This window comes from Poromitra crassiceps (genome assembly GCF_964638095.1).
Source record: "Poromitra crassiceps genome assembly, chromosome: 3".
Lineage (NCBI taxonomy): Eukaryota > Metazoa > Chordata > Actinopteri > Beryciformes > Melamphaidae > Poromitra > Poromitra crassiceps.
The window spans coordinates 19,410,704-19,482,792 of NC_139625.1; the positions used below are offsets into that span (position 1 = coordinate 19,410,704).

Below are 72,089 nucleotides of genomic sequence, written 5' to 3' on the forward strand. Positions count from 1 at the left end.
CCTTGGCCAGCTGGCTGCCATAAGAACTGGACTTTGTTACATCATAGGGGACATCGCTTTAGAGCAGAGGTGACCAAATTGTTTCCTCTGAAGGGCCAAAATGTAACCTGGATGGACAGACGTGGGCCAAAAATAAATGTTGATGTTATGTTATGTGAAATTACATTACATTAAAATGTATTATATTAACTCATTGAGTGCCAGCCACTTTTGGAGAACGGACGCTCCCAGTGCCAGAGTTTCAGAGCGTTTTCAGTGATTTCTCGAGGCCCACAGAATATTGTGTGATATTACTATGTAAACACCGAACACGCACAAAGAACGGGGAGACTCTATTGTATCATCAGCAAAAAAAAGTTTATTGATACCATTTTCCGTTCTTTAGTTATCAGCCGGAGAAGATAGGTTGTTTTGAGCAAAAAGAGACGTTTCAAATTAGAAGCTGAGATATTCAGCCTTTTGTGAAATGAAGCATTTCAAGCACATTCACTGATTCTGAAGCTAATATTTTCTGATGTGACACCTCAAAAATAATTTCCTTCAATAAAACAGTGAAAACAAAGGAATTTTGTTTGGCCAAATAATATTTTTTAGCTGCAACCAGCAGCGCTGGCCCCTGCGTGGCAGACCCTACACCTTCTTGCTGGTCTTGATTTACTGCTGGTGGGCATCAGATATTCTAGCTTGTTTGCCTGTCTCTGTCCATCGAGCCTGCTGTCTGGGTCTGTGTTTACTGTCAATGGTTGTATGCTGCCCTGCGTGCCCCACCCCCCTCCTCCTCCTCCGTGGGAGTGTCTCTGGGGCTCTGCTGCGTTTGCTCTGCGTTTGCTCTGCACTGAAAAGTGCGCTGCACCCCGCTTTTTCACAGCGTGTCGCCGGCTCCCAGCTGAGAATAATATAACTTTTCAGAAAGACGCTGGTGTCGGCAACTAAATCATATGGAGGGGCTATCACAGCAGAGACGGAGGGGCTCAATTGTGGCAGCAGATTGACTGCTGTTCACAGGCACAGCTAACGTTATGCTTCATGCATATCGATGCATACCGATGCCGTTTCCGTTTCCATAACGACTTCTTCTCTGTTTTTTACTCAACTTTCTCTAATCTGGAGAGCACTGTCGCCACCTAATGGGTCGGTAAAATAGGTTATACACATTGAACATGCCCCAAAATTTTACAGGAGATGGATCTGGCTTTGATCCACGTCCCACCATCAAAAAACGCAATTGACGACAATCGTCGTCATTGCCACTCTACGTTAGTATCCGAATTGACGACGATTGTCGTCATTGGCACTCAATGAGTTAATAGACAACTTACATTCTAAAATAAATGTTCAAGATAATAAAACACTATACTCTTTCATCTGTTTAACAGTCATTTGATCATAGAATTAGATTTAGAATTGATTGTAAAAGAAAAAAACAGACAGAGAGTGCATGCAACTCAGGGTGCATATAGCCCTAACTCTATACTTTAACATAGTGGGCATGTATGTAAAGGGGAGCCAAAATTTAGCATAATTTAGCAACGTTATTTAGCCCCCTTGTGGCCAAGAATTTTTGGGTTCATCTGATATAAGTATCATGAGGCTCTAGTTTTAAAAATGAGCCCCGCCACAGACTCTGAAAAATTGTATCGGCCGTGGAGTAACTAATCTCTATTGTTGATTAAGATGTTGAATTGGTTTAAGTTAATGTTATGTTAAGTTTAAATAGAGAGCCCCAGGAATGAGTCCGGAAGACATCAATGCTAACACTTCCGGGTTCTTCACTGTTTTCGCCTATGGGATTTTTGAATGGGTTTTTGGCACGATGCTTCAAATAAGGTCTCTGGGCAACGCAAGCTTAATCAAACGCGAACCAGTGTTCAGCGGGATAATCTTCACACATGAGGACCACTTTTATGAGTTTTTAAGCTTTTACGTGCCGTTAAAAGGGCGGCTAGCTAGCAAACGGCTAAATAAGACTATACTGTTGACTCGACGGGGATATTATACGTCAATAACGTCATCACTTCAAAGGACGAACACGGAAATTTTCTTTCCCTCACCTGGTTCAGCCCGGGGTAATCAGTGCACAGCAGCGCACACATCAACAACACTCCAGGTTGAGCGGTGACGTGACGTGGAAGCCTATGCGACACTGTGTGTAGTTCTGATTTAGCTTAGCACAAGCTTTTTACTTCTAGGGCTCGCATTTACGCTTCAAAACTCATGAAAGTGGTCCTAATGTGTGAAGATTATCCCGATGAACACTGGTTCGCGTTTGATTAAGCTTGCGTTGCCCACAGACCTTATTTGAAGCATCGTACCAAAAACCCATTCAAAAATCCCATGGGCAGAAACAGTGAAGAACCCGGAAGTCCGTGACTTCCGCGTTCCGACTACGAAAATACGTCATCCCTGGGGCTCTCTATTGATAATCTCTAAGATTTCAGTTTTGTTCACTTGAGTGACACCTATGGCGATGAGTGGTAATTGCAAATGAGATCCAAAGAGTGTTGCATAATTTATGTATACTAAGTTGTTAGTATAGCGTAACCACCCGTAATGCAGAAGCCAGAAAAAGTATACTATCCTACTTCACACAAGAGTTGTCTGGAACCTACTACAGCAACCTGCAGAGTGAGGTATTGTGTTAGCTTCACCCACCCTGTGTCACCACAGACACCAAGTTCATAAATGCTGCAATACTGAAAACGCAAAGGCTTCCATAAACGGGCCGCCATAGGCACAATCACCATTGTGTTAAGTCACTATCAGATAGATAGTGACTTAACAGACATTTATTTACATGTAAATCTTTGAGATTATGACTTTAAGTATATTAAATTAAGTTTCTGCTCTATCTTTGTCTAATCTGCCAAGGATCTTGGCTGGCGAATGGCCCAGATGCCAATTGTAAGATTGCTGCATGTAGGAACCTCCCTACAGGAGCAGTGGGCGGCCGCAGTGCAGCGCCGGGGGACCAAGTCCAGTTCTATTGTCAGTGCCTTGGTCAGAGGCACTGACAGGAGTATTAACCGCTATCGAACCCGGGACCTTGTTGCTGTGAGGCAACAGTGCTAACCACTGCACTGCCGATTGATTGAGTTCAACCTTAATTGGACCAAAGAATAAAAGTCTTTCTGGCTAAGTAAGACTGAAGCCCAGTGAAAAAGGCACTGCAGGGAGGAAGAAGGAAGCTAGTATGAAGCCTATAGAGGGTATGCATGTGATGTCACAGAGGCAGAAGTCACTGTGGGGTCACGCCCACTGAGTCACAGCAAGACTGAGCTTGAATGCAGTAATCAGCCTAAATAATTGACACCTGCTGCTCAGGGAGGAACTTGACACTCATTTTGACACTCATTCCCGATTGAGGGGGCGTGTTCCAGTGGGTGCGCATACCCTCTAGCCTATAGTGCTCTTAAATAAATAAACAAATAATAAACCTAGTCATACTGCTATCTAGGTTAGCTAGTTAGCCTAGAATAGCTACCTAGCCTAGCTAACCTTCCAAGTTCAAACTAGCCCTATAGCCAATAGGTAAGCCAGTTAGCTAGCCGGCTCACCTCCCAAGATCTTAAAATACCATAGTCATGAATGAATGAAAACACAAAGTCCTCAGGATTTGCAATTTTTATTGACCAGCGTTCCTTCTTTGCAAAGTTTACCAGGGATTATTTGGCTCCGCCCACTGAGGTTTTACTCAACCAATCAGATTACTTCTGCCTCCAGGGCAGATCTGCCTCCGAGAGAAATCTAAAACTGTGACTTGAGTGCATGTTCGCACACGCACACACACACACACACACACACACACACACACACACACACACACACACACACACACACACACACACACACACACACACACACACACACACACACACACACACACACACACACAATCCTAACTACTAGTTAGTCCAGTGGTTCTCAAACTTTTTAACATCAAGGCCCCCTAAACTGACACAAATTACACCACGGACTGCTATTTGATAAGATTTTGTCCCAGGGTCCTCCATATTTTACCCTGGTGTACTTTTGTTGCTTCCTTGAGCTGGGGAGTCATACACCAAAGTAAAAGTTAAAACAACAATTTATTAACTAAAACTATGGAAAATAACTACAACAAACTACTATGGTGCATCAGTGAGGAGGGAGAGAGACTGAGTGGTCTGAAGGTCTTCTTAAACCCAAAGAGCGCACCAGGCCCAGGTGCACCCAATCAGCCCAACAACCTCAAAATATTCACTCTGTCATTGTGTTTCTTATGGATGGAATTCTAGTAAAAATGAATGCTTACCCTTTTTTCTGCATGGAGACCCCCTGGAATCCCCTCAAGGTCCCCTGGGGGTCCTCGGACCCCACTTTGAAAAGCACTGCTGTAGGTGTGTGTGCGCACGCACACGCACGCGTACGCACACACACACACACACACACACACACACACACACACACACACACACATACACAGTCTTTGCTGAGCTCCGTCTGCGAGTAAGATCTCCTCTCATCCTTGCTAAGCACTCAATCTGTTTGGTGAGTGACCTTTAGTTGTTGGAGAGCTTATCTGCTGCTTTTAAAAAGCCCTGTGCCCCTCAACCATAATCCTTACTCCCACCCCCCCACCCCACACACACACACACACACACACACACACACACACACACACACCTACACACACACACACACACACACACACACACACACACACACACACACACACACACACACACACACACACACACACACACACACACACCCTCAGCCCTAATCCCACTCCCCCAAGTCTTCATTCACTATTTGCTTTCACTCTAATTGTCTTTGAGGCACTTCAAGGCTGACCTAACATCCAGGTTAGTCTTGCTGTGTGTGTGTGTGTGTGTGTGTGTGTGTGTGTGTGTGTGTGTGTGCGCGTGTGTGTGTGTGTGTGTGTACGTGTATGTGTGTGTGTGTGTGTGTGTGTGTACGTGTGCGTGTGTACTGTACGTGTGTGTGTGCGCACATCACGGTGGGAATTACGTGGAGGGGTGGCCTCTGTTGCCCCTCCCTCTGGCCGTGATGCCCTGAGATCCCTATAGAGACAGTCGTCATGTGTGGGAACGCCCACAAAATTTTAAACGGCTGGCGCGCGAGTGGGGTAAAACCGCCGATATATCTCAAGGGGCTGACTCACCAAAAGACGGTGCTGCGGGTCTAAACTACAGGTTTGGGGGTTCTAGAGCTGAACACAAGACGTCTGTTCAGATGTGCGTTTACTGCGGTGGTTAAATCCCCGATCGTGTCTGCCTGGGCTGGGCTATCAGCTAAATTCTAACTTTGCTGAATGGATAAAATGGGGGATTTACCCCAACCTGACCACGCCCCCAGCCAGGCTGAGCCAGCTAACCCAGCGTCTATGACGAGACATCGCCTCAACCTATAAGGCCACCTTGGCAGTGCCCTGCTACCAGCCTTCTACTGTCAGTTGCTTTAAAAGCCTCAGTGGTCTCAGGTTAATGTAGCCTGCTCTATGCACAGGATGTTTAATTGGCTCAACACACATTTATGAAAAATCGCTCTTCATGATGTCAATAGAGCAAAGGCCTTTGTGCCATGGCATGTGGCCTTGTGCCCTAAACAAATCTGACGCTGAAGGCCAGATGGCCACGCCCCTAAAATGAAGAAATTCCCACCCTGGTGTGCGTGCCTGCATGCGTGTGTGTGTGTGTGTGTGTGTGTGTGTGTGTGTGTGTGTGGTGTGTGTGTGTGTGGTGTGTGTGTGTGTGTGTGTGTGTGTGTGTGTCTACCAGCATGGAGGCCCGGGCTTGGTCAGATGACACAATTGGCTGTGTCTGCGGATGGGAAGCTGGTGGCGTATGAGTCCTGGTTGCTGAAGCGGCCGCTGACTGCACATGTATCAGAGGAAGCATGTACTAGTCTACAACGCTCCCCAGATGCAGAGGCAACACATTCTCATTCCGACGGCGTACTATTATCACCGCTCTGTCACCCAGCTTGTGCGTTGGCGGTAACATGCCCGGTACCCTTCTGCGTATTATGGAATGCCCACGGGCACACTACAGCACTCTGCTGGAGCTGGAGCCTGAACTGGCAGAGGATGGCACACAGGGTGGGTTTAGGCAGGGGTCTTAGGGTTAGGCATATAGGGGAGGGTCTTAGGGTTAGGCCTATAGGGGAGGGTCTTAGGGTTAGGCATATAGGGGAGGGGGTTAGGGTTAGGCATATAGGGGAGGGGGTTAGGTTGGCACTGGTAGCCACTTGGTTGGGGTTAGGTTTAGATATGGTTTAGATATGGCTCTATGTCATGCACAAGCATGACATAGAGCCATATGCACGCAATCTGAGCATGTCGGACCGAGGACGGGCCGGCAGATGGGGTGGAACGTGGAACAGCGACCGGAACAGCAGGGGAAATTGCCCAATATAATTGGGGATAGAAAACTGAAGGAAACCTGAAAAAAAATATATATAAAAGGAAAACCTATTGTGTGTGTGTGTTTGTGTGTGTGTGTGTGGGTGTGTGTGTGTGTGTGTGTGTGTGTGTGTGTGTGTGTGTGTGTGTCTGTGCATGCGTGCGTGTGTGTCTGTGCGAGAGAGAGAGAGAGAGAGCATGCATGCCTTTGTGGGTTTGACCGGCATGGTCCAGCGGGCTCAGCGGTCACACAGCCATCAGGGTGTGTTTAGGAGGATTGGGACTGCATGGGAGATCAGGCCCAGAGTGTGAACCAAAGCTGCACAGCCAGCAGGGAATTAGCATTTAGCAGGTTAGCGCTGTGTGTGTGTGTGTGTGTGTGTGTGTGTGTGTGTGTGTGTGTGTGTGTGTGTGTGTGTGTGTGTGTGTGTGTGTGCAATACAAAATGCTTGCAATCGATTCAGAATCATGAGAAAACTCTAGTTTGACCCCTCACAAGCTAAAGTGCTACCTAAAGTGAAAACCTTGAACATGAGTCTAAAAAAAAAAGTCTAAAAACTACCTACCTACCGTATCTATATACCGTCTGTCTGTCTGTCTGTCTGTCTGTCTGTCTGTCTGTCTGTCTGTCTGTCTGGCTGTCTGTCTGTCTGTCTGTCTGGCTGTCTGTCTGTCTATACAAGTTTGTCAGGAGCTGAGAGGGAAGTTTGACCTGTTTGAAAAAAGGCGAAAAGCCTCTTTTTGAGCTTTCAGGTGTTCACCGGCCTGTACAGTCAGTTCCACTGCAGTATATGTAGGTCCCCTCTTAGATAGGCTCAAGCATGCAAGTCCCCTCTTGGCAACTTCTTTAAAAAATAATAAAAAGCATACAGTATTTGCAGTAATAGTAAAGGTACATTTTATATTCTGTTTTTGTTTGTTCAAAATGACCAGAAACAGAGGTCCACACTTGGTGGGTGTACAATGATAGTCCCAATGATAGTGTGTGTGTGTGTGTGTGTGTGTGTGTGTGTGTGTGTGTGTGTGTGTGTGCACGTGTGTGTGTGTGTGTGTGCGTGTCGTGTGTGTGTGTGTGTGTGTGTGTGCGCGCGCGTGTGTGTGTGTGTGTGTGTGTGTGTGTGTGTGTGTGTGTGTGTGTGTGTCCGGCCCAAGGGGAACAGTCCTTTGTCACAGTCTGTGGATGAAAGTAATTGCCAGTGCCCCAGAGATGGAGATGGTGTGTGTGTGTGTGTGTGTGTGTGTGCACACGCATGTGTGTGTGTGTGTGTGTGTGTGTGTGTGTGTGCCTGTGCATGCTTGAAATTCAGGGGCCAGTTGCACCAACTGGTCTTACACTGGTCTTAAGCTAAGTTGGTCGTAACTTTACGACCTAACAGCTACGCCGGTTGCACCAAGACGGCTTAAGCCTTCTTTTCACTACGACCAGGCGTAACTCTTACGCCTGGTCAGGAGGAGGCGTAGAGCCTGCCTGTCTCCGCGGAGACCTTTTTGAGTCCTTACCGTCATTGTCCTAACACAGCCAGTTCTCAGTCTTTGAAAGCACGATGTTAGATTATAACTAACTAGTTGTGTGGCTTAGCCTTCCCAAATGTTGCCGTTAATTTTTTTGAATTTAATACATAGAATTGGGAACGTTACATTCAATTTCATTCAGACTGTCTGTCTGGCTTAATCGCCGACATTTTTCCCCCGGAGCGAGGGAGGGTGGGATGAGGGAGGGTGTAGTGATGCACATACAGTAGTGGCTGATAGAGCGTAGTGGCACAGTGACGCTCCAAGCAGGTCGCGAGGCACATTTTTGTAACATCATCCAATCAGGGGGCATTCCCTGGCAATTCACATGGACGCGCATTGCTACGACCAGCATAGTTAAGACCAGACGTAAGCCGTGTTGGTGCAACAGGCATAAATCCACTCTAAAGACTGGTCTTAACTAAGACCGACGTAGGAGTTACGACCAGGCATAGTTAAGACCACTTGGTGCAACCGGCCCCAGGACTGCTGCTATCCAATGACCCAGTAGTCCAAAACTCTTTGGTATACATAATGTACACCCACACACAGTTTTGTACACACACTGCCACAATGAAACAATTAACAACTTCATAAAGATATAGTTGATTCAAAACATATTAGTCTTTTTAATTCAGGAAATAAAACATTATTATCGTTTGATTACTTTCTGGAAAAGAAAAAAGAAAAGGGGTGGGGGAGGTGGGGGGAGTCTGTGTGTGTCTGTTATGAATCCCATATTATATTTTACTGTCATTTTCTGTCTCAACCTGAGTTCCTTGGACCTGGTTCAGCATTTGAAGTTGTTATGGAGAATCACCAGCAGAGGGCAATGCAAACTAAGAAAAAAACAACATTCCTCTCCTACCTACTTCACTGGTTTGAAATCCCAGACAGTCTGGGTTTGGGGCATGCAGCCAAATTGGCAGTGTCCCTCAGCTATCATAAGCTCAAGACAAAAATATGCCTTTAATAAAATCAACCAAGCATGAATAACCTCATGGCAAATCTCACACCAAAGGCAACAAAATAGACACCTGTCTGAAATGCTTAATAATGTGTGTGTGTGTGTGTGTGTGTGTGTGTGTGTGTGTGTGTGTGTGTGTGTGTGTGTGTGTGTGTGTGTGTGTGTGTGTGTGTGTGTGTGTGTGTGTGTGTGTGTGTGCGTGCGTGCGTGCGTGCGTGCGTGCCTGCTGGCGTGCGCGCGCGCGCGCGTGCGTGCGTGCGTGCATGCGTGTGCATGTGTGTCTAAGAGATATAGAGAGAGACTCGGGCAGAGAAACTCAGGCAATTAACGCAACACCCCATCTCGCAATCTGTCCACTGCTGAGACCAGTGAACCAAGATGGCCACCAATTACAACAATGACCCAGAATGGTGTGCATGTGATCCTGTCGCAAAATGAGGGGTGGATGAGCGAGGGATAAAGAAAGAGAGAGAGAGAAAGAGAGAGAGAGAGAGACATGCAGAGAGAGAAAAGAAACCATACATCAGAAAGCAATAGACCGAGGGAGCATGCAGCAGAGGGATCGCGCCCTAAGGCCCTTTCCCATATCCACTCCCGAACCTTACTCCATCCTCCAAAACAAGCTGCCCTCTTTCACTGGAATACGCATCAGCCTGCCCCCGAGAGGTCAGGGTAGGTCACATGCGCTTCCTGTCCAGGAAGGCGACAATAGACAAATAGGAACAGTCAATAAAAGACAAAAGACGAGAGGGGGGTGGGGGCGAGCGGCCTGATTACAATAGCAGCGGTCTCATTGTCGGGGAAAGCACACAAAAGCGGCGTGGTTTTTTTTAATTAAAAGACCTCCCAGGTGCACAATAAACAGGTTATTGGCCAGGTACTCGGCTTTTGTAGTGGTCCGTGGAGGGGGGGCGGGGGGGGGGGGGTGCAGGGCGGGACAGACCTATATATGGGCTCTCGCATGTGGGACGACTGGAGAGTGGTGTCAAATGAAACGTCCCCCGGGATGCGAGCGCGGACAGGTGTTCGCGAGACGGAAAATTACAAGGGCAAACGTTATCAGCTAATATTGTGCTTATGACTCACAGGTAGAGAAAGAAGCCTGATGCTGAGGCTTATAATGACTCACAGGTAGAGAAAGAGGCCTGATGCTGAGGCTTATAATGACTCACAGGTAGAGAAAGAAGCCTGATGCTGAGGCTTATAATGACTCATAGGTAGAGAAAGAAGCTTGATGCTGAGGCTTATAATGACTCACAGGTAGAGAAAGAAGCCTGATGCTGAGGCTTATAATGACTCACAGGTAGAGAAAGAAGCCTGATGCTGAGGCTTATAATGACTCACAGGTAGAGAAAGAGGCCTGATGCTGAGGCTTATAATGACTCACAGGTAGAGAAAGAGGCCTGATGCTGAGGCTTATAATGACTCACAGGTAGAGAAAGAGGCCTGATGCTGAGGCTTATAATGACTCATAGGTAGAGAAAGAAGCCTGATGCTGAGGCTTATAATGACTCACAGGTAGAGAAAGAAGCCTGATGCTGAGGCTTATAATGACTCACAGGTAGAGAAAGAAGCCTGATGCTGAGGCTTATAATGACTCACAGGTAGAGAAAGAAGCCTGATGCTGAGGCTTATAATGACTCACAGGTAGAGAAAGAGGCCTGATGCTGAGGCTTATAATGACTCACAGGTAGAGAAAGAAGCCTGATGCTGAGGCTTATAATGACTCATAGGTAGAGAAAGAAGCTTGATGCTGAGGCTTATAATGACTCACAGGTAGAGAAAGAAGCCTGATGCTGAGGCTTATAATGACTCACAGGTAGAGAAAGAAGCCTGATGCTGAGGCTTATAATGACTCACAGGTAGAGAAAGAGGCCTGATGCTGAGGCTTATAATGACTCACAGGTAGAGAAAGAGGCCTGATGCTGAGGCTTATAATGACTCACAGGTAGAGAAAGAGGCCTGATGCTGAGGCTTATAATGACTCATAGGTAGAGAAAGAAGCCTGATGCTGAGGCTTATAATGACTCACAGGTAGAGAAAGAAGCCTGATGCTGAGGCTTATAATGACTCACAGGTAGAGAAAGAAGCCTGATGCTGAGGCTTATAATGACTCACAAGTAGAGAAAGAGGCCTGATGCTGAGGCTTATAATGACTCACAGGTAGAGAAAGAGGCCTGATGCTGAGGCTTATAATGACTCACAGGTAGAGAAAGAAGCCTGATGCTGAGGCTTATAATGACTCACAGGTAGAGAAAGAAGCCTGATGCTGAGGCTTATAATGACTCACAGGTAGAGAAAGAGGCCTGATGCTGAGGCTTATAATGACTCACAGGTAGAGAAAGAGGCCTGATGCTGAGGCTTATAATGACTCACAGGTAGAGAAAGAGGCCTGATGCTGAGGCTTATAATGACTCACAGGTAGAGAAAGAGGCCTGATGCTGAGGCTTATAATGACTCACAGGTAGAGAAAGAGGCCTGATGCTGAGGCTTATAATGACTCACAGGTAGAGAAAGAGGCCTGATGCTGAGGCTTATAATGACTCACAGGTAGAGAAAGAGGCCTGATGCTGAGGCTTATAATGACTCATAGGTAGAGAAAGAAGCCTGATGCTGAGGCTTATAATGACTCACAGGTAGAGAAAGAAGCCTGATGCTGAGGCTTATAATGACTCACAGGTAGAGAAAGAAGCCTGATGCTGAGGCTTATAATGACTCACAAGTAGAGAAAGAGACCTGATGCTGAGGCTTATAATGACTCACAGGTAGAGAAAGAGGCCTGATGCTGAGGCTTATAATGACTCACAGGTAGAGAAAGAGGCCTGATGCTGAGGCTTATAATGACTCACAGGTAGAGAAAGAGACCTGATGCTGAGGCTTATAATGACTCACAGGTAGAGAAACAGGCCTGATGCTGAGGCTTATAATGACTCACAGGTAGAGAAAGAGGCCTGATGCTGAGGCTTATAATGACTCACAGGTAGAGAAACAGGCCTGATGCTGAGGCTTATAATGACTCACAGGTAGAGAAAGACGCCTGATGCTGAGGCTTATAATGACTCACAGGTAGAGAAAGAGGCCTGATGCTGAGGCTTATAATGACTCACAGGTAGAGAAAGAGACCTGATGCTGAGGCTTATAATGACTCACAGGTAGAGAAAGAAGCCTGATGCTGAGGCTTATAATGACTCACAGGTAGAGAAAGAGGCCTGATGCTGAGGCTTATAATGACTCACAGGTAGAGAAAGAGGCCTGATGCTGAGGCTTATAATGACTCACAGGTAGAGAAAGAAGCCTGATGCTGAGGCTTATAATGACTCACAGGTAGAGAAAGAGGCCTGATGCTGAGGCTTATAATGACTCACAGGTAGAGAAAGAGGCCTGATGCTGAGGCTTATAATGACTCACAGGTAGAGAAAGAAGCCTGATGCTGAGGCTTATAATGACTCACAGGTAGAGAAAGAAGCCTGATGCTGAGGCTTATAATGACTCACAGGTAGAGAAAGAAGCCTGATGCTGAGGCTTATAATGACTCACAGGTAGAGAAAGAAGCCTGATGCTGAGGCTTATAATGACTCACAGGTAGAGAAAGAGGCCTGATGCTGAGGCTTATAATGACTCACAGGTAGAGAAAGAGGCCTGATGATGAGGCTTATAATGACTCACAGGTAGAGAAAGAAGACTGATGCTGAGGCTTATAATGACTCACAGGTAGAGAAAGAGGCCTGATGCTGAGGCTTATAATGACTCACAGGTAGAGAAAGAGGCCTGATGCTGAGGCTTATAATGACTCACAGGTAGAGAAAGAGGCCTGATGCTGAGGCTTATAATGACTCACAGGTAGATAAAGAGGCCTGATGCTGAGGCTTATAATGACTCACAGGTAGAGAAAGAGGCCTGATGCTGAGGCTTATAATGACTCACAGGTAGAGAAAGAGACCTGATGCTGAGGCTTATAATGACTCACAGGTAGAGAAAGAGGCCTGATGCTGAGGCTTATAATGACTCACAGGTAGAGAAAGAGGCCTGATGCTGAGGCTTATAATGACTCACAGGTAGAGAAAGAGGCCTGATGCTGAGGCTTATAATGACTCACAGGTAGAGAAAGAGACCTGATGCTGAGGCTTATAATGACTCACAGGTAGAGAAAGAGGCCTGATGCTGAGGCTTATAATGACTCACAGGTAGAGAAAGAGGCCTGATGCTAAGGCTTATAATGACTCACAGGTAGAGAAAGAGACCTGATGCTGAGGCTTATAATGACTCACAGGTAGAGAAAGAGGCCTGATGCTGAGGCTTATAATGACTCACAGGTAGAGAAAGAGGCCTGATGCTGAGGCTTATAATGACTCACAGGTAGAGAAAGAGGCCTGATGCTGAAGCTTATAATGACTCACAGGTAGAGAAAGAGGCTGAGGGGAAGGGCGCCGTATGACAAATGGGATTGGATTACTAATAAGATTTTGGTTCAATAATAGATCAATGCGGTTCAGGCAAGCGCGAGTAATGCGTGTGCGAGATGAGTTGACTTAGACTCAAGGGTAGAGGGATCCTGTGCGCGCTGTGTGGCCCATCTCGTTTTTTCACTTTCTTTGACATAATAAACACGGTTGAACAGGCCTAATGGTTGTACCTCGAGGTTGTGTTGGCATCGATCTAAGGTTATCATTAATCAAAGCTTCCTGCCGTGAAGGCTGCTGTGATTGAAAGAGATACGCTGACATTTTAAACGTCGGTTGTTCCTTTCAGTGAGACATTATGGAGAGAGAGAGAAAAAGTTTGTTTACTGGTGCTTAAGTTCTACTTCTCCCTATAAATCTTCCTGCAAAATGGATTTGCTGTCATGACACCGGAGTGTCCTGAAACCGAACTTGCGAGAGAAACCCATAGGGGTCTCCTGAACGTAAACTTTTCAGGGCAACCTGGCTACTTTTTCCCAGTTTACTTTAGAATGCGTCATCAGCGGATAGGCTCAGTGCCAGCGTCACGACGCATTCTCTACATACTCTACAGGGAATTACCTGCTGCCAGCTACAGCATAAAAATAGATATGTAAAAGCGGATATTTATGTTTCAGAACAACAACACAATGTGCTGGACAGGACAAGTAGCCTTGCGGCAATTGTATGTCTTCAAACCCTCATGATGCACCTCACACCGCCTATACAAAGTCATGCATGATAGATCTTTGTTCTGGCCAGGTTGCCAATGGCAGCTGCCTGTTCTCTGGCCCTGCGTCAGGGATGGGCAACTTTGATGATAGAGAAGGCCCAATTTTTATCCACCGCACTACCAGAAGTGACCGTGCACTAGTAGGAGACAACCCCATCACTCGATTACCCAATTATATAGCTACTAATAATAGATCCACACTGGTGATCAAAGATACCGACATTTCTATTTTTTCATATTCAAATGTATTTAGTAAGGGTTTGACTATTGAAAGATGCTATCTTATCTGTAAAGGGGAGACTGGGTACCCATAGAACCCCTTCTCATTCAGCTATCTTGAGGAGAGAGGTTAAAGGAGAATTTCAGTTTTTTTACAACCTGGACCTTATTTTATGTTAAACTAGTCACCCAGAACAGACATTTCTGAAATCGATGCAGTATTGAGCTAGAACGCGCCGCGCAATGGCCTGGAACAGAGGCCATGTGGGAACTGTGCATGTACGTCCTGTAAAAAGCGTATTTTCTTCCACGCACCGGCTCATAATCCTTATTATCAGAGATGGGAAGTAACTAAGTACCAATATGTACTTACGGTAAGTAGGATTTATCTGTACTTTACTGAGTATTTATTTTTCTCACAACTTTTTACTTTTACTCCCTACATTTTAACACAAATATCTGTACTTTCTACTCCTTACATTTTCGAAACAGGCTAGTTACTTTAGGTTTAATGCACGGCAGGCAAAAATGATGTAATGTTTGTCTGTCTCTCTCATCTCGCGCTCTCCCAGCTTACACGCATAATGTGCACCTTTTTTTGTGTGGAAAAACCATATCACACAAATTATGAATCAAAGTATAGTCTCTAAACATCTTAAAGCATGTTTGGATTGGATCTTCTAAAATAGTCTTCGAATCCTACTACTGTACTTTGAGGCGTGTCTCTCTGTCTGTCTTTCTGTCTGTCTGTGTCTCTCTGTCTGTCTGTCTGTCTGTCTGTCTGTCTGTCTGTCTGTCTGTCTGTCTGTCTGTCTCTCTCTCTGTCTGTCTGTCTGTCTGTCTGTGTATCTATCTGTCTGTCTCTCTGTCTGTCTGTCTGTCTGTCTGTCTGTCTGTCTGTCTGTCTGTCTGTGTCTCTCTGTCTGTCTGTGTCTGTCTGTCTGTCTGTCTGTGTCTCTCTGTCTGTCTGTCTGTCTGTCTGTCTGTGTCTCTCTGTCTGTCTGTCTGTCTGTCTGTCTGTGCATCTATCTGTCCAGAGATGCAAGACACACCGCATCATTTGCTCTACCAAAACTGACTTGAAGGATGTCCGTTTATTTATTCACATTTCCTAAATTTAGTTCTTCAGTGACTGATTCAAACAAATCCAGGAACAGAGATTACATACACTCAGCATACACCACCTGTAGCCAATCCTACTACTATAATTGGAGATGTGACATACTTTCTGTATCCCCCCCCCCCCCTCCCCCCCTTTTTTTTCACTCGGCCACATGAGAGAGAACGAGGGCCCTGATGTGTTATGCACGACACACGTAAAGTTTGTCGCCTTGAGGGGAACGGGATCAGACCTGACACCTACCATGTTTTCTGTCCAAATCTGAGGTTAAGACACGTTAAGCGTGAGAGCTCATCAATAAGACCTTGTTTTGAAAAGTTGGAATTTCAACCAATGAGTTTGAACTTGTCTGTGAACTCCATTCCATTGTGCTGTGTTTACAAGCCAACGGTGACATTTCCAGTTGTGCATAAAAGGACGTGTTACGCGTAGAGCTGATAAAGTATGCACAAAAGGTGAAATTATGAGCAGGTCGCTTTTTCCATTGTTTCCCTTTTTTGTTGTGCTCAAAGCAAGGTTGGTTGGCCGGCAACGTTATTCTCTATGAAATATTTTTCTTGGGTGGTTACCCAAACAAACAACCGCAGTACACTGGCAAAGTATCTCATTACAATTGCAAACCATAAATCATTTGCTAACCACAGTAGAAAAACAAACCTGTCCATGAAGGTTAAACAGGAGTGGTAGAGCTTGAGGTAAAACCACTCTCTGTGTTTTCAATCAATTACAGATAGGCTAATAGGAATAGTTCAGGCGTTCATATAAAGACAAACAATACTACGAACTCACCTTTAAGATCACCCTGTTTCAAACTTGGATTTCTTTGCCATAAATGGACCTTTGTGTGAATAATTCAGGTTGTGAAATGTGAAAATCTTCACAATTTTCAGTGGCCGAAACTGAAAGTCTTTTTTGTTTATGTTTGGATTAAGGATTTATTACGCTCTCCATATTGCACAACACTGCAGGACAGGTTGGACTACCAGATCGTCTATAGCAATCAAATAGCTTTGCAAGCCTGGACCTGACTCAACCAGGGAAATTAAACACGCTCCTCTTGTCACGCACCTTATCTGCGTGTTTGACTAAAAGGCAGGGTGCGACGAGTGCAAGTTATCTTTGTTGTGACACCGGCAAACCACTGCGCAAACAACTCGTAAAAACAGCAGATCCCGTGGTAGGCCGACCAGTTGACCTGACGAAAGGGTCTGTCGTTGAACGGTTTAAGAACTAGTATGTGCAAATATCAGCTCAGCCCTGCATCGGTTTACTTGACTATGTACACTTTATTTTTTATTGATTCTATTTACACAGCGGATCTAAATGACATCCAAGTTGTTGATGCATAGAAGATGGATGGTTTCTTTCTAACACACCCACCACCTTCATTTCCTGCTGTATAAAAAAACAAGGAAACTAGACAGGCGCGGCGCCAAGGGGGCTTTTTTCTTTATAGAAGAAAATCTGTGGCCAACATTAGGTCTTTCACAGGCTGTAGCGGCAGGCCCGATTTTAGCCTGCTACATTAGGGTGGGCTGGTAGGGGCAACTTTGGCAGTAGGTTTTTATTTTTTTATTTTTTTTTCATATTTAACATTTTTATAGAACACAAACAAGACAAAACAGACAAACAGGCTCAGACACAGGGGAAAGAAAGGGGAAAAAAACAAAAAACAAATATAATCAACATTACAAAGTGGTGCCGCCAGCCACCTAAGGTGCTTATGTTCTTGCAAACGATGTACCTGGGATCTCACTCAAGGGATCTATGGGAAGCCAGCCGGGTGAGTCACCCGTCACCCCTAGCCTCGTTGAGGTAGACTAAAAACGGGTCCCAGATAGTTATACATTTTCTAAGTGCATTGGTTCTCAGGAGCCTAAATCTCTCCATGCATATAACAGAGGTCATGTCCGTCAACCACAATTGGAAAGAGGGTGGAGAGGGAGATTTCCAGAATTTGTTTTTTGGCAACAGTTGTCCCCAGTGTCAGAGACTGTTGCACATCTGTAGGAAAGTTAACTTTGGCGGTAGGTTGCCAGAGGTTGTCGGTTCGGGGATGGGGATTAAGGTGCATTATATTCTAATTGATTTCTGGCGGGGGGGTTATGATCCGGGTAAGGTCATGGCCAGGTCATCAAGTCCTGGAACCACCTGGAAGGTCCTGGAAGCCACCTTACGTCCACACCCCAGGTCGTTACGCCCACACCCCAGGTCGTTACGTCCACACCCCAGGTCGTTATGCCCACACCCCAGGTCGGATTGGGCAGAACATTTGCATGGCTGTGGTTTATGACCCAGGGACGGTCATAGGCAGGTTGCATAATCCTGGAAACCATCTGGACACCACCGTAATTTCCAGATGAGCAAAATGCGCAGTTGGAATGCTTTGTGCCTATTTAGCCCGGGCAACGCCGGGTACATTGCTAGTATACTGTATATAAAACCCAATTTAGAAAAGGTTAGCACCTGCTGTAAATAATTAAGCTCCCCCAGCCACAATTATCTGCAGCCGCTAGCCTGCTACTGAAACTATCCCATGGTAGTTCAAAACAGCATTGTTTTTGTATCATGTTTCATAGACATTTGACCAATTCCCCACACAAAGCCAACTTAACCATTCCAAAAACCTAATTGGCTGGTTTCCATATGAAGACATATCAGGTGATTACCCTATTAGAAAGTAACAACAAGTGCATAGCAATCATGTCGCAGCTGCTCTGCCATATGTCCACTGTGTGGAATATTTTTGGAAAATTAGACAAGGTAACCGCGTTTCTTTTTCTTTCTTTCTTTTCTTTCTTTCTTTCTTTCTTTCTTTCTTTCTTTCTTTCTTTCTTTCTTTCTTTCTTTCTTTCTTTCTTTCTTTCTAATATGCTCTTAGCCCGGGGCTATCTAAGCCCTGGGATAAGAGTAGGCCTAAGATAGCCCCAGGATAACTCAGCCCCTTTTCACACACGCATTGTTAACCCAGGTTAACCTAAAACCAGGGCTATGTGATTTACATTGTTTCCTTGGTCCCGTCTCTGGCCCTGTTTCACACTGGCAACTTTTAGCCCTGTGTTTAGATGGAACGTCGGGGTTACCCCTGCTCCAGAGCAGGGCCAGCTAGCCGGGCACTAGCCGGGAGTGAAGTCAGGGTTAGCCCACTTTGGAGTGGGCCAGGATTGTGCAAAGATTGTGTGAAAGCTTTCTTAGCCCTGCGCTAATAGTCTCTCAACCCATACTGTCTCTTCTACATTCTGCGAATGCACCATAAACAGTCTGTAATTCATGGACTGTCCATGTTCCACAGAACATGGACAAAGGAAGTTGGGGGGGGGGGGGGGGGGGGGGGGTGTGCTTCAGACCAGAGGAAGTTCGAACCGAACGAGCGGATGTCCCAGGACATCGGGACATCCCCCTATCATCACTCATTATTTTCCCCCTTTTACGTTTCGACCAAGTTTTCCCAGCTCGAAGTACAGACGTTTATGCGGAAGCATGTGAAAATTGTGAGAGCCAACTGTCTGTTTTAAGAGACTACTGGGCTATAACAGCTCTCTTAGCCCCTGGCTAAGAGAGAGCCTGACTTAACCGCAGCTAAGTGTAGTGTGAAAAGCCCTTTTCTTTCTTTCTCTGCTGTTCTCTGCTGGGATCTAAATTCATATTTGCATAGATGAAAACAGAACTGGTTTGGAGTGCGGACCTGTAAGTCCCACAGTTAAATATGTGGGCAATCGGTGCATGTTATGTCAGTGTCCAGATATAATTGGTTGAGTGAGGGGTTGGAAGCTCCACATCACTGTGGGCATTTCAAAACCAGTGTCGTCCAGCTGAAGGTCATTTAGGCCAACTTCTAGCTGCATGGCATGCCACTTGCTGTCATTTCATTATCGCTCACATTCTTTCCTACATTCAAAATGTATGAAAGTATTTGTGATGAATATTAATGTGTACAGATACACATCAGATAGAATGTGTCTGGTAAATGGCTGAAGGCTTTGCTCTTTCCTTGATGTGTTTATGTATGCATATCGGTAACACTTTATAACGTTCAGTTGTAAGTGATTTATAAGCCTTTATATGAACTAACAATTTACAAAATATTAATATTCATTTGTAGATTATTAATAAATGCTGTCAACAGATCACACATGTGTTGTAAGTCATCTATAAACCTTTAGTAAATGAAGTGTTCCTCACCTGTTATAAATGATGTGTAAATCATTTACAAGGCTTTCTGCATCCCCTAATCTAAAGTGTAAAACATTCATCACACATAAATGTGTTACATACAAGGGGGTAGCTCTGTTTGTGGAAATTGAAGCCAAAGCAGAAGTGACTTAAACCTGCATTCTTTCGAATGGTCTGCACTGCAGGGGGCAACTCCATTTGCTCGAAAAATAAGTCTGATTTAGAGGTCTTCACGGGTCCAAAATCACGGACCCGGACCCTAATGGACGCGGGGAATTTGTGCCCGAACCCGTAATGGACCCGTCTATTATTAGAAATCTGAGACCCGGCCCCGTTCAGATCCGAGAAATACCGAGGCAGAGACTAGTGGTGTCGACGTCAAAGTTGCTTGTTAACTGCTACAAGTTGTATATCAAATGAAACTTTGTGCATCTTTATTAACTAACGTTATAGCATTCTCCCCTGGTTGATGCTGCCTAACGCTAGTTAGATAGTACAGTGGCAGTCTCTATGCTACCGCCGTTCCTTCGCCCAAAAACACACACAACAGCGCTAGAAACAATCACATACATGTTGTGACTTGTGTACTCACCATGCGATCATCGAATAATAATCCAAAAGTACGGGAAACAGTCATCTTCAATTAAATCCATAGCGAGAGGAACCAGCAAGAGGGTTACCTCTCTGCAACGAAAATCACTTCCTCGTTTGCCTGAGGCGCATGTGTGCGCATGTGTACGCATGTGGTCACATGCGCCTCATGTAAACGAGGAAGTAATTTTCATTGCAGATGGGAACGCTCTTTGCTAGTTATTTTCTCTATGGATTTACTTGCAGTTTGTGACAACAAGCCTCACGTGTGCTGTTTTGATGCGTTTCTCTCGTGATCAGCGCTGATCACGGGTCTTCTCGGATCCACTCGGATATTACACGCCCTCGGCTCGCACAGACTCGGGAGGGGAGGGGGGATGGAAAAAAAAAGTGGGGCGGGGTGATTTACAGCTCTGGCAGCCACTCGCCGGGTCCACTCGGGTCTTATTGGACCCGGCATTTCACTGTCAGAGCCCCGAGACCCGTGACAATCGCTACCGGAACCGACGCAGACCCGGAGTCACTTCTTTTGAATGGACCCAGACCCGGCCGGGTCCGGGTCGGATCCTCGGGTATTCGGGGGGTCGGGCGTACCCGAAGACCTGATTGTATGGAAGTCAATGGGAAAATGACCCTGCTTCTCACTTGATTTATGGCCTCAGTAAACACTTTCCTAATGGGTTTATGGCCTCAATCACTAGTTTCAGACTATGTTGTATTTGCAGATTGTAGGCGTGATTGACAGGTCGCTTGTCCATTGATCACACAGGAAGTGACAACAAGGGTTCCAGCAGTATTTGTGCACTTGGGCCTGAGAATGGGCTGAAACTGGAGGTGGCACAGAAACACGCTGACCCTATCTATCTAGACACTGGCCACGGTCACAGTTTCCCTACTGAATCTAACCGTATCTGACGTGTTTCTACCGACGTGTTAGGGACAAGATGTTGGGACTTCCTTTTACCAGTGGCTGCAAGATGAACATGCTTGAACATTCTTTTCACAGCATCGCAAGATGCTGTGAAAAGAAAAACTCTGATAGCACGTCACAGATAGGAATACTCCACACCTTAATTTGACTATTGCTTACAACGACTATGACGTTATTCTGATTAAGCTCATCAGAAAATGGTATTTACCTGGCAGTGTCTTATTCGGAGTTTAAAGGCTAAAATCGAATTATCCATGTAAACTTACTTTATGTTCTCAATTTGAAGAAGAAGAAAAAAGAAGCTGTTAAGCTGGCCAGCAAGACAAAGTGTGAAGGGCGTGGAATCCTATCATAGGCTTACCTGCAGTGCTCCAAAAATATATTTTAAATCTTGGACATTTTGACCTTTAACATTTTTTGTTCTAACATGATGATTTATGATGAGGGCTCAAGGGGAATGATGTCAAACTGGGTTCCTGTGGATTCTGAACTTTAGGTTGAGCCCCCAAATAGATAGCAGGCCTGTTTCTGATGGGTCCCCCTTTTTTAGCAAGAGGGGAGAGAGGCTAAATTACTTTATTTCTTTATGTATGTATTTATGTATTTATGTATTTATTTATGTATGTATGTATTTATGTATTTATTTATTTATTTATGCATTTATTTATGTATTTATTGTGCAGCAGAGGACTGTGGGCAGTTTACTTCCTTGAGCCAAACACTGAAACACACACACACACACACACACACACACACACACACACACACACACACACACACACACACACACACACACACACACACACACACACACAGATACACACACACAGATGCAGGATCTTCCATTGTTTAGGAAATTCTCATCGGAGATAAGGAAAAATAGCCTTGTCTTTGGGTTCTCACTTGGCACAGTTTGACTCCGCTAATTTGGGTAGCGTTGTGCTATTGAAGATGACTGTAAAAGTGACATCAGAATCATGCAGAGTGGATACATGGCTCTGTGCATGACACTATGGGAAGTGGACTTAAAAAAAAATATATACTTTAAAGGAAGACAATGTGTTCGGGTCCAAAGAAAAGCTAGGACCCACGCAACTTATATGATTTCATTTCCTGAAATACAGAAGGGAATATGACCTTCACACAAAAAGTCCCCAACCCAAAACAATAGATGACAAACAGTTGTGGGCTGCTTTGCTGGTAATTTTGCATATTGTTACTGAGTCATTATGCAAAAATATTATGTAAAAAAAAGAAAATCGAGGGGAGGTTCTTCAGAACACACTTGACGTTCAGCATTGCTTGTCCTCAAAAAGCTGTGAAAAAAGCAAAACGATATCCTAATTTATGCAAGAAAACATTAAATAACTAATAGATGAATACTGCAAAAGCTGGTCAGCCTCACTGCACACATATTCTGAGAATAAAGTAGGCCTACTTTATTTTTATTTTTTTACAAAGTCATCCTCCAAATAATGCACCCATTGTTAGTATTCGAATAGCGGATAGAGGTGCAACCCAATTCCAACACACCTATTGAGAATATGTCATATGAAGAGCCTGTTGACTGTAATGCCTGTCTTGTACTAATGAGATATCTCCAAGCTCTCTGAATTCAAGAGTGTGTCTCTGTGAGTGTCACCCAACTGTTCTTTTTCCAGTCTGCACTCACACGTCTCACGTTAACGACTTTAACGATGGCGTTCAGTATACACTTGTTAGACCCAGATGTACGACGCACTTATGGATCGCTGCCTAGAACATTGGGCTCCATATCTTACACCCCACGGACTGCGTGAGGCGATGCAATAAATCTTAGAGGTCCCATGATGAAAAACAAAACAAAAGCAGAAACGAGTAAAGCATAAATAAAACAAAATATGTGTTATTGTTGGGTTTCAGTGCATATGTAGGCAGACTGGATCGTGATTTGGTATTAGAGGCATGATGATGATGATGGGAGAAACTTTTTTACCACTTCAATATCCATGTACTGTTGTTAGCTTCCATTGAGATTTAGCAAAGACCAACCACATCTAACTGAATTCTTCATAAAGCTCTGTAAATATTGTCTGTTATCTGCACACCAGGAGGAGTGATATAGATATGCCGATCAAAAATGATTATGGTGGGGGAAAAGAAGAAGGAAGAAAATCTTATCAAGTTTTTTCAGATATTGGCCCCTGCTGTCCTGGTCATTGCTCCACCCCCTCTGCCAATCTGGGGAGAGTTGTAGACTATAGTACATGCTTCCTCTGATACATGTGCAGTCGCCAGCCGTTTATTTTTACCTGACAGCGAGGCGTTTCGGTGGCAGGACATAGCGGGTGGGAGGATCACGCAATTTCCCCCGAGTTCCCCTTCCCCCAAACAGACGCCCCCCGGACCTACCAGCGGAGGCGCTAGTACAGCGACCAGGACACATACCCCGCCGGCTTTAACCCGCAGACACGGCCAACTGTGTCTGTATGGACACCCGACCAAGCCGGTGGCTTGAACCTGCGACCCTCGTGTTGGTACTAGGCAGGGAATCTTCCGCAGCACTACCCGGGCGGAATGCATGCTGACAGCTAACATCAACACAGCTTCCCATATTGGCCCTAGTCCCAGTCTGGATGGGACCAAGTAACTTGATAAATCAAAACCAAACATAAAAACAACACAATAGGCATTTTATGTGTGTATTTGACTTGTTTTGAGGCTGTGTCAGTGTGATAAAGCACCTGGGATTCTTCTGAACTTCATTCATAAGCAACTTAGTGACAGGATCTTTCTTGTATATTGTGGCTTTCCTATTAATGAAAGCCACAATGGGAAGTGGTGAAAGAACATTTTTATACAAAAGGACACAGTATTTGTAAAGCAGAACCAGACCTTCGCTCGGGGACTTGTTTGAAGAGGGGCATTACAAAATAAGATTCCTGCCTTTTTGAACATGTGGTGGCGCTTCTCTTAAATTTTGCTGCTATTAAAATAATAACATGGAATATTGGCTTTCGAGATAAGGCCCTTTACTTAGAAAACATTTGAGATGATGGGCTATTTGATTTACTGAGCAATGAATATCGACTGACGTTTTCATTTTTTTTACCTTAAAGCAGCTACGAGCAACTTTTTCGATTGTTATTAAACAGTATAAATTTAATATCAATGCATCACATCTTACCTCTAATAGGCGACGAGAGCAACGCAGAGTAGTCTCGCTTGAACCCCGAGTGAATCGGCCAGTGTTAGTGTGTCTGTAGCCAGGGCAGATCAGGAAGTGAAATGAAACGGTTTGCAGCAGCCACTTCGGCCATAACCACAAAATAACTTCCAAAAAACCTGTTAGAATATAACGAGAGATGTCCCCGCGAGTATGCGTGGCGTTCACATTGTTTATGTTATGTTGCTAGGCAGCGCAAACGGCGTTGGAAGGCAGCTGCGTTTCACTTCCTTGTTTCACTTCCTTGTTTCACTTCCGGGTTACCCGGTCCGGTCGCTCTAGAGAGCCCCCTGTTGGCGCGAGTTTAGGCAGACTATAGACTTAATAATCACCTAAGGGAGCAATCTCAGATACACACGGCTTTGGTCTCGTCGACTATTAGAGGTAAGATGTGATGCATTGATATTAAATTTATACTGTTTAATAACAATCGAAAAAGTTGCTCGTAGCTGCTTTAATTCTCCATTTCAAGCCCTTTGAATCTTTGTGAGTTTGTAATTATTTTCACTTTTAATTACTTTGGCACGCTCGTCAATTCACCGACTACCTCCTTTGACAAGATCTGTCTGAGTCAGGTCACCAGTGAGGTCAGCCACAGACTTGCGCCCCTCTAAGATATTCCAGGCGCAAGTTAACTTGACTAACAAAACCCACGCCGCTCCCGCAGGCAGACACACAGTGCGGTGGAGACATTCCAGGTCCATCTGAAAGTGATAAACCAGTAAGCTACGGCAGAATTACAGCAATAGTTCAGACCAGATGAATCAGCCATGCCAAGGTTATGTGCAGTGTAACTGGGTATTTCAAAGCATTTGGCTCCGGCTGCGGCATCCTGATCACGTTCGGTATGGTTTCACACCACATCCGCTACAGAAGCTTAATAAGAATGTGTTCCTTTATCCATTTTCATCTGGGAATTCTCTTTCGGTTTTCTCACACCACAAAGAGGTCGAGGTCAGGCTCAGCTACAGAGAAGCAGAAGCCTGGCACTTCAGTGTCTTGCTCAAGGACGCAACAGCAGCGTTGAAGCTCGGCAACACAGGGACTCGAACCCAGGTTCTCCGGTTGAGGAAAAGGATACTGCAGTAGCCCCCCCTTCCCCAGAAAATAAGTCAATGTGCTTGATGTCCTCTGTCATGTGCACTGATTCTTCTCCCCTTTGCACATGTTGTGAATGGCTGCCACAGTGTGAATGCTGAAGTTGTTATTCAATAGTGTTTGAAAAAGCTGTGTTTTGGACTCTGCTATTGTACTGTGCTTTGTTCAGCTTCTAGTTGTCCTATATCATTCTGTTCTGTGGTTGATTGTTTATCGATCGGTTAGGTGTAGTAAAGTCCTCTAGCCATGCGTGTGATAAAGAATCTTGAACTTGACTCATTACTGCTACCTGTCTATTATGATTTTTCATCCTTTAGAGGTTGGTGCTGTGGCTATAAGCTATTTAAAGCTCAACAATGCATCTGTGTTCCCTCATAGACCCTCCAAGTGGAGGGCTGCTAGAGGGAGCTCCCCTGAGCTGCATCAAGCAAGGCACACCTGCTGGGATAATAGCACGATAACACCAGAAGTTGGTCGAATTTCCCTTCAAAATAAAACAGTAAGCGGTGTCACTTTGGGTGGGGATGGGGGGGGCTGGATTTGAGGGTGTATGGGTGGAACAAGTAGGCTTATCTAGCCTACATTATCTTGCAAAATAATCTTTACTATGCTATAATTGGAGTAAACCTATAAGGCGCCTATGCGGCTATAATGCCTACTACATGCTGTAAAAAGAAAAGGAGGCCATATCAACAAATAGTATTTTCAGTTAATACATAATCACACTTAATGTAGGGTATTCTTTACTCTGTGTTATTCACAAGTAGCCTACTGTATCACAACACGCTGTAACACGTCCATGAAGCAGGCTCTTATTTTGAAAGCATTGCGGAAGTCTTAGTTGCTTGACTGTGTCTGGCTTGACTGGTGCTTCTGGCTTTCCCCGTGAGTCCACCTCTCACGCATGCAAATGACAGACACAGCAACTCCAATATCTCACAGATTGGGATAACTCCACAGAGCGCGTTGCAGCGCAGCGCAGGAGCGGAGCAGTGCGCCCTGGCTGTGTGTGTGTCTGTCTGTCTGTGTGTGTGTGAAAGAGAGGGACTGCCAAAGAAGACACTACTACAGCCTCTACATAGGAACAATAGTGCTTTGTTCTCCTGGATTCAACCTGCAACTTCATGCGAATTAATCCAGGGCGACAAGTGGAGAAGGGATACTTCACCTGGACCTGTGCGTAAAATCGCCTCGACGTGAGCGCCACATTGCAACGGAATAATTTGTATATATGACAGCGTTATTTATAAGCCGGAGGAAAAACTGTGGATCCGAGTGGACAAGGGGAGGCTGAGGGAGGTATCCTGTGAAGTTTGTGTGTGTGTGTCAGCCTGTTTCAGACCGCAGAGAAAGTGCATGCTGTGGAGGGTACAGTACAGTAGCACCACTTCAATGCGTCGGATCGCCGCATCCCCTGATGGACTGAGCACGGTGGCATTTGGAAATAGCCTGCCCATTTTTTCATCACTTTTAACCGGTAAGTCATGATTGTGTGTGACGTGTGTCTAAAACCTGCATTGTAAAGTGTTTAACGTCCAGTTTTACAGTCGGGTAATCACAGTGTGGAGGCTTTCTGTCTGTCAGTGTGCCCGAGGCTGGTGAAATGGCCTCGGCTACTGTAAAGTACAGAACCCAGGTGTCTAATAGGCATGTTCCAACTAGCAAAAGTGTCCAGTTTAACTTTAACTAGCAACATTTGACAATGTGAAAAATGTACAACTTCATGTAGCCTATATAAGTCAGTGGTTCTCAAAGTAGGGTCCAGGGACCCAGCAATATGGGTAATAATTTATGAATTTTCATTATAATTCCATCCATAAGTGACACAATGACAGGATGTATGACTATTTTGGTCATGGGTTTAACATACACTTTGTGTAATAAAGCATCTAAAAGCAAAAATCTTATCAGATAGGGGACCCTGGGACAAAATCTTATCAAATAGGAAGGGGGGACGGGGGTCTGTGGTCTAATTTGTGTCAGTTTAGTGGTCCTTGACGTGAAAAGGTTTGAGCACCACTGGCCTAAGTATAAGGAATTGCACCGTTTGACGCTAACATTGTGGTAGTTTTGATGTGGGCTGGCTTGCCACACGCATGTGGGCTGTGCGCAAATCGCCACCAGAAAGCGTAGTCCGTCATTTCAGCCGCAATGACACTGTTGATTTGACAAGAAAGGGAAAGGTCCAATAAACTGTGCCTGCCTGGACCTGACAAGGGGGTGAGAGTGAGAGAGAGTTAAGTGAGTTTTCCTGAGGGGCTCCTTTACCTTGAGCGCACCTGGCCGCCTGCCACATGCTGTAGTGTCTACTGTATCCTATATCCTACGGCGCTGCGCAGCCTGCTTATGCTAATCTGGATTTGTGTCGTGCCTAACAACTGCTCTAAAACAGTGGTAGTGACCACCAAACCTTGTCACGTCAAGGTCCCCTGAACTGACACAAATTAGACCATGGAACCCTGATTTGACAAGATTTTGGCCCAAGGTCCCACATCGGATGCGACTTTTGCTTTTGAGATGTTTTATTACAGAAAGTGCAGTAATCTGGCCTGAAAGAGTCATACAGTCTGTCATTGCAATTGTGTTAATGGATGAAATTATAGTGAAAATAAAAGATCACCCTTTTTGCTGGGGACCTCCTGGAACCCCCTCAAGGAACCCTGTGGGTCCCCGGGCCCCCACTTTGAGGAACCACTGGCCTCTTAGCTGCTCTAAAACCACTGTAGCCTGCACGGCATTGAGTGGCTGGTTATTTGTATAACATGTCGGTATCAGATCATAATAATAATAAAAAAGATAATGCAAATTCTCAATAAACATTTTTATATATTTAAAAAACTGTGTGGTGACCTAAGAACCATATGAGTGATTTTCAGCAAGCCCATTGCCTCAACTGTTATTCGGGCACAGGTGTGTTTATCGGGGATTGTACCAGACCAGACCTGGACTCAGCCAATCAGAATGCAGGACTGGGGCTATCTGTTCTAGTGGAACTAGAAGCATAATTGATGATCCTATATCATCTTTTATCTAGTTTGAACTCTCTCCTAGGCTACCTGCGTACTGTAACAGTTGCCTTGCCTGCTAGCTCCTGCAGAAATACTGTGTGTAAAATGATTGGCACACTCTTATCTTTAGCAGCGAGTCGCTTGCTTGGCCGTACTGTAGATGACGACTGATAAAAAAGAAACATCTTTAGAAAATGCACGCTTAATTTAATTGCCTTGTACTTTGCCTGTACGTGCTGCAGGCCTTTCAGTTGTAGCAGGGGGTATACGGTTGCACATTTATAGATAAGCCCTAAATTCAAGAGAACTGAATGAAGAAAAGTGTCCCAATTAGTTTCATATAGTAAATTCTTTAATTAGTTTGGATCCCAATTCTTTGCTTGGTTGAATCAGAGGTTAATGATTTAATGGCTTTGGTATTTGCTTCAGACTGTGTGTGGACTGCCTTTGCCCGAATATGTTCCAAGTTGACTAAATATTGTGATTAATGAATGATAGAGTGATGATTACAACAGCTTCATGAAGACACTTTACAAAATTTAAAACTTGGGAGGTGATTTATCATTCAGTTTCACATTTCATTTTCTCTACCATTTCTCCTTAAGGCGTCCCTAAGGCTTAGAATCTATAGTTAACTACAGGTCTGCATTGAATGAGCTGAATTTATGAGGGCAGACTACTTCCCTATTCTACCCCAGGCTCAAGTGGAGCAATGGCTCAATATGACCCATCATCCAGCCATGGAACTGTGGCTACTTGTGGCTATCAGGAAACACCATTGGTTAGAGCGCCATGAGCTAATGGGCTTAGCACTGGCTGTGCAGGAAAATATTATAACGGTATTACTGCAATGTGTGAAGTAGCCCGTATGAGAATGGACTTATCCTGCCGCCAGTAGCGTTGTTGAGAGTATCAACTTGGGGTCAAAATAATAATACTAAAAAAATATATATAACTTTATTCATCCACATAGTGCTTTCAGAGAGGGGGTAACCTGGCAGATAAAGCTATCTTCCTCTAAGACCCGGAGAAAATCGTCCCCTCATGCCCACAGAATATTGAATCAGTGGAAAACGGGACGGAACAAGGGGGCAAGGCGGTTGAACCATCTCTCGCCTCCTGAGTGGGCGGATGTCATAATTATCATTCTCTGGGATTGCAGTGGATGAGGGGGGGGGGGGGGGGGCTGGCAGAATCTCTGCAGATATGTGGGTGGAGGGGGGGGGGGGTTGTCGACCCTGTAGGCCAAGGCAAGCCACATCACTTCTAATACCGCGGAAAGAGGGACAAGTCCCACTATAATTGGGGCCTGGGAACATTTGCAGGGCGCTCGCCAATGTCTCACTCAAGTAGATGGGCGGACAGAGCCTGAACGCACGCACGCACGCACACCACACACACACACGTGCACATGGACACACACTCACACATACGCGTGCACAAAAGCAATAGAGTACATGGGGGCTCTAATATGCTATCCCGTGTCAGGCTGAAATGAGACGCAACAAGTCTCCCTCTCTCTCTCTTGCTCTCTCTCTCATTCTCTCTCTTCCTGCCCTCAAGCCAGTGCAGCCTGACTATACGTATCAGTGGTATATAGCAGCACTCCGGATGGTTGCTGACCTCCAAGTGACTACGGGGGAGAAAAACAAAGGTGGCTCTCCTCTGCTACTCAAGCAGCTCCTTTGTATTTTATATGCTTTGCAGTAACTTGGTGTTAGTGTATCTTGAATTAAATGAGTGGGTAGGGCCAGCGTTGTGAAAAGCACTCCCTGTAAAACGCTTTTTATGTAATTGGCAGACAGAGCATCCATATGATTAGCTATAGCCTGGTTTGTGCTTAGTCTTGTTGTATTGCCGTTATCATCTAACACCTGGAAGAAAACGGCCTTTTTGCACTAAAAGCCCTGCTGGCGTTAAAGTCCTCTGTCAGGGGAGATATAGGAGTGTGGCGCTGCAGGCCAGTGGATCTGAGTGGAGGCTGCTGAGTGGAAGGGATCCTCAGGGTCTTTTCACAAAATAACAGCTATTTAATCTATTATTTCATTTGCCATGATAGAGAATGTTTCTCTATCAGTCTGTCTGTCTCTTTTCCCTCCTCTATCTATCTCTCTCTCTCTCTCTCTATCTCTATCTCTCTCTCTCTCTCTCGGTCTCTCAAGGCCTATGCATTTCAAAACATCTTGAAAAACCTGTCGTATGGAAAGCAGCACATGACATATCACAGGCTGTGGTGAGCATTATACGATACAATTATGAACGGACTATTAACTCTTTCCCCGCCAGAGTATTATTTTTAAGATGCCAGCGACCGCCAGCATTTTAGATCATATTAACGAAATAACAGAGCTTGTTTAAAAAAAGCTAGATGCATTCTTTTTCTAGCGAGACGAATACAAAACAATTCAGACAAAAAGCTCAGAAAATGGCATTGTTGTCAAAGACAGTCATTTTCAAGCGGAGCCTGAACCAAAGTCAATGCCTGGCTATTATAGTCTCTGAAGGCAGATAGATACTGTCCGGTGTTACACCGAAATCTGCAGAAAATGTGCATCAGCGCCCTCTGTGGTCACACATTTCGGTGGTCACAGATTTCGATTGGTCCAATGGACATCGATGATAGAACATGATCATGGTCGGTGACGACCATCACAAATCGCTGTACTATAAAGTGTCCTCAACACTGGCATCTGGAGGTCAAGCCCGCCGTCGGAGACGACAGGCCGAACTTTCGTCCAGGGTAGGCGACTGGTTCCTGTGCTTCACAAAGGATCTGCCGTCTGGAGCTCATCCGCTGGCTGAAATGGTTGAGAGGCTGCTCTGCTGTCATCGAGTCCGAGTGAGCATGATCGGGCGGTTTTAACGTTGCCGATTCCTTCCGGTTTCCGCCGGAGCTTCTACTTCGCTTGTTTTTGGACCGGGATTAGTGCTGTGTTTCACAAGATCTCCAACAGCACGCCCTATACTGTATCACAGTGAAAACACGGATTGCCGGAATATCTCCTCACTGGCGAGGAAGCGTTGTCTCATCAATGACGGGGGAAATCTCGTCAATGGCGGGGAAAGAGTTAAGGGCCAAACACATTGCCCTGACTTTGTTATCAATGTCACGTGTGCCAGGCACATTTTTCTTACAGCAGACATGTTTGTTGCCTGTAAATGCATTAATCTGAAGCTTCTGTTTTGATTCAAATTCAAAACATATTTAAGGTGTCTGGCAGTAACGAACCAATAGTGACATTTCACTTATTTTTGCTCCAAGTGAAACGTTTTATGGTCACTCACGATTCAGTAGGTCATGGGGTGGCTTGGTTCCAGCCTTAAAACTCGTTATATAAGTTTTTTTTAATGTCTATGGAGAAAATGAATGGGAAACTCACTTCCGGGGCAAAATGTGTCACGTGACTGTTCAGCTCTATAATGAATGGTTGTTGAGAGAATAATTTTTGTTTTGTTTTGTTTTGTTTTAACTTGACTTTGAAGATTTTGTGCTTTGAACAGGAGCTGTGCAGCGCTGTCTGCCCGCCGTGGTATTCACTTTTAATTGGTCTTGAAAGGTCTTGCACAGTAAGACAGTGTAGGTCAACTCAAGCCTCTGTATTCTAAAGTCATCAAACACTCAATTAACTCCGCCGCATTAGCCGGCCTAGAAAAGAACAACTGTAGAGCAAAAGAGCACAACAAACTCATTCTCTATCAACGTTGATTTCTTAACCACATTTTCAACATCAAGGTGCTTTTAACAAAGCTGTTTGGAAAAGGGAGGGGGGGGGGTGTGTGTGACTTGGGTGTTTTGTTTTAATTGTCTAAGTCTGTGTTTGAGGACATAATTGGAGCTAAATCTGGGGGAAATCTTGTAGTCTGCATGTACTTTAATTAGAATGGGACTGCTCTAGGCACGATTTTTATGTAAGAGTGTATCTGTCTTGGCCTAAATCACAAAGTAGGACTGTCACTGCAATACAGAAGAATGTCCCGTCCTCTCTAAGACGCCAAATGAAATTCCCTTATTGGGCATGGACACTGCTCACAGGAAGTGACAAATCAAATCTTTCTTTCTTTTTTCAGGTTTCGCCCCGTTTTTCTCCCCAATTGTACTTGGCCAATTCCCCCTGCTGCCCCGGTTGTTGCTCCACCCCCTCTCGGGAGAGAGTTGTAGACTAGCACATGCCACCTCTGATACATGTGCTTCTTTTCACCTGACAGCGAGGGGTTTCACCAGCAGGGCGTAGCTCATGGGAGAATCATACGTTTCCCCCCAGTTCACCTCCCCCTGAACAGGTGTCCCGACTGACCAGAGGAGGCACTAGTGCAGTGACCAGGACACATACTGTACCCTTAATCTGGCTTCCCAGCCGCAGAAACAGCCAATTGTCCCTGTATGGCCATCTGACAAAGCCGGAGGCAAGACGGGGGCCCGAACCTGCGACCCGTGTTGGTAGGCAGGGGATTCTACCGCTGCAGACACCCTCATTGCAGGATTTATGAGTATTGAAGTTATTTTTTTTTCCCAACAGTTACCTCTCGCTGCCATTTGGAGCCGCCAAAGTGCGAAGTTGCCTAGGGCAGCTCTAAAGGGGACACAAAACATTTGATCATAATGACTCCGGTTCATTTGCATTTTACCTCAGACAAGACAGGACACTGCTTTCAAGTCTGAAATGTACCTACCGGTAGATTTGCTAGAAAGATGAACAACATTTAACCTTTCGCCAACTAGGGCGCTGCTTGATGATGTCACTAGGTTGACAGTACAGTACAGTACAGTACAGTACAGTAGTGGAGTACAGGCTAGTCAAGTGTTGGTAGTAAGGATTTTGAATTCTAACAGGCTCACAGCATATGCTGTTGTGTTTCTGACTTGGATTGTGGTTTTGATTCATCGCCCTATGGCGAAAAGCTGAAATGTTCTTCATCTTTCTAGCAATTCTAGGTACATTTCAGACTTGAAAGCAGTGTCCTGTCTTGTCTGAGGTCAAATGCAAATCAAATAAGAGTCATATGAGATGTTTCATGTCCTCTTTAATTTACTTGTTTCCCCATTTTGCTAAGTTTGACCCACCTGTCACGGTTGCATCCACCGATATAGGTTCGAAAAATATTATTGACGTGCGAATTAATCACATGAAAAAAACTCTCACGGTGTGTAAGGACCTTAAAGCACACCTATATCTACCATTAAAGTCAGAGGCACTGTCTGTGTCCTGTCATTGGACTGTTCCAAGTCAGAGGCACTGTGTCCTGTCAACGGACTGTTCCAAGTTTGCTCGGCCTGACATTGCCAATTCCAAGAAGCCTTGCTTTTTTCCATTTCCTCGATTTACTTTGCTCATTTGCAGTCATCTGCTCAGAGTCAAGTTTTGTTATATTTATTGTTTTGCTTATATTAAGCAAGTTATAGCCTCCCAGTCCCAGTAGATTTGACCCAGAAATATATCCTCCAAGAGCATACAGTAGATGGTAAATAGGGAGAGGACAATGCAGAGAAAAGAGTCCAAATTGGGGGTAGTGCATCATGTAGTCAATGATTTTCTGTCTAACTGGGTAAAACTTGCCAGTGCACATAGGCCACTTCTCAAACCTCTTGTACTTTTTCCTGACTGTATTTATCCGTTTTCTTTTGTTTTAGTCATTTTTCCTTAGCGTATTTATCACAGTGTTTTTAGACAACTATTTTGTCATTCTTGATCCGGTAAATTACAATGGAGAGTGAAGGAAGGAAGGAGGGGATGACGTGACGTGCAGAGAACCACTGTTTCCCCTATATGCATTCAGCTGCTGAAATATGGCCGCCGCTGCTGAATTGTTTTATTAATTTAATTTTTTCTTTAGAAACAAATTTATTATTGTGAGCTACAGACACTTCATATCCAGGTCAATTCACACACCTGTGAGTAAATCACATAAACAAGAAACTCTGCGCTTACCTGATAATGTCAGCACAATGCATAGGTGTAGGAAGCACGGGGACAGGGGGATATTGTAGGAGTACTATAGGAATATTATAGGAATACTATAGGAATAGGAATCTTGATAAATAACACTTTACAATAAGGGTAAATAAATAAATAAATGCATTTGTTAATGCTTAATAACATTAGCTAACCCTTAGTTAATGATCACTAACTGTAACATGAACACCATTAGCAAATTATTACTAGACACATTAGTTAACTGTTAATTAAGGGTTAGTCAATGCTTAATAGGTATTAACTAATATTATAGGAATACTAGATTGCCAAATACAATTTGATGGGCTCTATCTCCTACTAGACAGGACAGATAAACCCGTGACACGGCTTGCCTTGTTGCAGCTGCATTACAGGACGTTCTAGGTGGTGACCTTTACATTGTTTATCCTCAGTGAGCAGGTTCGTCGAGTTCTAATCTATGGCTCCTTTCAGGCTGAACTTTACATATCAGGATGCAGATCTCCATCTATTTATAGAGTCAATCATGAGACTGTCGTTGGCGTTAGTTACCGTGTGCCTGTAGCCATTCCTGAACAGTCTGATCATTCTACTGAGGCTGGGCATTCAATTCACAGCAACCATTTTGAGGCGGAAAAGCAGGAAGTAAAGCAGATGTATACTAATACCATTAATTATACTTCCATTCTGTTTAGGTGTTCCAGTGCCAGGGGCCCTCATTAATGCTAATGATTACACAGGGATTAAAGTTCTCAGTCGCCATGACGGATTTCAGTCATTTGGAGTCACATATGAAATGTGAAAAGTATGTCTATGTTGGAAACTATAGCATACTGATTCAGACTGGAACACAATCCATGCATCATTACTGGGTGTTTTGGAACTTTAGAGTGAAATTAGTGTGATATGTACACACTGTCCGCCTTTTTTACATGAAAACCTATGGGAAGCGACCGCACGTCGGGGAAAAAAGCAGACACTTTAAAATTAAAGCCCAAAATAGCTAATAGCCCGAAATAGCTAGAGCGGAGGATAGATGAACACTGACGACAGAATTGGGAGGATCGTGTAGGACAGTGGTTCTCAACGTGGGGTCCGGAGACCACCAGGGGTCCTTGACAGAGTTCAAGGGGGTCCCTAGCAAATTGATGTATTGATCAACTTCACCCTTATTTCATTCACACAATTAAAAAATTGAGAAGAATGAGTGTTTTAGTCATAGTTTCTCTGTTATCTCTCTGCCTACAATATACAGATTCTGGACAAAATCATATCTAGCAATATAAATGTGCTCAGATTTGGGACAGAATCTCATGCAATGGCGGTCCGCGGCTCTAATGTGGACAAAATGAGGGATCCTTGATATGAAAAGTGTTGAGAATCACTGATGTAGGACATTCTGTCTTGGGCTGGATTATGGAATACTGGCTGATTGTCTATCAAGCCTAATTTACTCAACTCCACATTTGAGCAATATGATGGGCACCTGGACTAAACACACCTGTGGTGTTCCATTGCCTGGCTGAAAAGGTCTAACACAGTGGACCCTGCTGTGCACCAGTGAGTCAGTAAGTAAACAGGATGCGTGCGTCTCTCTCTCTCCAAAAGAGTACAATAATCTATACATGAAAAATGTACATCTGTTAGTTGCAGATGTCGTTCCTTGCCAAACGTAACTTGATGCCACTATACACTCGTGTAATCTGCCGGCTCATTTCCGGAGAACTAATTACTGCGCATTAGTTAAACAGACCATTTGAAATGCAAGCCTGCTAAACCACGCTTGCCAAGGGAGTTGAGCTACACTTCCACCCCCCTCTGTGCTTCTATTATTAGTTGCATCATGCATATGCTTGCTATCAGAAATGAGGGCCCACCAGCTGAGAGGAATGATAAGGTAAGTAAGGAGGGATGTGCACTACAAGGTGTAATGCTTCATGTTTTGTTGTACGTACGTGTGCGCGAGTGCATGATAGCGTGGGGGTTTATGTTAAAGCGGCTGTGTGTACTACACTATATGTTTAAAGGTATTTAGCATATCAAGCCACGCTGCAGATTAGGGCTGCATAATTAATTGAATCGCTATCGAAATCACAATATGGCCAAGTGCAATATCCAAACGTGCAATTATGTGATAAAGGTAAAATGTGTCACAACATATCATGAAATGAAGAATCGTGGTGCCACAGACATGCCTGTAAATCCAATTCTCCAGATGTAAGGGAGCATGCTTGTTTGGTAAAAAAAATCACATCAAATATTTGTATTTTATTTTTTTCCACTGAAAACTAAATACACAAATGACCATTCCCACCATAATCGTATCGCATATTGCATATCGTGCAGCCCGACTGCAGAGTTGGCACCATGTGATCAGCCGCCAGCTGTTCAGGCTGCTGCATGAGTTGAGCAGCGTCACAGCTGATCTTGTGTTTAACGGGCCACTGATGATGCCGCCACCTGAGCGAGCACGGGGCATGACCCTCACTCCCCCTGCTCACTAAGCTGATGCCAAACCACGCTGCAGAGAGGATCTTTCTTTCTTTCCTTCCACTTTGTGGAGCAGTTGTTTGGGGAACCGGGGGTCACTATCCCCTATAGTCCCCTGAAGGTGGAGTGTCGGTCAGATATAATAGTCTTAAGACACTGGAAGGGGGGGGGGAATAATCCCCCTTTTTGCTGGGGACCCCATGGAACCCCCTCAAGGACCCCGGACCCCACTTTGAGAACCATTGTATATAGACCGTTCTCACGGAATTGTGTTGCTAGGGAACCGAGCTCTATTTCCTCTCAGTTATTGGATTTGCAACAGGAAGTAAGCTAGGGGCAATTTAGCTATTTTAGTTTATGTTGTCAAGTTAATACCGTCTGTACTGAGTTTTTGGACTGAAAATGCTGCAGGCATTGATATTCGTGATGTGTGGGCAGGCAGACGCACAGGCCAGTGTAGCAAGTGGGCAAGGAGCTGGCCCTGAGATACCACAAATATCTCCAGTCCACGGAGAAGAAGTTGAAAAATGTACACCAGTAACGTTTGGTAACACGCGCGCGCGCACACACACCGTTTTCTGCAGAGTTTCCCTCCGACACCAAGGCATCCGCGCCGGATGGATTGGAAACCTGCCGCCGTGGTTACTAACCAACATGCTCGAGACATAATTGGGCAGAAGATGAGGTCATTTCCTAGCCAAGTCCCATCAATGAGTCCAGAAACAGTATCCAGTCCCTTCCTGCTCGGCATCAAAGAGTTGGACTCGGCTACTAAGGCCCTGTCGTATACCAGCATAATCCTTTTTTAGTGAAGATTATATTTTAGTGCCGCACGATTTGGTGAAAAAGTCATATTGTGATTAGGCTATTGTGTACAATACAGCAACTTGCGCTTGCGATATAATAAACAAACGGTATGAGTCCACACTAATGGTTATCAAGGAAAATGGCCCCATTACTGATCATTTTGAAATGTGTATTTCTCAACTCAAACATACAAAAACAAATGCATAAAAAAAAAAGTACTGTACTGTTTTCAGTCTTTTATTTAATTAAATTGGAGCCGTTATATAATTGCACGGGTTGACATTGCGATTAGATTAATTGTGCAGCACTATTAGATTTACATTTTAGCGTTTAGACCTGCCATGCCAGTAGATGAAGCAGTGTTTTTGCAGGACTGGTGAGGACCTCAGACCTCACTAAATTAAGAATTAATCTTCCAACCTCTCTCTTTTCAACATTCATTAATCACCATAATTGCAAGAGGCCTAATAATGAAGAGGCATAAGGTCATACAATGCTAAGAACTTGGATAAAAGTAGCTTGTATCAAGGACGGCACGGTGGCTCAGTGGTTAGCACTGTTTCCTCACAGCAAGAAGGTCCCGAGTTCAAATCCCGGGCCGTCCCAGGTCCTTTCTGTGTGGCGTTTGCACGTCCTGACCAAGTCCCTGGCTAAAGAATTGGAGTTGGTCCCCCGGGGCGCTGCACTGCGGCTGCCCACTGCTCTTCTCCTATTGGAACTTAAGTTGGGAAACTAAGAGAGTGCCAGTAGTGGCAGAGGAGGAGGTGGTGAGGTGTATCCAGAAGATATGGGGTTTAAAAGAAAAGATGTGGAGTGACTTTTATCAGCCCTGGCGGAGGCGGGTTGGGTGCAATGAGGGATAAGCAGCCCTTCATAGCCGTACATCAAGTTGCCTCACGCTACAAGAACACGAATTAGGCTTGTGCCTTATGGGCTATTTGTGGCTCTCCACATGCTTTACTTACTGTGACAGTGATGAGGACAGAACATGACTACGTCTGTGTTCATACTGTATTGTCTAAAAATAATGTCCCCGCCTGTCAACCGGCTAGCGCGCACGCCACTCGCCGCGGTTCGAATCCCAACTCATGCGATGTCACATATCTATCTTGCCTGTGTCACTTCACTGCTCTCTGTCGCAGAACTATTGGAGGAAAATATTGTCTGCCTGCGCTGCCTATTAAAAGTTTCTCACTTGAAAACAAACTTTGACTACAGGGTAGATTTAGTAAAAGTTCGGAATAGGGGCTGGGCGATAATTTAATATTATCGTCTTTCCGTGGAATCATATCGTGATGATATGGTGATTTGGGGATATCATGACACACAATTTGTCTGTCTAAATTGAGGATAACGAGCATATTTACTCACTCTACTTACTTTAGTTGACAAAATAAAGTATGAACGTTTTTTCAAGGATTATTATTTGAGTATGTATATTGTGTTTAACGGGATTTTGCATACATGAGCCATCTTGTGATGTATATCAATATCGGGGGGATCTTATCGGGGTATTTATTTCAACCATATTGCCCAGCCCTAGTTAGGAAACATCTTAGCCCACACATGGGCAAAATACGGCCTGCGGGCCGGATGCGGCCCGCGGGCGCCACCTGTGTGGCCCGCGATGGAATTGCAAAAAATATATATATATATATTATTATTATTTTTACACACAGTGCACCTGAAGGCAACATGCAAGATACCCGCTGAATAAGTGTCCAAATGTTCATGTCATATTCTGGCCAATACTGTCATATTCTGGCCAACACTTCTGTTATAGCATTTCAGTCTGGAATATGGAATATCTTTCAATAATCTTTATGACTAAAAGGCTACATTGAAGTAGAAATTTAAATAACTCAAATAACTCATTGGTTTTGGATTTATTTAGCTTCAAGACTGCATTTTTGTTCGTGTGACCCTCAACACTAGGCGTTGATCATCCTGGGACACTTACTGATACTTATGCTTAAATTAACCCACTCATATTCTGATTTATTTCAAGAAAAACATTTCAGCTAGTGGAAATTCTAATTGGCTGGTAACTTTAAAATCTAGCAACCATATTGGCAGGTGGTCAAAAAAGTTAATTTCAAGCCCTGAGAGCAGGTGGTGACATAGGAGTGAGAAAAAGATCAAATATTGGTGGTTAAGACTGAATAATGACATCACAACTGTTAATTTAAAATGAGTTATTCCTCTAAACCTGGCTTCAAATGCACCAAATTTTTCACGCTGGCGCCGTTTGGCCCTCAGCAAAACCTGGTAGCGAGGACATTTTTTGTGGCCCTCTGTATCATCAAAGTTACCCATCCATGGGTTACGGCATGACAATATTTGTTCGGCCCCCGGCAACAATCTGGGTTTCTCATGTGGCCCCCCATGAAAAATAATTGCCCACCCCTGTTTGTTTGTTTGTTTGTTTATTTAGGATCCCCATTAGCACCAGCATACTAGCATAGGCTATTCTTCCTGGAGTCCAAACACATACAATACATACACACAAAACAATTACATGCAAACACATAGCACAAAACGCCACATCAGAAATATATAACAAAAACAAATTAAAATAAAATAAAAGTAAAAATCAGATGCAAAGAGAGTAACGATGTGTCAAGAGGAAAATAAATAGCTAATATATAGTCTTCCTAGAGCTGAATTACTAATTCCAGTAATATATAAAACCTAACAACATACACACGTCACCCAAACAACAAAATATGTATGCAAGTACAGTATTGTCCACATTTCTTCTATCCTTAATTTCACAGTTTGCTCATACATAATTAAATCACTACGTCAACATTAGAAGATACTGTTTAAGTAAGAATTTGAACTTTTCTTTAGAACTTTCTTGAACAATATAAAGTGGTAGTGAGTTCCATCCAACAATTGCTCTGTACATAACCGTTTTTCGCATCGCATTTGTTCTCACTTTAGGCAACGTGAACCTTCCCTCAGTAGCATGTCGTGTTAGATAATCATGTTGAGCAGACTGTGAAGAAAACATATTAAACAATACATTGGGAGACTTTGTCACCATAACATTTCTGAGTAGATTAAACAAAACATAAGAGGATCTTTGACAAACAGTAAGCCAGCCCAGTCTATCATGCATATCTTTTACATTAGTTCTGTAAGAGCACTGTAGCGCACAACGTGCTGCTTTATTTTGAACTACTTGCAGTTTATTTATATCTGTCAGTGAAGACAGATATAAATAGCCAATGTCTTAGCCAATTTCAGAGAACCTTGATTTTTATAGACGGTTTTAACTTGACAACAAAAACATTCTAAATTGAACCCCAGCTCAATTCCTGTTGCAGTGTTTGCTATGGACAGACAATAAAATAAAATAAAATAAAATACATTAAAGTGGAGGACTAACCATTCCGTGAAAACCATCTATAGTGAGCGTTTTGATGTCACATGCTGCCAGTTTGCCACTCTAGTGACAGAAGTGAAGTGAAAGTACTGTGCAAAAGCCCAAATCCAGAGAGGATCAGTGGATCAGTTAGGTATGTGTGACTCTGATACACGTCTTGCTATGTTCATGAACATAGAACAGTTTAAGCTGAGGTGAAGTCTGGGCGAGTCGGAGCAGCACACTGTCACCTACAGGTATGCATGGCAGGTGGGTTAGAGCAGAGGGGGCCTCCACAGGGGGCCTCCAAGCAGTTTCAGGGGAGTCTCAGTGAAGTTTCAGGGGAGTCTCAGTGAATGGAAGTGGGAAAAAATGATATTAGTTAATTACATTAGTTATCAAAAGGAGATCGCATTGAATAGCCTAACTGTATGTGATTTGGTTTAAGAGAGTTCAGAGATACATTTTTAGAGAATTTTACAGGTTTTCCCCCACTCTCCTAGAGTCAGAAACAAATAAATGCCTTCAGATAGACATTTTTTAATGTATTTGGTGTAGTCTGAAGTATGTCAATTAACAGCCATATCAGGCTGGCTCAATTGTTGAGTATCTATGGGATGAAGTAACATAATCACGATCCCATAGGCATCCAGGCATTTTGTGAAACTAAGCAAGTATTCTAAACGTCAAGCTTCATCTGAGGGGAGGCCCACAGTCTCAGACTTTGAAAACCCCTGGATTAGAGAGAGTGGGCCCCCATCTCACTTGCCCTACAGTTGTTCCAGCTCCAGGGCATCTGTTCTGTTGACCTCTCACCTCCATGGGAAAGGGGGGGTGGGATTTCCCAACAGCGATCAATAAAGTATGACATAATTTATCTTGGACCAAATCGTGCATGTCAATGTGATTGATTTGTGTGTGTGCATTTCATGTGCATTTCATGTGATATTCTGACTCTACAGGGCGCTAACATCAGTACCCTCTCCTTTGCATAGTGTGAGAGGAGTATTGCAGACATCAATCACCGCTAATCTGATCGATTGGAATCCCTGAGCAAAAGAGTCTACCGAGCAACACATAGGGCTGATGGAATATGATGGATAGTGTGTGTGTGTGTGTGGCAGGTGGAGTGTGTGCATACTGTGTATGTGCATGGTTACTGTATGAATATGTATACATGACGTGTGTGTGTGTGTGTGTGTGTGTGTGCGTGCGTGCGCATGTGTGCGTGCTTGTTTAGGGATGCAAATTTTAATCAATTTCCTTATCGACCAGTCAGTCACAACGATGATAAATGAATCATTATGTCAAAAAAAGCTTTTGACATAGAAAATACAGCTGTCTTGAGGCCTACTCGACAAGTTAATCAACCAAGCAAACTCGTGATGTATCTCCGTATTGTATTACAATGTTTACAATGAATACTGTTGTCTTTTTGGGTGTAATTTAAATGTCACCACTCATACAGAGAGGGAGAGGGAGAGAGAGGGGGGGGGGGGGGGGGCGGAGGCACAAACTAAGTGCCTGCTTGCTTGGCTTTCTTTTTCCTCTGTATAAGTGGTGAAAGTTAACTTGCGCTCTTGTGGTGGTAAATCATTTAAGCCAAAACTGAAAAAAGCACATAGCCTGTATTGTAGATTAATCAGTTATGTTTGATCAATCCCTACTGCTTGCTAGAAGTACCCTTACCAGCGTGACATGGTACAGTATTGTACTCCTCAGTGATGCATGCACAGCGCTGTATTTAGGTGCCGGTGGAGGGGGTCCCATGACCTTACGTAGCACTCCATGCTGCACTGCACTGGTCTGGAACAATACAGTAGTTGTCCCCAATAAAGCGTGAACAGCCTATTTGCGGAGCTGTAAATGGGCAAAGTCTATTGTGTGTATTACAATGCTCACAGCAGGGTCGAGTGAATCATAAATATTCCATCACTGGAAGATTTTTCTTTTTTTACTAGTCATCTTCTCCCCCATTCACTTCCCTCTCCACTCTGTCTCTCTCTCTCTCTGTTCTTTGCAAGTTATTTCTCACTCATCTCGTTCAGTGTTGTATGATGCGTTGGCTTTGCTCACATGCATGAGGGGAGATCTCATAGGGCTCCAGTAGATCTCTAATTGAATTGTCTGAACAGCAAGAGATGCCCAATTGAACCTGGGGGCAAGGAAAGGAGAGTGCAGACGACGACTGGCAGATTCAAATCCGGAAGAAAGAGTGCGTGAGGCTAATGTCTTGTAATATCGCTCCCCACATGTTATCCGGCAGTGTGTGTGTGTGTGTGTGTGTGATAACATCTGTGAATAGCCTAGGTTTCATTTTGCATGGTCTTCTAAAACCATCAGGGTCACAGCAGTGTACAAGGGTCTCTTGAACACCAGGAGGCTCCTGAAGTACAAAGCAAGTGAAAATGAAATACAATGAAACATGGCAAAATTCTTGGACGCCAGGTCCTCGGAGGTATTTTGCGAGCCTTATCGCTGACAAAACAGCACGTTTAATACCTTTTGACAAATGAGACGCTTGTGTAATATAATTCTGCCATATTTTCGTTCGTTTATAAACACAGGGGTAATTGAAACTCAAAGAGATTAATCTCTCCTCGGTTTTCTGCCTATTTTTGGCTAAATATGGTAATTTCGTAGCTTGCTGTGATGTCTTGGAATGTTGCATTCAAGCCATTCCACATGTGGGACATTCCCAAGCCTCTGCTGGCTTTTTATGCTGCATTTCAGATCAGCTTTCAGTCTTAACGTTCTTGATGAGGAACGTACAGCTTGTCTCGACATTGCATAAAGAAATATAAAATAATAAAACACACGATAAAAACAATCAATTAAACTAGTGTACAATTAAGAAAAGATCAACGGTACAAGGTATAAAAACAAATCTTTTAAAACGTATATAAAAATAATAATACATGAATCAAATAAAACGGGTGCAGACAGAATTTAAGTGATTAGTGAGCAACAATTTATATCCAAGGGATACAAGAGAGTCCCATTTTAAAGTGCCCTCAAGCAGATCTTTCCAGCTTAGTACAAACTTTCAGGATTTGTGGTGAGGTCCAATCGCAGGACCGAGTGTGATGTGGTCCAGATGAACAGTCAAGCATACATTAGACATAATGTATGGTGGACGTTTGCAGATAAGGGCCTTATAAATGAATAAATACATTATGCTTGTTATGTCTCTGGGAGAGGGAAGACCACCCAGCTGTAACATACAGTGTGCGGTGGTGAGTAGGCATCGCCAGTGATAAACCTAAGGACAGAATGGTACAGTAAACAGCATCCATGGCTATAGATTACATCGGCATAATCTAAGACCGAAGGAAAACTAACATTGACAATTATTTTTTTCTGTTAACCAGGGAAAATATGATTTGTTTCTATACCGAAAACCAATTTCTGGTCTTAGTTTTTTGACAATATGAAGGAAAGTGGTGAACTACCGGAGTCATCCTGACTTCGGTTTCCCCCATTAACGTATGCACACCTAATAGCTAAACTAGCAGAATAAAAGCAATGTTAAGCAAATTTCTGAAAATTATGTAAGCAACACTATAACCGTTAACATAATTTTGGAGACGGGGGCAGGATCAGCCACTTGCACATTTACCCTTTCAGGTCAGGGGAGTATTAACTGAGCACTACTTTCTTCACTATGGTGAAGTGTACCTCTCTGAAGTGCACATTAGCATTCTGTAGATGGAGTCTCTAGGCCTAACTGCACTCCCCTCCCATGTCCCCACGGGGCGCTTCATTTCTTTGATCTTTCTAGATTCTATAAAGAAATATATGACGACGAGATGAACACGCTTCATTACAAAATACTATAAATTCATAGCGGATTACCTACAGTACACCATCTGAGAAATAACTCTGCTGCTACTATTTTATGAGAAGAACTGATGTTCAGCTAATAACTTGGGTGGTATGTTATGAGTTGTCATTTTGCAAGTTTTTTTTTTTCATAAGGTACGTCTCTCTCCTCCCCCTCTCTTTTTCAAACGAAACTCTCCAGGTGCCTATATGAGGATTCAGTAAGAGAAATGGCTGTGCCTTCATTTCATCTTTCTCTTTCTCACCTCCTGGGATTTCATTAGTTAAGGATGGATACCTAGTCCTCCTTGATAGTGGGAAGACGTGTGCTTAATTGCTTCACCATCGGTCCCCAGGAGAACGAGAGACAACCTGCGCTCTTTGATCCTCGGTAATTTCAGTCAGATTGATGTGAAACAGAGCTGTCAGGCGCCATCATCAATAACGCTTTTTCAGTGTTTCTTCGCCGTTGAATAATCAAGACGTGCCCTCCTGTCCTCTTCATAAGAACTTGGGCTGGGCGTGTTGTCAGTGGACAGTATTCTCTGAATGCTGTCCCAGAGGCATTGGTACGCTGCCTGGAGAGGAGGCATTTTGGAAGAAAAACATCAAAGCCCACTGGAACACATGATCAGACCTAGAGGGAAATCAATGATGGACTGCCATTTTCTGAATGCAGATGGTTTTACCCTGAGTAATGAATATGGTCTTGGCTTGTGCTCAAGTGGACAATTCAGTCAAGTGAGAGAGTAAATTGAAGAAAGTGCGTTACAGTAAATGCGGCCCAATAATTAAAACAAGATTGCGATCATTTGCAATTCTCTGTCAAGGATGCTGATGTTTAAGATGGCTCTCTGAAATTGGCTGAAAATTGACTCCTGCCCTGGCGTATGACTCACACTTGAGTAGAGTCTTGGTTTCAAATGAGAAGACTGCATATAAAAAAAGGCAGAAAAACGCAGTCAAATGAGAGATGAAAGCCGGCTTCCTGAATAGACCCCGACCTCATTGTGAGTCACTGGAGGGAGACGCCGCCTTCCTCTCGTTAGTCAGCCTGAGAAATGTGGCTGCTCGTTGGCAAATTGCAGCGGCGTATGAATAGAACGGGTGGGTTCTAATGCTACACATGCCTCAGCTGCCGTTTCTCAAGTCCACACAGAGCGCAGCATACCTGTGTTGCAAAGAAGAAAGGTGACATGGGGACAAAACACAGTGAGAGAAGAGCACCCAGGGAATCCCACAGGACCTCGAAACCGTTTGTGAATTTGACAAAAGAAAAAAAAATCAAGACGTTGAAACATTTCGAAAGTCGACATGGGTGAAAGTGCTCGAATTTATATATTTTGTGCAATATAATAAAACACAGCAGTTGAGAAGTGTTCACACATTCAAGCATTTCTTTTTAATTGTCTGTGAGCTTCTGTAATGTCAGCTATGTCTCATTATAAACATTCTCAGTGCTGTAACAGTAATTAACCTTAATCCGTGTTGGCTCCTTGAATTTGAGTTAAGCCTGGAAAGTCCTTGAAATGTCAGTGAATTTGATGTTCAAGAAGGTGTGGAAATCCTGAATGACATCACTTTATGATGTTGAGTACATTTACAAACGGTCATTATTTTTACACAACCTCAGCGATGTAGATTGGTGGTCACGTAAACACAGTTTGCCTTTTCCGAATATACATTTTTCATGTATGTGATTACTATATAAAGACAACTCTACATGACAAGGACTCTCTCATCCAAAAGGAGTGTTGTTTCCCCTCATGCATATGATGCACCCATAAATGTCATTTGACGCGGTTGCAATTTTAGGCAGACTCCAACAAATGTAACTTTGATGGCATTCAGATCATCTGGGATTGAATATAATTTCAGTCTCAGACATGTGTGTTGTTGTGAAGTGTAGGCTACATTTATTTTGTGTCAATCTTTGCATGACTTTGAAAACAATTTACACCTTTATCTCTCTCTCCCCCCACCCCTTCTACCCACACATCTGTCCCTTTGTTCGCAGATATCCGAGGCAGAAATGCTGGCCCGTATCATTTTCGTCGGCTTGTTTCTCACCGCGGCCAGATCCCAAGATACCCATCCCTCGGAGGCGTCATCCTCCATTAGCGAGTCGTGTGACTCCCTGTGCTCCTGCGAGGAGAAAGATGGCATCCTTCATCTTAACTGCGAGCAGAGGAACATCAGCAAAATCTCCCAGATCAAAGTCCCGCCAGGCGTGCCCTTCCACCTGAACCTCTACAAGAATGACTTGGTGGAGCTCCGCGCCGAGGAGATGGAAGGGCTTAAGAATGCCCTGTCGCTACACATCGGGGCCAACAGCGTACAAGAGTTGGAACCGGGGGTCTTTAGCACGCTTGGTTCCCTGAAAAAGCTCCACATAAATAGCAATTTCCTCGTCACTCTGAAAGAGGACACTTTTCACGGCCTGGTGAATTTAGAGTTCCTCCAAGCAGACACGAATTTCATTAGGGTCATCGAGCCGGGGGCCTTCAACAAGTTGATCCGCCTCAAGGTCCTTATCCTCAATGATAATTCCATCGAGTTTTTACCCAGCAACATCTTCCGCTTCGTGCCCCTCACCCACCTGGACCTGCGGGGCAACAGGCTGCAGACGCTTCCGTTTGTGGGCTTTCTGGAGCACATCGGACGGATCATGGAGCTTCTTTTGGAGGACAATGATTGGGTCTGCGACTGTGATATTTTCCACTTAAAAATCTGGATGGAGAACATGAGGGCTCAGTCGGCCATCGGGGAGGTGGTGTGCGGCAGCCCGCATCACCTCCGGGGGACCATTCTCGCTAAAGTAAAGAGGGACGTTCTCTGTCCGTCCCACGCAGACATTAACCTGGAGGAGCCGTCCAAGTCACTGGATATGGTTGTGACTCCCTCGTCCAAAGTGGCTCAGGTTCCCAAGCTGATGGACCCCAAGGACGACGCCAAGATCCCCACTCCGTCTCACATTCCCGGCAGTCCTTGTGTGGAGCAGTGTTCTTGCCACAATCACCCCGTGGCTGGGTTTCTGATGCATTGTCAGGACAGAGGGATTCTAAAGGTATCGGATATCGGAATACTTCAGCAGAGCCCCACCAAATTGGTCATGACTGGGAATATGATTCAGAAACTGTTGAAGTACGATTTTGTCACATATGACAATTTAGAACTGCTGAACTTGGCAAACAACCGAATCGATTACATCGATAATGAAACCTTCCTCAGCTTGAGCAGTTTGAAAAAACTTTACTTGAACGGCAACCGAATCGAAAAGCTGGTCTCCACAATGTTCGTGGGGCTCCACAACCTTGAATACCTGTATTTGGAATACAACCTTATCAAAGAGATTGCTCCTGGCACGTTTAATCCCTTGCCAAACCTCAAGCTGTTGTCAATGAATAACAACCTGCTCAGCTCCCTGCCGGCGCAGATCTTTCGCAACGTGCCCCTCACCAAATTAAACCTGAGGAAAAATCTACTTATGCACCTGCCAGTGAGCAATGTGCTTGATCAACTTGACTCGCTGGAGCAGATTTATTTAGAGGACAACCCCTGGGACTGCAGCTGCGACTTGCTCAGCCTCAAACAATGGGTGGAGAAGCTGCGGAAGGACACGGTGGTGGGCTCCATCCTGTGTCACACGCCAAAGAGGGTGGTGCAGGCCGAGCTGAGGAGCCTCCGCCACGAGCTGCTCTGTCCCGGGTTAGTGACCTTTTACTCTTTGCCGCCGGGCGAGGAGGAGAGCGCCACGACCACGCTGGGGCCCGACAAGAGTTTGCTCAGCTCGCTCACCGACACCGTCCCGCTGTCCGTGCTCATCCTGAGCCTCCTCGTTTTCTTCCTCATGATTATCTTCTGCTCGGCGGGGCTGGTGGTGTTCGTGGTGCACCGGCGGCGGCGGGCGAAGAAGAAAGCGGCCGAGGAGCAGCCCAGGGAGAACAGCAGCAACAGCCCCATCCACCTGCACTACAGCATGTACGGCCAGAAGACCACGCACCACACGCTCACGCAAAGAGCGGGCTCCGCCACGCTGTACGAGGAGAGGCAGCACAGTCCCATCGTGCAGATCTGCCGCAACCCCACCTACTGCGCGCAGCACAAGGAGCACGAAGCCGACCTGGACTACGGCCTGGACGTCGAGCCCAACGCCAAGCATCATGTCTGCCGGAGCATCATGGAGATGGAGAACACCTCGCCGCTCACGGGGAACCCCAACCCCAACAAGTTCAGAGGCGTGAGCGGAGAGTGCCCCGCCGAGTTCGTCACGCTCGGGAACCCCAACTCCCTCTACAGGAACATTCTAGAGAGGGAGAAGGAGCTGCAGCAGCTGGGGATAACGGAGTACCTGAGGAAAAACATGCCCCAGCTCCAGTCGGCTGTGGAGATGCAGGTCCCCGGGCACCAGGAGGAGCTGAAGCTAATGGAGACGATTATGTACTCGCGACCACGCAAGGTCATGCTTGAGCAAACTAAGAACGAGTACTTTGAACTGAAGGCGAACTTGCATACTGAGCCTGATTACTTAGAGGTTCTGGAGCACCAAACTGCATTTATCTGAGCTTAGGCAGAAAGAAAGAAAAAAATCAACTATATGTTCTGTTCTGAAATAAGTGCCTTGTCAGATTTGCCCTCTTGTACTTTCCACAGTATGAAATATGTACCATGGACACATCACATCGCAGTTTAATTGTAGCACAGAATGTAAACGTGTTCATACTCTTGTCTCCCCCCCCCATTGACAGCTGTGTTATGTAGCTGGTGACAGGTGTAATATGTTGGCCAAATGTAACTTCGAGAAACAGTTGTAGGGTGTTGAACAGTCCTCCAAGAGGAAAACCTCTTGAAATTCCTTCAATCAGCTTTCTGCGATTGATTAAAAATCCATGGCGCACTGCAGCCAAAATGAATTGATCCCCGAAGTGCACGCACCCACCTATCTGACATCCTGGCAGTCTACAGCAGCCGCTCCAAGATAAGTGAGTGAATTTCAACCCCCGCTTGACCCCGAATTGCTGTTAAATCAGTCTCTCTTGGCTCGTTGGATATGACCTGATTACCCTCTCTCAACACAAGCCAGTCTCTTAGGTCATCATGCTGGACCCAGCATGGTCATTGTGCCGTAGGGGCAGCAAAATGCCAACTGTACAAGATGGGAGTTTTGCATATATAGTGTACGTGGTTCCAGTGCTACTCTCCTCTGCTTTTCCATTGCAATCATTGGACATTTATTTATTTTGTATGCAAACTGATGGTATTCACGAAAAGGATGTTAATACATTTTTTTTTAATTAGTAAATGGAGCACTTAAAGTATATTATACACAACTGTAATCTTGTAAAAATGCATTGCACTAATCAAATGCCATACGGTGGTGCATGACAATCAACACAATGTCCTGCTGAAACATTTTATTTTTGTTGTTTTCTTCCTGCCAGAAAAACAGAGCCACAAATGTGTAGAGTGTAGTGTGTGTGTGTGTGTGTGTTTATGAGAGAGAGAGAGAGTTTATGTCTGACAAAATAATGTGTGCTCAGACAGCATTCGGCAACATTACTCATTCCTTTTGCTGATTTTGTGTCTATGTTTTGAACTGCATTTTTTGAACGAAGGTTATGTCTTGTAACCATAGTGATATGACCACTAGTGGAGCTGAGGCGTGGCGTATTCCGGTGTTAGCACATGAGCGGGTTGCATAGGAGCGATGTTGCCCAAAACATACGCTGCAGCTTCCCAAGCGGACGACCTGCCGGCTGGCTCGGGCCGACATTTCAAGGGTTTTTCAGCTCAAAAGTAAACCAATGGACTGCCGGCGATGTGGACATTGTCATCGTTCAGGATTTATATGCACTCCATTCATACTCTCAGAGACTCACATTCAACTTTGAAACGGTTCATGTAAGCACACATTCTGTAGCTTTTCTACACATCTAGATTTAATTATTTATTCTGTATATTTTGTATATACTTATGTTCCATGATATCTTCTATCATATTTTTTGTGTGTGCCTTCAGTGCTGTACAGAATATAAACAGAAGTTGTAACTGATGAACAGAAAATAAAGAAATGCAATATTACACAACGTTGGAAATTAAGGCATGCTCTTAACTGACATTTGTTTCAATTTATTTAAAGACCCCCTAAAGTCATGTTTTAAGATGTATATAAAATACTCTACTTTGAATAACTTGTGTCTGATATGTTTTTCCCCACAAAGAAAAAGGTTAAATTATCTTAAAATGACATCTACTCCTTCTGTATGTATTCTCATCTCAAAAGATTTCCTGCTGGACACAAGATATATCCTACTTCACTATAAAGTCCATTCTCAGTGTACAGTATGTGCACTGGAGACTTCACGTTTCCACATCACACTTTTGTAAGTTGAATATTGGACAGGGATTGGCTTTTAAACTATTTGTGATGTCACAAATCATGCTTGTAGGCCCACCCCCTAAAAACTTGATTTTCAATGAGCACAGAGAAACTTTCCACTTTCAACAGACGATGGAAAAAGGCCTTCTAGTGTCAAACTGCACAGGCATCATTCTGCACAGTATAGCTCAAACATCCAACTGAAGCGACAAGAAGAAAAACATATTTTTGACTTTAGGGGTCTTTAAGTTCAAACTGATTGCAATGATGCAGAATTTAAACACTCCTGGCGTTAATAGTTAGAGAGTGAAGTTAGTATGTGTTTATCAATGCTCATAATCAGCACAATTGGATGTTTTGATATGCCTATAGGATTGTGAAAAGATCAGTTCTCAGAGGATGACTATAAGAAATCAGTCGCTTTGCACATATAGCTGCTGTCAAAATGTCAAAGTCAAAACCTGCTATATAGCCTACTAAGTTTGTTCAAGCTTCAGTTACCCAGAGTCATCTGTCTCGAATGGGTTCTTATGCAGCAGCCAAATCAGTAAGGCTCCAACAGATTCCAATACGTCTTAATAGGAAGTTCAATAAGCCGAAGCTGCCACTGCCATCGAGTCATTAAGCAATTTGGCCAGTTCACGTCATCATCTACTCATCATGCCAGTTGTCCATATAACACACTATGTTGCCAGCACAATAACACGAGAGAAAAGCAGTCACTATTGACTTCAATACAGTACAGCTGAAGTCAATGCTGACTGGTTTTCCCTCCAGTTGTGCTGGTTAACCTCCCTGTGTGCTACAGTATATGGACAAACTTCACCTGGCATGAGGGTGAGTAGATCAGAATCAGCTTTATTGGCCAACTAGTATGTACACATACAAGGAAATTGGCTCTCGTTTAACTCTCAATGTACTCTCAGACAAAAGAAAAAGTATGCTCAGTCTAAAACAGACAAGAATCACAAAGGATTACATTAACTATACAGTGCAATAATAATAATAATAAGTGTATGAAAGAGCGTCTAGTTTGAAAGTGTGTGTATGAAAGGGATATATGTCCTACAGTATACTGTATGGATATATACAGTTATAGGCAGTTATTGATATAGGCCGTTATTAGTGGCCGGGCCAGCGAAGCGGCAGGGCCACTTATTGTATTTGCCTGTATTATTATTTTTCTTCTCCCGGGAAGTTCGACTTCCCATGGATGAAAACTAACCAAACTTTGCACAAAGGTCCAGTCCCATGCCAAACGTCTTTGACACAAATTTGGGGCCAATACTCCTAACGGTGGCACTACAGCGACCGTCTAAAGTTTCAAACTTTGAAAATTCATAAAAAATCAGGCATACGTGCTACGGCTTTGCAACTTTCACCGAAATGTGCGGCCAAATGAGGAGAAACTTTTGTACAATGCAACCTATCGCCAATTATGAAGTCTAAAGACCGCAAAATTGCAAAAACTGCAAAAATGAATTAAACCCTACTCCTCCCACATTTTTTCTTCAAACGACACCAAACTTCAGCATCTGCATCGTTAGACTGTTCTACACAAAAGTATCAAAACAGATTTTCGATCGGTCAAAAATTGAGCCCACAGTGCATCAAAACGTTGAATTCTGGCCCCGTGTATAGCCTAATTGCCTTAATTACCTATGGCAATTAGGTTGTATTTGTGATGTCATCAGTCAGTCAAGCAATTGTGATGCCATCACTGATGTCACTCGAGCAATTGTGATGTCATAATAGCTCAAAGTAGAGGTCTTCACGGGTCCAAAATCACGGACCCGGACCCTAATGGACCCGGGGAATTTGTGCCCGAACCCGTAATGGACCCGTCTATTATTAGACATCTGAGACCCGGCCCCATTCAGAACCGATAAATGTCAGACCCGGACCCGGAGTGGACCCGTCTATTATTACAAATCTGAGACCCGGCCCCGTACAGATCTGAGAAATACCGAGGCAGAGACTAGTGGTGTCGACGTCAAAGTTGCTTGTTAACTGCTACAAGTTGTATATCAAATGAAACTTTGTGCATCTTAACGTTATAGCATTCTCACCTAGTTGATGCTGCCTAATGCTAGTTAGATAGTACAGTGGCAGTCTCTATGCTACCGCCGTTCCTTCGCCCGAAAACACACACAACAGCGCTAGAAACAATCACATACATGTTGTGACTTGTGTACTCACCATGCGATCATCGAAAAATAATCCAAAAGTACGGGAAACAGTCATCTTCAATTAAATCCATAGCGAGAGGAGCCAGCAAGAGGGTTACCTCTCTGCAACAAAAATCACTTCCTCGTTTGCCTGAGGCGCATGTGTACGCATGTGGTGGTCACATGCGCCTCATGTAAACGAGGAAGTAATTTTCATTGCAGATGGGAACGCTCTTTGCTAGTTATTTTCTCTATGGATTTACTTGCAGTTTGTGACAACAAGCCTCACGTGTGCTGTTTTGATGCATTTCTCTCGTGATCAGCGCTGATCGCCGGGTCCACTCGGGTCTTATTGGACCCGGCATTTCACTGTCAGAGCCCCGAGACCTGTGACAATCGCTACCGGAACAGACCCGGAGGCACTTCTTTTGAATGGACCCAGACCCGGCTGGGTCCGGGTCGGAACCTCGGGTATTCGGGGGGTCGGGCATACCCGAAGACCTCTAGCTCAAAGCCTTGAGACTTGCCCGGCCACGACCCATTGCTGCGCAGCAGCTGTAATTAATACAGTTCTTTACGTGTAAAATAATAAAAACATGTAGCCTATAAACAATTCAGTCAGGTAATGGCAGTTATTTACGTGTATAAATAAGCTACATAATCAGGTCAGGTATTGCACCATTATTTATGTGTGTAAATACCATAAGCTACATGTGTATAAACAATCAGGTAAGGTATTGCACAGTTAATTAGGCTATGTGTACACTGTAAGCTACATGTATAAACAATCAGGTAAGGTATTGCAGTTATTTATGTGTATAAATACCGTAAGCTTCATGTATAAACAATTAGGTAAGGTATTGCAGTTATTTATGTGTATAAATACGGTAAGCTACATGTGTATAAACAATCAGATAAGGTATTGCAGTTATTTAGGCTATGTGTACACTGTAAGCTACATGTATAAACAATCAGGTAAGGTATTGCAGTTATTTATGTGTATAAATACCGTAAGTTTCATGTATAAACAATCAGGTAAGGTATTGCAGTTATTTATGTGTATACATACGGTAAGCTACATGTGTATAAACAATCAGATAAGGTATTGCACAGTTATTTAGGCTATGTGTATACTGTAAGCTACATGTATAAACAATCAGGTAAGGTATTGCAGTTATTTATGTGTATAAATACCGTAAGCTTAATGTACTGTATAAACAATCAGGTAAGGTATTGCAGTTATTTATGTGTATAAATACTGTAAGCTTCATGTATAAACAATCAGGTAAGGTATTGCACAGTTATTTATGTGTATAAAATACTGTAAGCTTCATGTATAAACAATCAGGTAAGGTATTGCACAGTTATTTAGGCTATGTGTATAAATACCGTAAGCTACATGTGTATAAACAATCAAGTAAGGTATTGTAGCCTAGATGATGACAGTTTTGCACTGTTCCTTTTATGACAACGTGTAAAAACTCAATCATCGGAACTTTCGAATGAGTCCAAACCCCTGAATGTTACACCCTTTAATAGATTCAAGGCTTTGGACCTGCTGTGGCATTCTGCAGAGGTAGAAAACACTGTCATCTAATTGGCCCGTCACAGCCGTCCAGCGCTCAAAAGAACGCCAGTTATTTTCTCCCTATAGTCCTGTGTGTGTGTGTGTGTGTGTGTGTGTGTGTGTGTGTGTGTGTGTGTGTGTGTGTGTGTGTGTGTGTGCACGCGTGCGGGCGTGCAGCATGCGCTTGTGGTTGTTTTCCTCGATCTTGCGTGTGAATTCTTTATCCCCCTCATGACGGCTCATCCCCGGCCGGCCCTTTAATCACACGGCTGCAGGGTTTCTTCAGCGGCGATGCTTTTCTGCATGACGTCCATTTTGTGCTCTTCTCCAGGAAAACCAGTGGACAGTTCCCCTGTTGTGATTGATGTGTCTGAAGCCTCTTGAAAGAACACACCTAATCTCACTCGCACATACACACACATTGCAGACACACGGTGCTTAATTTCTGAATGATGAGGTCCCGGAACACGGTGTGGAGAGAAAAGGTTCCGGAATGTACTGTGTCCAGACAACAAGCGCGATGGCACGCTGTTGCTTATTACAGCTTACTGTGCTAATAGCTGAAACATTAGCCTACTAAATGACTATCGGCTATGACCCTCACCGACTACGTATAACAATATAGTTGATTGTTGCATACAGGGGCGGAGCTACCCTAACAGCCCAGAGGGGGCGAACATTTCAGGGGGGCCCCCGCCGCCGGCCGCAAGGCTTTTTAGAATCAGTTTTAGCCATATTTAGTGGAATATCTCATTTTAAACACACCAATGTTATTGTCTATTGATTGAATTCCTCTCACACTCACACCACTGACTTTATTAAATAAAGTCATTTTAAGTCACAACTGTAAAATAGCTGATAGCCCCTATATCCGAAAACACAATTTGTCACTCAATGAGCCAAGTAATATTATGTCCAAGAAAGACTACAGTGAAGCCACTTTACAGACAAGCTTGTTCTGAAGAAGAAAAATAAAAGCACAGGTTGTCAGCCGGGCCCGGTGGCCTGGCCTGCAAAAAAAAAAAAAAAAAAAAACTTCACACAACTTTAACATGACATTGACATGCATATAGTATACATCAAACTCTTGGGCTACTTCTGCTCTCACTCAGAATGTCAAAATATAAGCGATGTCATGTATAGTTTTTGAGATATTAACGTTTGTTTGGCACAACTCATACTATTAACTGCCGCGGGGTTCCGCATTTCTGGGTGTCAAGTGACGTCACGCTGATTCGTCCTATATGGCCTAACTTTTTTAAACGTAAATGTGTGTGGGTTTTTTTTACACGATTTTCAGAAAAACACTTGAAAAGTCATAAAAGTGGTGGAGACCAAATTCAATGTTTAGCCATGATGCTGTACTGTCTGAAGTTTACCATAACACAATCTGCAGAACAGCTCGTGATGTGATTACTATGTGCTTGTTATTACTTTCTAATATGGTAATCACCTGCCCTCATATGGAAATGAGACAGTTGGGTTTTTGGAAGGGAGGGGGAAGGAAAGAGGAGTCAACTACTGGGAGTGTTACATGCCAGAAAAAACAAAACAAAAACTTCCATCACCAGGACGCGAGTGCCGGGTCCACACAAATACTGGAATGCAGGTCATCCAAAACCGTGAGGTGTCGGATCTGTTCCAGCAAAGTCCAGCAGCAACAACCTGAAAACATTATGCCTCCGGCCACGGCTATCGCCGGGCGGAGGCATAAGGCAGTGCATACACACACAGACACACATCACTGCAGGTATGCAAACTCAGAAGACACAGAATCAACAACAAAGACAAGCTAACACGCACTAGTACATGAAGACTAATAGCACATGCACACACACACACACACACACACACACACACACACACACACACACACACACACACACACACACGCACGCACTCAGCAGGGAAGACTTGATCATATGAGCCTCTGAAGCATTATGCTGCTCTTAAAGGTGTAACATCAGGAAAGTGCAAAATAATGTTCTGTGATGCATTTTTTATTTCCAACGACTGAAGCATATGAACAGGTACGACAAAAAATAAATTAATAATAATAATAATAATAATAATAATAGTAATAATCGATTTAACCAAAACTCTCTGTGTCACCATCTTGCATTGCTGAAATCACAACAGAAATTGCATCCAGATCTGAAAGAAGAGGGTACAAAATGTTCTGGCATTACTGTGAAGCTAGTCAAATGCTACAGTATTATGGTGCGCCACACATTTAATCATCACTAGTGAAACCTGCTCAGTAAGATCGCGGTTGAAACCCGAACACATTCCATTTTATACCGAAAACTAAAAGAACGTCGAGATGAAATGCCATCTGTTTTTTACCCTTAAAATACATGTTGACTAATTGTGTGTCATGTATTGTTTGTGAACAACTCGAGAACAATGCATAATGGAAACTTCACAGTTACACCGTTAGCTTTAGAGGAGATGATCTGATTTTGGTGCACCTAATTGCTGCACAAATTTGCATATTAATGAGAAAAAATCAGGGGACATACCATTAGGCTGCTGAGGGGGCTCTTATATGCTATGGAAGTGTGTAACACTCAAATGACTGTGGTCCTGTTAAGAGGCGCTATGATTCACACACCGGTGTTAAACACGGCTTTCGAACCAATGCAGTCAGCTGCAGAAGAACTCACAAGGAGCCTGAAATCTGACTGCTGCACTGGTTGCGAAAACGTGTGCAGATGGCACATTGTAAACACACACACACACACACACACACACATGATCCACTTTCCTCACAGATGTGCCACAAATGCGAACCAAATGTTGTCCATGAGCCAAACTCCGAGAGCCAAAACACATGCGTACACTTGAACCAACTGTGCCTATTTACAATTCACTCTGAACACGGCCTGTTTGTCTTGTGTGCCAGCCAGAAGAGAATCCAATCTTGTGACCTGAAATGATTATCTTCTCTCAACAGCAATGTCTTTTCATGCCTCCACCGGCGACAGCTGTGGCCGGAGGCCATATGTTTTTGGGTTGTCTGTACGTACGTCCCATTCTCATTAATGCGATATCTCAGGAACGCCTTCAGGGAATTTCTTCAAATTTGGCTCAAACCTCCACTTGGACTCATGGATGAACTTATTGGATTTTGGTTATCAAAGTTTAAGACCACTATGTGACATCACAAAATACATTTTTGACCATATCTCAAGAATTCTATCCTAATTATGACAAAATTTCACACGTGTCTAAGAGGATAAAATGTGATGCCACTTTATATCCAAAAGTTCAAATGTCAAATTTATCGTGACATCGTAATGTTTTGCTTATCACTGTAGCTGAGAAAACGATCTTGGGTCATTCAACAAAAAACGGTGGAAATACCAAAATCCTTTAAGTTGAACTAATAATCACATTACTTATATTGATTGGGACCCCAATATCCTTGTATATGTCCAACCACTTCACTTCGTCTCCCTGGATGATAAGTAGGACAGGGCAACTAGGACAACCCTAACCCACCACCAGCTCATTGGTTTTGCTAATATTGGGCTTTAGGTGATTGTCATTGCACCATGTGACATTTGAGTCCTCTGTAAAAAAAAATGTCTCTAAGTGAAGACAGCATGTTTCTCACTGCAATTATTCACTGGAATCATACATGTCAATAGAGTGATAACTTCCATTTCGTCAAAAAAACACATTTTATTAAATTATTTCAAAGTCTACCCTATCTACATATAATCTGCACAGACATGGATGTAAACTGCAACTTTACTTGTTGGCAGAGGCATACAACCCTGAGGCAGTTATTTACACTTGCACACACACACAAAAACAGTAATGAAAAACCACAGTGATTGTAGTAGGCTAAATAACACACCATTATAATAACTGGAAATGATGTGCGCTTCACCTGCTCAATTTCTAGGATGGAGACTCTGATGGAGGTGATGAACCAAGCTTTGCGTGCTCAATTCTGTGACATCACTGATGATCTCACAATGTCTATTATATTAGTTTGCCTCTTGCCTCCATCAAAATAAGCTGTAATGTGAACTTATTGGAGTGTCCTCTGTCTTGTTTATGGTGCAAATGATGTATCCCTTTCATTAGTGAATAGCATTAAAAAAAAATCTATATTTCCACCCCAAAGTTATTATTTTATGAAGTGGATTTCATTTTTCTTTTCTTTTTACATTATCCTAAGTACAAGTCATTAGTATTCATATATTGAGCAAAACAACAGAACATCTCTTCTGGGTAACATTATTGATTCTTCTTTGGAGCCCAGTGTTTCAGCAGGGCCTTTGGAGTGTGCTGCAGGCAATTAATGCCTCATTAGGCAGAGTGCACTTCTTCCTGACGTTGAATGTACAGCGGGCTGCCAAGATACAGCACGGAAACATGATGTTACTGGCCTGCGTACAATCACTGTATGGAGTGTGGACACAGGCGTTCAGCACCTACACTATACTGCCTATAGGAGGTTGGAAGTCGGAGGTCTTAGGTTGAAGTGAGCCGCTGTTGCACACAGGTTTCAGTGAAGCAGCAGAGAAGAGGCGAGGACTGAACTGCCAAAACGAATGGATTGGCAGATTGATATGTGTCTGCAGAGTTTCTGAGTGTTTTATTTCTATTGAGACACCAGGGGCCTTAAGGGGCCTTAAGGGACTAGTGGGTCCCTAGCACAACGAGGAATATGTACTTTAATTTAGCAAGAACTGAATTCACCAGAAATGATCCCAATAAGTCAATACTCTATTGGCACTATTTTCTACCCATGTACACTGTACAGCAGATGTTTTAGATTGACAAACTATAAAAGAAGGAGGGGGAAATCACTCCATGTGCTGGGCTTTTGTTTTTCATGCATTTTATCCAATCATATTCTGTAAAGCATAGCAATATTTTTACATTAACCAATGGAATGCGAACACACACATATATATATATATCTATAGATATATATAGATATAGATATATATATCTATAGATATAGATATATATATATACATTCTATCACAATGTAGCACCAATTCATTGTGTATATGGAACAGTCTCGTGTCACTGAGACAGGAGTAAAACAAACTGGGATAGGCATGGCTTGAATAAACGGGTGGAGATGGGAAACAGTTTGACACTTGGTGTGACAAATAAGCGAAGCGAGTGTTTGTTCTGTACTGTGTGCTCAACCAGCAGAAAGAAAGTGCTCTTTCCACATGAGATACAGTCAATCCCAGACACAACGCTGCTATGCACGCACTCCCATATCTGACCACACCGGGAGCAACAGCTAGTTTCAGCTGCCGCTCCAGCAGCAATGACACATGGTCTGTCTTTCACAATTTCCAATCATCATTCGGCATAAACATGGGCATTGCTTTAGGCTGTTCTATAGGCTACAGAGCTCCCCAGGGGAGCCTGGTAACAACAAAACTATTGTTGTGGAAATTCATACAGGCAACGATTGGTAAACCAAGCATGAGTCCATGGACACGGAATATAGCTGTGTGCATGGATTAGTAACCTCTACCCTCAAATTCATAATCAGTATCAGCAGAAACCTAACCAGGTAAACCATGCCTGCTGATTAGTAGTATAATGTATATTGATAATGTCAAACAGCTACACTGCAGTGACCCATGGAGTTGCATACATTTTATTAACATGTTTTTCCTATAAACATGATTATAGGGTAGGGGTGGGCAATAATCAAGGACTTTGAAAAACTTAAGCCTTGACATCAAGGACTCCTCTCGGTTAAAGTGCCTTCAGAAAGGATTCAACCCACTTGACTTTTTCTGCATTTTGTGATGTTACAGCCTGAATTAAAATGGATTAAATTTGGATTTATTTTTTATTTTTTCCAAACTATGGAGTCACAGTGGGCAATTTAGTAAAACATATATTACAAAATTTAAAATTGAAATGGTTTGAAGCAATACATTAGTTAAGGTGCATCCAAATTTCACTGGTACTCTAAGGCCTACAAAATAACTCTTCAACCGGAGGCAGAACTCGCCATCTTCGGCTGCTCTGAGTCCTCTCTGAACATCCCTGCGGCTGTGCAACAGTCTCTGACACAGGGGACAACTGTTGCCAAGAAGGTCATTCTGCAGGAATGGAAGTCTCCCTTTCCTCCCTCTTTTCAGCTGTGGTTGGCGGACATGACCTCTGTTATACAAATGGAGAGACTCAGGTTCCTGAGGACTAATTCGCTTAGAAGGTTTTTGTTATCTGGGACCCATTCTTGGCCTACCTTGACAAGGTTAGGGGCGATGGGTGACTCGCCGGCTGGTCTCCCATGGACTCCTTGCGTGGGATCCCATGCACAACATCTTTTACAAGCACATGCACCTTATGCGGCTGATAGGACCACATTGTAATGTTAGAGCGTTGACGTATATGTATGCTTTTTCTTTCTTTTCTTTTCTTATGTCTGAGTTTGTTTGTTTGTTTTTGTTTTCTTTGAAACTCTAAAAAATGAAAAATGAAATATTGGAGAGAAAAAAGCATCCAAATTCCTTTCAATGTCCTTAACATGTCTTTACAACTTAGTTTGAATCCATCTGTGACAACTTCTGACGGGACATGATTTAGACTGAAACACACACATCTAATGTCGTACAGATGACAGGGCATGTCACGACAGAAGGTTTAGCATGTCCATAGAAGCTATACCCAGTTTATAATTATGTTATCTAATACAACCAATACTTATTATAACCTTGGCAGTGCATTGGCTAATATTAAGTGGCATTTCTGTGTTTTAATATTTTAATTTTAATTTGAAAAAAATAATAATCTAAATGCCGAAAATAAAAGCAACGGGGTTGAACATGCTGAAGGCACCGGAACCATAAAAAGTGCGTGTGCCCTGACCACATGCTATGTGAGTGAGGTCCAACCATGAATGGAGCACCATTATGAGAGGAGACTTGTGTTTCGGTACAACCACACACACACACACACACACAGACGCACACGCACACGCACAAGCACACACACACACACACACACACACACACACACACACACACACACACACACACACACACACACACACACACACACACACACACACACACTCACTGATTGAGCTGTTGTCTGTGACACAGCCTTGCCCTGGGGAAGATCTTATGATGCTGATTGCCAAGTGGTGCAGCTTGCTATCAGTCGATGAATACTTGCCTGTTCTCTTGGCAAAAAAGGTTTAGCGCGTTTTCACACTGGCAACGATTGCTTTCGTTCCATGCCCAAGAAAGATCGCCCCTCCCCATTCCCGCGCTGGTCAGTTTTCACATTACAAATGTTGTTCTGTGCACGGTAACACTTGCCTATCTACAAACTACCATACACTAGGAGGCGATATACACCTAGTTGGCTTGCGATCCGCACAAAGAAGGAGAGTTCAATCATGAGAGACTCTTAATATAATTTTAACAAACTTTATTGAATCAGAATAGACAGTTTGAGTATGGCGTATGACTCCATGATGTGACGCTCCTCTTGCTTATGAGAGAGGGCGTCGGTGCTGTAAGAGATAGGACATCCCCCCTGAGGGGATCTGTTTCCAACGGGAGTCATAACATTGGTGGTGATCTGGGGGAGGTGGTGGGATGAAGCTTCTTGCCTGGAGATGCTGGATGGATGCGTGATGCTGACACAAGGTGAGTGATGACTGCACGAGTGTGATTTAAGCTGTGGTGATGGGGGCCTTATATAGTACCAGGAGAAGGGCATTTATGATGTCATAACTGACGTCATTTGGGCAACTGACGTCACGCTGCAAAGGTGACGTCATGGAGAAGGTGACGTCGGAGATGGTGACGTCATTTAGTGACGTCATTTGGGCTGAGGGTTATGACAGCATGGGGTGCTCTATTAATGCCTTATTTGGTCTTCCATGATTGAACTACAGTCTGCGACTACACTTCAATCATGAGAGACTCTTAATATAATTTTAACAAACTTTATTGAATCAGAATAGACAGTTTGAGTATGGCGTATGACTCCATGATGTGACGCTCCTCTTGCTTATGAGAGAGGGCGTCGGTGCTGTAAGAGATAGGACATCCCCCAAAGGAATTTAAAGTTATTTCGGGAACAGGGAGAGTGAAAACGGGGGTCATCCCCCAAAGGAATTTAAAGTTATTTCAGGAACTGGGAGAGTGAAAACGGGGGTCATGGAGCTCGCCTGGGGTATGCTTTAGTCAGGTCGTGGGCTGACAGGGGGAGAATTTATGCATGTCGGGAGATGAGGGGCTGACCGGGGTTTTTTAAGGCAAAGCGGGGATGCAAGGGAGTGGATGTGGATAGCCCGGGCATGGGCGCATCGATGAGAAAAGGAGAGTTTGATCACCACCAACGAAGTGCTTGCTGCCTCTTTAGTCATGGAAGAAGGGATCTCTGGGCTGATAATATGGCGTCTTGCTCTGGTCGAATGTAGGATGCATAGGCGGTTGAGGACCAGCGCCCCAGTTGTTGAAGGGAGGCGGAGGACACCCCCTGTGTGGCTGCTGATGTGGCTGCTCCGATCCTGAAGGAGTGGCTGGAATAGTTCTCCGCAGGGATGTTGCATTTCTGGAGTGTGGTCTTGAAGTGGAGGATGAACCAGGATCTCGTCATGTGATGATGGGGAGAGATGAGGAAAAGGGGGGCCGAGGGACTAGTTGGGGGCCTGACTCTAAGGTATCGAATCATGGCCGAGAAGGGGCAGAAGGGAGATTGGATGCGAGCAATGATTATAGAGCAAGCTCCGCCTACTTTGGTATGTTTCAGGGAGATGCTATAGTGGTCGGGGTGGAATTTTAAATCGGAGAGAGTTATGTCACGTGAGGGTTGAAACGTGGCGGGGGATGTAAACTCGCTGATTCTGAGGAACCCATAAAAGGCCAGGGAAAATACGCACTCTAAGAGGCTGTCTAAAAAGGTGGAGTGAATGCCTTGTCTGAGGCTGGTTAACAAGTGCCGTAATATGGGGAGAGTAATGGGACGCCGGGAGTCGGGGGCAGACGGAAAAGCTTTTGAAATGCCTTTTAATAGTAGTTTAACAACTGGATTTGTAAATAGACTGGGAAAAGCCGGGTCGAGGCCCCTGGCGTAAAATTGGATGCCTGCCACTAGGCTGCGGATGTAAGGAGGGCGGAGGTGGCGGACATCTACGCAGAAAGAAATGAAGGCACATACTGTGGGAATTAGAACGGGGTGAACGGGCTGGTTGACGGAGAGGCAGAACATGGCAAACATTCGCCAAGCCGCGTCGTAAGCTTTGATGGTGGAACTGGCCAGTCCTTGCCTAATGTAGGACTGGGCCGAGTGGAGAAAAGGGGTGAGGTGGGGATTGCTCTCTATGAGAGTGTGAGGGCGGAAAAGGAGGGGTGAGGTGTCGGAGTCGAGTCTGCTTCTGGGTAGAGTCTGCGGAACGCCTGGAAATTGAAACGGGAGAGGTGATCAGCGATTATGTTAATATGCCCGGGGATGTGCCTGGCGACCATGATAAAATTATGGGTGACGGAAAGCCAGGTTAGGCGCCTAACAAAAGGCATAATGGCCGGGGAAGATGATCGCCCTTTATTGATGATGGCGACTACTGCAGCATTATCGCATTTGACTGCTATCCTTTTACGTGCCCAGAAGCGCCCCCATATGTGACAGGCAGCCACTATCGGGTATATTTCGTATAGAGCGGAGGACTGATCCAAGCCGGCAAACTGCTGCGGCCAAGTGCCAGCGAACCAGTGGCCTTGGTAGACCCCCCCGAAACCCACGGATGGGGCTGCATCTGTGAACAGTTTTAAGTCGTCGGCAGACGAGACGATTTCATCATAGAAAAATGAGATTCCGTTCCAATTTTCTAAGAGGTGAGCCCAGAATTTGAGATCGGATCGGCATCCCTCGTTGAGGGTGACAGAGTCAAGGAGGCTGGGGACTGACGATGCTAAATCGAGCAGCCTGGAAATGAATGACCTCCCTTGGGGAATGATGTGCATAGCAAAATTCAGGTGGCCGAGCAGAGACAGAAGGTCTCGTTTTGAAATGTGGCTGGCTGCTGAATAGGACTGAGCTATTTTGCGGATGCGAGACAATTTCTCGAGGGGGAGGGAAGCTTGCATAAGCTTGGTGTCGAGATTAATGCCCAGGAATTCAAGAGATGATGAGGGCCCGGAGGTTTTTTCCTCAGCTAGAGGGACGCCCAGCCTGTGAAACGTCTCTTTGAGTTTAACTAGGGATATTGAGGGGACGGACGGAGGGTCGATGAGCAGGAAATCATCTAGCAGGTGTAGCACTGCGGGGAGACGGATATTGTTTAGCAATATCCAGCATAGAGCTTCTGCTAGTGAATTAAAGATGGCGGGGCTGCTTCTGCACCCAAACGTGAGCCTTACGGAAAAATAGAATTTTGAATCCCATTTTATTCCGAATAGATGCCATTGGGAGGGATGGATAGGGATGACTTTGAAGGCGTCTGAGATATCGGCTTTAGAAAGCCACGCACCTTTGCCTGCCAGTTTGATTAGACGAATGGCGTGGTCTATTTTTGCATAGTGGAGGGAATAAGGTTCGGGAGGAATGAGGCTGTTTATGCTTGGAGTGGGGCCATGATGAGGCGCTGACAGGTCTATAATTAGGCGCTTTTTGCCGGAATATTTGCGAGTGGCGACGCCTACTGGACTTGTTCGGAACACCGGGAAGGGGGGAGAATCAAATGGGCCGATTATGAATCCTTTTGATAATTCCCTGCTAAGGAGTTGAGAAACTACTTTGGGCTCTTTTTGAGCCGTTTGCAGATTTTTAGAGACGTGGGAAATTGTGGGGGGAGAAATTACTCCTATTTTGAACCCCTGGGAGAGGCCGGTTAAGAGATGATCGGTAAATACGCGATCAGGGTGGCAGGCTAATTCGAGGCCCAGGGCTGGGATGTCGATGGGGGTGGATGGAAGGGATTTTATGATTGTTAGCCCAACCTTTCTTTTTTGGGGAACTGCCTTGGGGGGCGGATCCTGCGGGGGCAGACGGAGCGGGGGTGCGCTTCCCTGCAGGCGCTGCAGACGTGCAGAAAAATGCAGTTAGGGTATGTGCAAACTCCCTCATTAAAGTTATTGCAAATAGCCATGTTGTTATGCATAACTACCTTGCGCCCCTGGCGGTCAGATTGAGATGGCTGGAAGGTTTCCTGCTGGAGGAGGGGGGGTGGACCCATAGAGGGTGGACCGGCCGGAAACGGTGTGTTGCTCCCGGAAGCCTGGAAGGCGGCCGCAGCGCATAGGGGCGCTGTGTGGCCTGTTTCGCCGCAGGAAAAACAGGTGATCGCCTGATGACCACCCGTGACCAGTACCAATAGCTCGGTATCCAACATGGACCAGTCTAGACGGATGTTGGAACGAGTTATGTACAGCGCCGCTTTTGTAGAGAACGCTTTGTGGTACTGGTAAAATATGTTTTTCCCGTACCTGAGGTGGAGGTCTCCCATCAGAGCCAAGTACTCGTCTAACTCGACGCGACGGCTGGGGTACACTGAGCAAATGATGTCGCGGAAAACCCCGAACGCAACGAGGAATTCGGTTGGTGATAGATCTTTGGCGAGACGGGGGTCGGAAGATTTCAGGACGGCCGATATATCTTGGCCGCCCGTTAACTTTTTGCTGCACTCAGCGGACGGCAGGATAATGCTGACTAGATTGATATCCCTGCCTTGGAGGATCATGGCTCGAAGCCTGGGCGATATGTTAGCTGAGAGTGGGATATACGGCCTCCCGTGTCCGGGGGAGTGGATGGCCGAGGCGAGGGTATTCATAGGGGGGATGAGTGCGGGGAGGGGAGGGAACTCGGCGCACGCACCTGGATTTTGGAGCGGGGCTGGCTGGGCTGATATTGCCGGAGGAAATGCGGGCTGAGAAGGGGGATACAAGCCTGAAACCTGGTGCGCTGTTTGGGCTGCTGCCGTGGGGAGCGTGGGGCTCGTGAGCGTCCTCAGCCGGGCATCGATGTCGATGAGGGACCCGACCAGTGAAGACATTGTTGCGATCAGGGGATCATGGAGGCCTGGAGGGGCTGGAAGCCTTGGCGCGTCCGCCGAGGAGCCGGCGGTCTTGGTGCGCTTCGCTGGGCCTTTCTTGGAGGTGGACTTCTGGGCTCTTTTGCCACGGCCACGGCCTTCGGAGTGCTGCGCGGACTGCGATCCGGGCGAGACGAGGACCTCCGGGACGTTGGGTCTTCTTTTGCGGCCGCGGCCCCTGGTGCGGGGAGCGTCCAGTGAGACGCCTGAGACGCCCGGAGATGAAGCCTGGGGATCGGGGATTTGCCCGGGGCTGGCCGGGGCGTTGAACGTGCTCTGGAGGAAGGCGTCCACGGTGGAGCTGAACATTTGCTGCTCGTCTTCGGACTCGGACATGGTGCTGGACTGAAGGAAGCTTCTTGCCTGGAGATGCTGGATGGATGCGTGATGCTGACACAAGGTGAGTGATGACTGCACGAGTGTGATTTAAGCTGTGGTGATGGGGGCCTTATATAGTACCAGGAGAAGGGCATTTATGATGTCATAACTGACGTCATTTGGGCAACTGACGTCACGCTGCAAAGGTGACGTCATGGAGAAGGTGACGTCGGAGATGGTGACGTCATTTAGTGACGTCATTTGGGCTGAGGGTTATGACAGCATGGGGTGCTCTATTAATGCCTTATTTGGTCTTCCATGATTGAACTACAGTCTGCGACTACACTACGTTACATTACGTTACATTTCAACATTTGCCAAGTGAATTATTTGGAGACCAGTTCATCCTATTGTTTTGGGCTTTTGTTTCTGTGATCTACTACAAGAGGTAAAATACAAGTTTCTTATTGTTTGTTTTCTATACAGTGAAGAACTAGCCTGGCATCCCCAAACCAATTCGTATTGCACTGAATTGCATTTGCAAATGAGCTAACTGGTCCCTAGCTAGCGTCAGGTTCCCAGGCTAACAAAAGTACAAGCCATAGTTCGTCACACAGTAAAGAAAATAGCAGTCCACTCAAGTGTACCGTGCCAGAGCACCTTTTCAAGTGGACCTGGGTACGGTTCACTGTCCCATGCCTGGGCACGGAACGCAACGTTCACGCTGATCAAACGAACCGGATCTGGGGTCAGTTTGGGGACAAGTGTGCTCGGAAACGTTCCCTGGTCCCCAGTGTGAAACCATCCTTAAATACCATGCAACTGACCCAGTTTTGCATTTGAACAACAGAGGTGTCTAGTCATTGAACATAATCTTTCCTTCAAAGCAGTCTGCCAGGTGGGAGGTGGGGAGTAGACGGTGGGGAGTAGACATTGTATTGTGACTCTTTCTAGACGCAACATTTTTCACAAATGTTAATCACAGGGATAAATATGTCGTAGAAGAGACAGAGACCTATTTCCCCAGTAGCAGTAGCCTCAATAGACCAGAATGCAATGCAGCCACGGGACATGTTGTTTTGAGCAACTGTCACTTTTTGTTGACCAGAAAAACATGCTCTCTTGCTCTTGCTACACACACCACAACAGTGAATTACACACTTCATCATCACAGAATAACTCTCGGGATGCGTTCAACATGACAGATTGATGATACGTAGTATTTGAAGATGGGGTTTTCCTTTAATGGACTGTGTGCAGTCCACCTCATGCAGCATTTTATTGTGCATCACATGATACACTATAGAACAATGTAAATAGATTGGAAATACAGGAATAGAGGAAAATGTGTTACCACAAACCGCCAGTGAGGTCAGAGCCAATGCAAATGTCTTCCATTTTCTGAGTAGTATTGATTTGTTGCCTTCTTTAGATCCCATTTTCATCTCCCATCAATCTCATACTTGTCACTATGATGTGTTCTGAATGTGCAAAACATTAGGGACAATATATACACTTTACACAATCCTGTATTGATTTTGCTTATTAAATTAATCTAATAGCAGTCACAAAGAAAAATGTGCAAATCGTGCAAACATTATGGTTGATTCGCCGGTAAAATAGAAAGCGAAAACCACATTGAATGCTTTATCTACACTGTTAGTAGGCCTACTCTATTTCTGTTTTTAAGACTAGGTTCAACACTGCCCTCTTCTCCATCTCTCTCTTATATATATATATATATATATATATATATATATATATATATATATATATATATATATATATATATATATATATATATACATACACATATATATATATATATATATATATATATATATATATTTTATATTTATATATATATATATATATATATATATATATATATATATATATATTTATATATATATATATATATGAGCCCCTCTGCACACATTTCGGCCCAAGTAGAGCATGAACGGCAACTGACACAGATATAACACATGACTGTGCTCCTGCTGCCCTGCTCTATGACAGTTATACAGTAAAAGAAAGGAAAAAAGAAAAGAAAAACATAAAGAAAGCTCAATGACCCCCATCCCAGAAGAGTACTCATCAAACCCCCCACTCCCCCCACGCATTCGGCCAAATGCATGTTACACACGCGGCGATAAAGCTTATTCATGCAAGCCGAACATGTATGCGACATGTAATGCGTGTCCCATAAGAGGAGGTAGACTCCCTGGTTGGTCTCGGAAGAGACGGAAGTGTGCGCTTTCGGCTTGTCGAGCGCAAAGCGAGGCCGGCCGTGATGTGACCCGTCTGCGGGCGGGCGAGAGAGAGAGACACAGAGAGACACAGAGAGACAGAGAGAGAGAGAGGGATAAAAGAGACTCAGTGTGATCTTTCAAGATAAGGAGTCACAAGTCTTGCTCCCCACATTAGAACAGATTTGCTCATATGATCACTGGAGAAATATGAGATGGTTGCCCAAAGTGTTTCTAATAATATTACAGACTAATGACCCACTTAGATCAGTCAAATCATCAGTGATGGGGCTTTCATGGAGCAGCGCAATCCATCCGTTCCATCGCTGAATGATGATGTGATTAAATGTTTCATGGTGTGCCAACATATTAGCACCGCACTGGCCCCCAGCTAGCATGGTTTCTGTCTCGGAGCGCTGTCATGCACCCCCCCCCCCCCCTACCCTTACCCCTCCCCGTTTTCTCCCCAATAGAGCAATGAGTAGCATGTTGGTTCTTAAGGGGAAAAGTAAAGGGGTTTTAAAGTAGAATGGGGATTTCACTTAAATGCATGAAATAAGGTCTGTGGTTAAGAAAAGTCTATGGCAGTGGTGATTTGTGTTCAGCAGGATAATATGAACAAACGTGAATCACTTTTGTGTAATGCCTCAAAAGTCATAAAAGTGATTCACGTTTGTGAAGATACGGTGGATACGGTGGCGCAGTCGGTAGCGCTCTCGCCTCACAGTTAGAGGGTCCTGAGTTCGATTCTCGCCTGGGACACTGTGAGCGCTGTGGTTGTGTTCCCCCCCATATCTTCAGTGCCTACTGCCCAGGTGGGTTATCTCGTCGTAAGGGCCTTTCTCTCTGTGTGGAGTTTGCATGTTCTCCCCGTACCCCCCAGGGGGTTCCTCCGTATATAACCCCCCCACTAAAAACATGCAGAAGATCAGATCGTCATCGTCATCCGACCAGTGACGACAACATCCGAAGTTGGTCCCCGGGCGTTGTATGAGAAAGCAACCACTGCTCCTGGCCTGCCCCTCGGAGGAAAGGACATGCCTGGATGGGTTAAATGCAGAGGACATTTTTCACCGGCCACCGTCAGCATGAGTGTGTTGTGGCCGCATGCATGTATTGTGGTGTTCGTGTGACAATAAAAGACGGGCTTGTCCGTTACGAGAGTTAAAAAGATTATCCTGCTCAACACAAATTACCACTCCCATTAACTTTTGTTAACGACGGAACTTATTTCATGCATTTCAGCGAAATCCCCATTCTAAAACCCCATTCACTTATCCCCGGAAGATTCAACATGTCCGGGACTTCCGCCTACAAAAATACGTCATCCCTGCGGTACTCTATTGTACTTGGCCAATCCCCCCCATCAGTCGTTGCTCCCGTCTGCCGATATGGGCAGAGTTGTAGACTAGCTAGCACATGCTTCCTCTTATACATGTGCCAGTCGCCAGCAGCTTATTTTCACCTGACAGAGAGGAGTTTCACCAACAGGACGTAGCGCGTGGGAGGATCACGCTATTCCCACCAGCTTCCCCCCCCTGAACAGACGTCCCGGCCGACCAGAGGAGGCGCTAGTGCAGCGACCAGAACAGATACCCTTAATCCGGCTTCCCACACGCAGACTCGGCCAATTGTGCCTGGGTGGCCGCTCGACCAAGCCGGCAGTAACACAGGGGGCTCGAACCTGCGACCCTCGTGTTGGTAGGCAGGAAATCTAGCGCTGCACTACCAGACGCCCTCGTCTCTCCGTCTTTCTGATGTCCTCTTTCGCTCCTGAGGTGCAACAAAGGCATATTAATTAGAGGAGTAAACTTTAAACCTGCGCTCCCTCAGAATGATCTGTGCTGCGATCGCACATGACCTCTCTCTCTCTCTCTCATTTTCTCTGTGCTTTAACATGACCTCTCTCTCTCTTTCTCTCTGTGCTTTAACATGACCTCTCTCTCTCATTCTCTCTGTGCTTTAACATGACCTCTCTCTCTCATTCTCTCTGTGCTTTAACATGACCTCTCTCTCTCATTCTGTGCCTTGTTCCTGCTCTTCTGCATTCTATAAGGAGTGGAGCACAGAGATCAGCAGGGGAAAGACTATCCATCCCACTGAAGCAATCTGGCAAACAGACTTCGGAGTCAATCACTTTGAATGCTGACTTCATTATTCAACGGTTCCTCTGTGTCCTGTGAAAAGTCAGAACTCCAAGAAGGCAACTTTTTGGCAAAAAAAGAAAAAATATTGACGTGAGGAAACCTTCAATTTTCTTCCATGGGTCCTTCGAGGCAATAATCCACGAGGTTAGATATGCAGTACAGTCAATGATCTGAGGGGCATTTTATATGACATGCCAAGAGATTGCTTGGTAAACAAGGCCAGTGCATATGAACCCAATAGACTTTGCTGTCTAACATTTCAGCTTTTACAGTCTGCCACATGTATTTTTAAACACATAGCCTTAGGGCATTTGTACTTTGTGAAACCCCTGCCACCCATCATAATGGATTTATGTCTATAAGTTAAAGATACATAATGGGTCTTGAACTCATGAGAACT

General features: G+C 44.5%; 1 protein-coding gene across 1 annotated transcript; it reads left to right on the forward strand.

The window, feature by feature from the left end:
• Positions 1-26,352: 26,352 nt before the first annotated feature.
• Positions 26,353-50,957, forward strand: slitrk6 (SLIT and NTRK-like family, member 6). The gene is made up of 2 exons (XM_083633689.1): positions 26,353-26,868; positions 46,836-50,957. Exon 2 carries the CDS (start codon positions 46,851-46,853, stop codon positions 49,380-49,382), a length of 2,532 nt encoding a protein of 843 aa, XP_083489815.1. The 5' UTR covers positions 26,353-26,868; positions 46,836-46,850; the 3' UTR covers positions 49,383-50,957.
• The last annotated feature ends 21,132 nt before the right edge of the window (positions 50,958-72,089 follow it).

Excerpts from the sequence above, each read along its gene's own strand:
- slitrk6 (XM_083633689.1), top strand. The coding sequence starts at position 46,851 with ATGCTGGCCCGTATCATTTTCGTCGGCTTGTTTCTCACCGCGGCCAGA.